General features: G+C 32.4%; 4 protein-coding genes and 1 long non-coding RNA gene across 6 annotated transcripts in view; 2 read left to right on the top strand and 3 right to left on the bottom strand.

The window, feature by feature from the left end:
- LOC145957581 (uncharacterized) overlaps nucleotides 1–11,397 on the top strand; it is an 11,838-nt gene extending 441 nt beyond the window's left edge. Inside the window, exons 1-4 of the long non-coding RNA XR_014433620.1 lie at nucleotides 1–934; nucleotides 1,646–5,380; nucleotides 6,090–9,821; nucleotides 10,538–11,397. The exon at nucleotides 1–934 is cut by the window's left edge and continues 441 nt beyond it. This is a non-coding gene — a long non-coding RNA (uncharacterized LOC145957581). The remainder of the gene's footprint in view (nucleotides 935–1,645; nucleotides 5,381–6,089; nucleotides 9,822–10,537) is intronic.
- A 1,116-nt stretch (nucleotides 11,398–12,513) lies between these two features.
- On the bottom strand, nucleotides 12,514–15,186 carry LOC109793489 (putative UPF0481 protein At3g02645). The gene has a single exon (XM_020352957.3). The coding sequence runs from the start codon at nucleotides 15,082–15,084 to the stop codon at nucleotides 13,459–13,461; it is 1,626 nt and encodes a 541-aa protein (XP_020208546.1). The 5' UTR covers nucleotides 15,085–15,186; the 3' UTR covers nucleotides 12,514–13,458.
- Nucleotides 15,187–29,408: 14,222 nt separating this feature from the next.
- On the top strand, nucleotides 29,409–36,206 carry LOC109793487 (disease resistance protein RML1B). 2 transcript variants are annotated; one of them, XM_020352954.3, is made up of 6 exons: nucleotides 29,409–30,083; nucleotides 31,568–32,690; nucleotides 32,854–33,126; nucleotides 33,228–33,884; nucleotides 34,138–34,819; nucleotides 35,551–36,206. In XM_020352954.3, exons 1-6 carry the CDS (start codon nucleotides 29,590–29,592, stop codon nucleotides 36,078–36,080), a joined length of 3,759 nt encoding a protein of 1,252 aa, XP_020208543.3. In that variant the 5' UTR covers nucleotides 29,409–29,589; the 3' UTR covers nucleotides 36,081–36,206. The 2 variants fall into 2 exon arrangements, with proteins under 2 accessions (XP_020208543.3, XP_020208542.3); XM_020352953.3 differs by having other exon boundaries at nucleotides 35,539–36,206.
- Nucleotides 36,207–40,490: 4,284 nt separating this feature from the next.
- Nucleotides 40,491–47,198, bottom strand: LOC109794924 (uncharacterized). Its single transcript, XM_083073212.1, has 10 exons — nucleotides 47,090–47,198; nucleotides 46,796–46,997; nucleotides 46,584–46,713; nucleotides 46,178–46,501; nucleotides 43,824–43,896; nucleotides 42,962–43,080; nucleotides 42,774–42,880; nucleotides 42,594–42,681; nucleotides 41,280–41,381; nucleotides 40,491–41,195 (listed from the first exon to the last, which is right to left on the bottom strand). The coding sequence occupies exons 1-10, from the start codon at nucleotides 47,196–47,198 to the stop codon at nucleotides 40,740–40,742; spliced, it is 1,710 nt and encodes a 569-aa protein (XP_082929338.1). The 3' UTR covers nucleotides 40,491–40,739.
- On the bottom strand, nucleotides 44,601–49,734 carry LOC109792605 (uncharacterized). Its single transcript, XM_083073979.1, has 3 exons — nucleotides 48,439–49,734; nucleotides 46,584–48,358; nucleotides 44,601–46,479 (listed from the first exon to the last, which is right to left on the bottom strand). The coding sequence occupies exons 1-2, from the start codon at nucleotides 49,728–49,730 to the stop codon at nucleotides 48,217–48,219; spliced, it is 1,434 nt and encodes a 477-aa protein (XP_082930105.1). The 5' UTR covers nucleotides 49,731–49,734; the 3' UTR covers nucleotides 44,601–46,479; nucleotides 46,584–48,216.
- Between the last annotated feature and the right edge of the window lie 22,355 nt (nucleotides 49,735–72,089).

Here is a 72,089-nt window from a genome sequence, read left to right as displayed (position 1 = left end):
GAAAACGGCCCCCACCTTAGTGCCATCTTTATTGGGGATTTAATTTATTGCAGATTTGTCTAAGCTCCTACAAAAAAACATGATATCACATTCAAGTATTTTTAATTAGTTTTGCTTTGTACTAAATGAATGTGATTTAAAGTCGGATTGGTACTCAAGCTTTGTTGTTTTCTAACGTCACATTCGTATATTAGCAATTCTTTAATTTCATAATAATAGTACTCATTTTCATCTTTATTTGTTTTATACTTCTTTATGAGATAAAAACTCCCACTTAAAAAACTCATGACTGTCTTCATTTAAAATGCAAGTCCCATTTCTTATGTCTGATCTTCAACTCCACCTGTAACATCCCAATTTTTTTAAAAAGGTACTTTTGTAATTAATGGCATTTTGTAATTTTAATAAAGGAATAAGGGTATTTTTGTAATTTTATTATTAATGGCATTTTTGCAATTTTATTAAAGTTTGAGGGGTAAAAGGGTAACTTGGAACGGGCTGTTCCAAAATTGGAACGGGCCGTTCCAAGTAATAAAAATATACTGAAATTTCAAGTTGAGAACGGGCCCAGAACGGGTCGTTCTAACAAGGAGAACGGGTCGTTCCGGAGGGAGAACGGGCCGTTCTGCTGGGTTTGAGAACGGGCCGTTCTGGTTTCAGAACGGGCCGTTCTGCTTTTTGAGAACGGGCCGTTCCAGTTGAGAATTTTACGCATATTTGAACATTCCGGAACGGGCCGTTCCGAAATCAGTACGGGCCGTTCCGGGTGCGTCAGATTGCCTATAAATAGGAGGCAGGGGGCTATGAAAAAAATCATACAGCCAGAAGTGGAAATTTAGAGAGAGAGAAAGAGAGAGAGAGAGAGAGAGAGGGAAAGAAAGAGGGAATCCAGAGGGGGGAGGTTCTGCTCAAGTTTTAGCTCCTACTTATCCAGGTAAGGGGGAGGAGAACTTTATCTCTTTAAAATTTTATTTACTACTATGTTATTTATTTATGTTATTTTCTTGTTACATTTATTTAGTGAGGTGTCCCTAACCTCATTTATTTGCTTAACCTATGTTTCTTTTTGTCTATAATAATTATTAAGGTGTTCATATTTTATATTGTTTCATTATTTTATAATGATGGTCATTTTTATTTATATCATTGGTATTCTTAATATATTCCTTTTACATAGATATATTTATTATAAATATATTTATAATCAACTATGTTATAGTTGTGATATCTTGGACTCGTGTTGTTGTTATTTCTTCACGTATTTATGAAGATAAATATTGTTCTATGGCCATAGAAGATAAAGTTTGAATTATTTGTAGCTGGAGGTTTGACCTTGGGGATTTAAATGAGTAAGAAATGAAGGTGAAATATCCTATTGTTGATTAAGGTGAAATATCCTTTTATTGGTTGATGTTATGATGATGCTCATTTATCCTGACTAGTCACTACAAGTATAATTCAAATTTTATTGTATCATGAAAATTTAATATATGATCTGTATATATATTTATATATATATATATATGTGTGTTTAATATTGATTATAAATAATTCTGTATATTCTTTTGAGTTATTATATTTATTGGATATTGTTCTTACTCCTTTCTTTTCTTTGTTTTTATAAATTAAATATATTACAAAATAGATGGATCTACTTTGGATTCCAGATCATTTTGCAGTTGATATAGCTGTGGTATTCCTTGGAAGGAATTGGAATGTGGAGGCTATTTGATGAATCTATTACAATTTTTATAAATTTATTTTCACTATCAATGTAAATATTGTAATAAAAGTGAAAGAAAAATATATTGTGTAAAATAATACATTATTGTAAATATTTTAGAACGATATATCATGTATTAAATTCACAAAATATTATTGTTCTTTATCTTTATCTTTATTAAAAAAAAAAAAGTATTGTTAACGATATAATTGTGAAAATATTATATAAGAAAATATATAATTATTATTATATAAATTGGGCGTTAGAATCGGGCTTTACATTAAGTGGTATCAGAGCAGGTCGATCCAATCGGCCGTGAGTTATGAGTTTACCGTGCTCATTTGGTAGAGTTTATAGTTTTAGCGAATGAATCCAAGAAAGTTTTGAATGTTTTGATAAAAGGCTCAAGTGTACATCTCTGTTATTTTATTTTACATGATTTGGAAGTTATAAATTATTCCTAACTAGGAGGCACTGCCACCTTTACTGGAATCAATTTATATTTCCTTTATTACTTTTAAAATCTTATTATATGATTTATTATATTTGATGCTTATATATTGATTTTTATGGGTTAGGTTGAATAAGGGTTTTATTTTAGTTTCTAAGTTCTTTGTGCTAAATATGCAAGTTATTTTGGTTTAGGATTGTAGGAAGAAGCTTAAATAATGGTTTGAAAGTGTTTTAAGGTATTTTTGTGGCTTTAGACTTTGGTGCGCTCTTTTGGCTGATCAATACAGGGAATGTCTTAACTGCAGTTTTGTTGTGCCAGTACAAGTATTATATTGATAGAGTTGGATTTTATGATCTTCATAAAGTTGTAGTCTTGGATGTTAACTTGTAAAGGGTACCAAAATCAGGTACAATGGAGATTAGAACTTTCGTTATGACTATTTTAGTAAACAAAGGTCTAGCTGTTAGCGCTGTTTATATCTATTACAATTTTTGAAAATTTTAGCTAAGTATATGATCATTTTAGAATTTCAAGTCTTCATAAGAGTGATAGCTTATCCTGTTAGCTTTCTTTTGGTGATAGGTTTGAGATCATTTGGATGATTATAATTTTCTATGTCATTTTCGTTGATAGTTGTTAAAGGGATATATATGTTATCATATGATGTTTGTGAGTTATTAGGAAATCAATTTTATTCTGATATTCTGAGGTGTTGTATTGTGGATCAAAAGTTTCTTGATGGGGAAAAAGGTTGTTCATGTACAGGTCATACGTAGTAAACGGTAATTGATTCATACATGCTTAAGGATGGTATATATGAAGGATTAAAGTAAGTATTTTGATATGATTTGATATGCATGTATGTTGATATATGGATAGATAACTTTAGGGATCAAGTAATGAATATTTGTGTGTTTAGTGAGATTGACCTTAGGATGTGATATCATCATATTGGAGTTAAGGGTGAAGATATATCCAAGACAACATTACGCTAAGTTATCTAAGTATGAATTTTTATTATATAAAGTGAATTTTCTAGGTCTTGTAATTTCTAGTGGAGATATGATATAGATCTATCTAGAAATTATATTTAAGTGGGAGATACCTAAGTCAATTAGTGAGGTTAAGAGCTTTCTTGCATTAACTTATTAATATAGGAGATTTATTGAGGAAATTTCTAAGATATCATTACTTTTGTTTGGATTCACCTAAAAGAGAGAGTTGCCTTTATGGAATAGTAAGTGAAGGTAGTTTTCAAACTCTTAAGGAAATATTGCTTAGTGTTAAGATTATCGGATTTTAGTAAGTGTTATGTGTTATATAGTGATGCTTCGAAAACGGGTTTGAGTGGATCGTTGATGTAAGAAGGAAAGGTAGTAGCTTATATTTCTAGGTATCTAGGTATGAAGAAAAAATTCATGAAAAAAAAATTACCTTACCCATAACCTTGAATTAGAGATTGTAATATTTACACTTAAGATTTTGGAAACATTACTGGTATGATTCTAAGTTTGAGATATTTAGTGATCATAAGAATCTTACACATCTGTTTGATCCAAAGGAGTTGAATATGAGACAAAGAGATAGTTGAAAACTGTTAATGATTAAGATTTTAATTTTAGTTGTTATTTGGAAAAAGTCAATGTGGTAATCGATACTTTGAGTACGAAAGCTCTGTATATATCTCCTCTTATGGTTAAAGGGATGTATATTTGCTCACATTAGAAATTTAAGTTTGACTTGGGTGTAGATGGAATGGTGAAATTAGAGATCTGATATGTGTACCTAGTGAACTTATGCTTAAGTGTTTGATCTTTGGAAAGGTTGTGGAAAGACTCACAAAAGTTAAACCAATATTGTGACAGATGTCTTGATTATGATGATCACTGATATAGTATTTTTGATTATTTAAGGATTGGATTTGATTGAAGAATTTAGAAACTTAAGCGTGATGTGTAAGCTCACCCTTAGGAACATTGAATTGAGTATGTTGAAAGGATTAATAGATTAATAGATGTGATTAGAGGACTCAGGAGTTAAATCCTTTTTTAGTGGGCTAAGTGGAAAAGATTAGTAGAGGTATAAATAGCCCTTTACGCTTGAAAGTTGATGATTCAAAGATAGAATCTATGTGCTTAGTAATCTTGAATTAAGGAAGATGATCTTAGAAGAAGGACATAAAAGTACTTTTAGTATTCATTTAGGAGATATTAAAATGTATCAGAGTTGTGCAGCGGAAGCATGGCCTAAGGAGAAAAGAGAAGTAGAGGAATTTGGATACTAGTATATAATATGCCAAAAGTTTGAGGTGAAACACTAGAGTCTTTAATATTTTTACAGTCTTTAGACGTCCTAATTTGGAAATAAGATTCTGTATCCATGGACTTAGTTGTAGTTATGTATGATATTCTTAAGAAATTTGATCTTATGGATAGACTTACCGAGTTTGCGCATCTTGTACTTATGAACATTAGAAAGAGAGATTGATAGATTTGTGCATCAATAAGGTAAAAAGTGCTACATGGGAATTAGAAAGCAAGATGCGAGAAGCTTATCCATTTCTATTTTCAGGTAAATTTCGGGGACGAAATTTCTAAAAGGAGGGGAGAATTGTAACACCCCAATTTTTTTAAAAAGGTACTTTTGTAATTAATGGCATTTTGTAATTTTAATAAAGGAATAAGGGTATTTTTGTAATTTTATTATTAATGGCATTTTTGCAATTTTATTAAAGTTTGAGGGGTAAAAGGGTAACTTGGAACGGGCTGTTCCAAAATTGGAACGGGCCGTTCCAAGCAATAAAAATATACTGAAATTTCAAGTTGAGAACGGGCCCAGAACGGGTCGTTCCAACAAGGAGAACGGGCCGTTCCGGAGGGAGAACGGGTCGTTCTGCTGGGTTTGAGAACGGGCCGTTCTGGTTTCAGAACGGGCCGTTCTGCTTTTTGAGAACGAGCCGTTCCAGTTGAGAATTTTACGCATATTTGAACGTTCCGGAACGGGCCGTTCCGAAATCAGTACGGGCCGTTCCGGTGCGTCAGATTGCCTATAAATAGGAGGCAGGGGGCTGTGAAAAAAATCATACAGCCAGAAGTGGAAATTTAGAGAGAGAGAGAGAGAGAGAGAGAGAGAGAGAGAGAGGAAAGAAAGAGGGAATCCAGAGGGGGGAGGTTCTGCTCAAGTTTTAGCTCCTACTTATCCAGGTAAGGGGGAGGAGAACTTTATCTCTTTAAAATTTTATTTACTACTATGTTATTTATTTATGTTATTTTCTTGTTACATTTATTTAGTGAGGTGTCCCTAACCTCATTTATTTGCTTAACCTATGTTTATTTTTGTCTATAATAATTATTAAGGTGTTCATATTTTATATTGTTTCATTATTTTATAATGATGGTCATTTTTATTTATATCATTGGTATTCTTAATATATTCCTTTTACATAGATATATTTATTATAAATATATTTATAATCAACTATGTTATAGTTGTGATATCTTAGACTCGTGTTGTTGTTATTTCTTCACGTATTTATGAAGATAAATATTGTTCTATGGCCATAGAAGATAAAGTTTGAATTATTTGTAGCTGGAGGTTTGACCTTGGGGATTTAAATGAGTAAGAAATGAAGGTGAAATATCCTATTGTTGATTAAGGTGAAATATCCTTTTATTGGTTGATGTTATGATGATGCTCATTTATCCTAACTAGTCACTACAAGTATAATTCAAATTTTATTGTATCATGAAAATTTAATATATGATCTGTATATATATTTATATATATATATATATGTGTTTAATATTGATTATAAATAATTCTGTATATTCTTTTGAGTTATTATATTTATTGGATATTGTTCTTACTCCTTTCTTTTCTTTGTTTTTATAAATTAAATATATTACAAAATAGATGGATCTACTTTGGATTCCAGATCATTTTGCAGTTGATATAGCTGTGGTATTCCTTGGAAGGAATTGGAATGTGGAGGCTATTTGATGAATCTATTACAATTTTTATAAATTTATTTTCACTATCAATGTAAATATTGTAATAAAAGTGAAAGAAAAATATATTGTGTAAAATAATACATTATTGTAAATATTTTAGAACGATATATCATGTATTAAATTCACAAAATATGATTATTCTTTATCTTTATCTTTATTAAAAAAAAAAAGTATTGTTAACGATATAATTGTGAAAATATTATATAAGAAAATATATAATTATTATTATATAAATTGGGCGTTAGAATCGGGCTTTACATTAAGTGGTATCAGAGCAGGTCGATCCAATCGGCCGTGAATTATGAGTTTACCGTGCTCATTTGGTAGAGTTTATAGTTTTAGCGAATGAATCCAAGAAAGTTTTGAATGTTTTGATAAAAGGCTCAAGTGTACATCTCTGTTATTTTATTTTACATGATTTGGAAGTTATAAATTATTCCTAACTAGGAGGCACTGCCACCTTTACTGGAATCAATTTATATTTCCTTTATTACTTTTAAAATCTTATTATATGATTTATTATATTTGATGCTTATATATTGATTTTTATGGGTTAGGTTGAATAAGGGTTTTATTTTAGTTTCTAAGTTCTTTGTGCTAAATATGCAAGTTATTTTGGTTTAGGATTGTAGGAAGAAGCTTAAATAATGGTTTGAAAGTGTTTTAAGGTATTTTTGTGGCTTTAGACTTTGGTGCGCTCTTTTGGCTGATCAATACAGGGAATGTCTTAACTGCAGTTTTGTTGTGCCAGTACAAGTATTATATTGATAGAGTTGGATTTTATGATCTTCATAAAGTTGTAGTCTTGGATGTTAACTTGTAAAGGGTACCAAAATCAGGTACAATGGAGATTAGAACTTTCGTTATGACTATTTTAGTAAACAAAGGTCTAGCTGTTAGCGCTGTTTATATCTATTACAATTTTTGAAAATTTTAGCTAAGTATATGATCATTTTAGAATTTCAAGTCTTCATAGGAGTGATAGCTTATCCTGTTAGCTTTCTTTTGGTGATAGGTTTGAGATCATTTGGATGATTATAATTTTCTATGTCATTTTCGTTGATAGTTGTTAAAGGGATATATATGTTATCATATGATGTTTGTGAGTTATTAGGAAATCAATTTTATTCTGATATTCTGAGGTGTTGTATTGTGGATCAAAAGTTTCTTGATGGGGAAAAAGGTTGTTCATGTACAGGTCATACGTAGTAAACGGTAATTGATTCATACATGCTTAAGGATGGTATATATGAAGGATTAAAGTAAGTATTTTGATATGATTTGATATGCATGTATGTTGATATATGGATAGATAACTTTAGGGATCAAGTAATGAATATTTGTGTGTTTAGTGAGATTGACCTTAGGATGTGATATCATCATATTGGAGTTAAGGGTGAAGCTATATCCAAGACAACATTACGCTAAGTTATCTAAGTATGAATTTTTATTATATAAAGTGAATTTTCTAGGTCTTGTAATTTCTAGTGGAGATATGATATAGATCTATCTAGAAATTATATTTAAGTGGGAGATACCTAAGTCAATTAGTGAGGTTAAGAGCTTTCTTGCATTAACTTATTAATATAGGAGATTTATTGAGGAAATTTCTAAGATATCATTACTTTTGTTTGGATTCACCTAAAAGAGAGAGTTGCCTTTATGGAATAGTAAGTGAAGGTAGTTTTCAAACTCTTAAGGAAATATTGCTTAGTGTTAAGATTATCGGATTTTAGTAAGTGTTATGTGTTATATAGTGATGCTTCGAAAACGGGTTTGAGTGGATCGTTGATGTAAGAAGGAAAGGTAGTAGCTTATATTTCTAGGTATCTAGGTATGAAGAAAAAATTCATGAAAAAAAAATTACCTTACCCATAACCTTGAATTAGAGATTGTAATATTTACACTTAAGATTTTGGAAACATTACTGGTATGATTCTAAGTTTGAGATATTTAGTGATCATAAGAATCTTACACATCTGTTTGATCCAAAGGAGTTGAATATGAGACAAAGAGATAGTTGAAAACTGTTAATGATTAAGATTTTAATTTTAGTTGTTATTTGGAAAAAGTCAATGTGGTAATCGATACTTTGAGTACGAAAGCTCTGTATATATCTCCTCTTATGGTTAAAGGGATGTATATTTGCTCACATTAGAAATTTAAGTTTGACTTGGGTGTAGATGGAATGGTGAAATTAGAGATCTGATATGTGTACCTAGTGAACTTATGCTTAAGTGTTTGATCTTTGGAAAGGTTGTGGAAAGACTCACAAAAGTTAAACCAATATTGTGACAGATGTCTTGATTATGATGATCACTGATATAGTATTTTTGATTATTTAAGGATTGGATTTGATTGAAGAATTTAGAAACTTAAGCGTGATGTGTAAGCTCACCCTTAGGAACATTGAATTGAGTATGTTGAAAGGATTAATAGATTAATAGATGTGATTAGAGGACTCAGGAGTTAAATCCTTTTTTAGTGGGCTAAGTGGAAAAGATTAGTAGAGGTATAAATAGCCCTTTACGCTTGAAAGTTGATGATTCAAAGATAGAATCTATGTGCTTAGTAATCTTGAATTAAGGAAGATGATCTTAGAAGAAGGACATAAAAGTACTTTTAGTATTCATTTAGGAGATATTAAAATGTATCAGAGTTGTGCAGCGGAAGCATGGCCTAAGGAGAAAAGAGAAGTAGAGGAATTTGGATACTAGTATATAATATGCCAAAAGTTTGAGGTGAAACACTAGAGTCTTTAATATTTTTACAGTCTTTAGACGTCCTAATTTGGAAATAAGATTCTGTATCCATGGACTTAGTTGTAGTTATGTATGATATTCTTAAGAAATTTGATCTTATGGATAGACTTACCGAGTTTGCGCATCTTGTACTTATGAACATTAGAAAGAGAGATTGATAGATTTGTGCATCAATAAGGTAAAAAGTGCTACATGGGAATTAGAAAGCAAGATGCGAGAAGCTTATCCATTTCTATTTTCAGGTAAATTTCGGGGACGAAATTTCTAAAAGGAGGGGAGAATTGTAACACCCCAATTTTTTTAAAAAGGTACTTTTGTAATTAATGGCATTTTGTAATTTTAATAAAGGAATAAGGGTATTTTTGTAATTTTATTATTAATGGCATTTTTGCAATTTTATTAAAGTTTGAGGGGTAAAAGGGTAACTTGGAACGGGCTGTTCCAAAATTGGAACGGGCCGTTCCAAGCAATAAAAATATACTGAAATTTCAAGTTGAGAACGGGCCCAGAACGGGTCGTTCCAACAAGGAGAACGGGCCGTTCCGGAGGGAGAACGGGTCGTTCTGCTGGGTTTGAGAACGGGCCGTTCTGGTTTCAGAACGGGCCGTTCTGCTTTTTGAGAACGAGCCGTTCCAGTTGAGAATTTTACGCATATTTGAACGTTCCGGAACGGGCCGTTCCGAAATCAGTACGGGCCGTTCCGGTGCGTCAGATTGCCTATAAATAGGAGGCAGGGGGCTGTGAAAAAAATCATACAGCCAGAAGTGGAAATTTAGAGAGAGAGAGAGAGAGAGAGAGAGAGAGAGAGGGGAAAGAAAGAGGGAATCCAGAGGGGGGAGGTTCTGCTCAAGTTTTAGCTCCTACTTATCCAGGTAAGGGGGAGGAGAACTTTATCTCTTTAAAATTTTATTTACTACTATGTTATTTATTTATGTTATTTTCTTGTTACATTTATTTAGTGAGGTGTCCCTAACCTCATTTATTTGCTTAACCTATGTTTATTTTTGTCTATAATAATTATTAAGGTGTTCATATTTTATATTGTTTCATTATTTTATAATGATGGTCATTTTTATTTATATCATTGGTATTCTTAATATATTCCTTTTACATAGATATATTTATTATAAATATATTTATAATCAACTATGTTATAGTTGTGATATCTTAGACTCGTGTTGTTGTTATTTCTTCACGTATTTATGAAGATAAATATTGTTCTATGGCCATAGAAGATAAAGTTTGAATTATTTGTAGCTGGAGGTTTGACCTTGGGGATTTAAATGAGTAAGAAATGAAGGTGAAATATCCTATTGTTGATTAAGGTGAAATATCCTTTTATTGGTTGATGTTATGATGATGCTCATTTATCCTGACTAGTCACTACAAGTATAATTCAAATTTTATTGTATCATGAAAATTTAATATATGATCTGATATATATTTATATATATATATATATATATATGTGTGTTTAATATTGATTATAAATAATTCTGTATATTCTTTTGAGTTATTATATTTATTGGATATTGTTCTTACTCCTTTCTTTTCTTTGTTTTTATAAATTAAATATATTACAAAATAGATGGATCTACTTTGGATTCCAGATCATTTTGCAGTTGATATAGCTGTGGTATTCCTTGGAAGGAATTGGAATGTGGAGGCTATTTGATGAATCTATTACAATTTTTATAAATTTATTTTCACTATCAATGTAAATATTGTAATAAAAGTGAAAGAAAAATATATTGTGTAAAATAATACATTATTGTAAATGTTTTAGAACGATATATCATGTATTAAATTCACAAAATATGATTGTTCTTTATCTTTATCTTTATTAAAAAAAAAAAAAGTATTGTTAACGATATAATTGTGAAAATATTATATAAGAAAATATATAATTATTATTATATAAATTGGGCGTTAGAATCAGGCTTTACATTAAGACCTCTTTGAACTGATCCCATCTACCGCAAAAGTTTTCTTCCTTTTATCCTTGTGATGATTTCTTCATAAGTTTCAACATTTTTCTCACCCCGCATTTTCACCACTTTAGTGTTCATTCATTTGTATTTATATCAATCACATGCACATAAAATTTGTTATAAATAGAAAATAAATATTATAAATGAGTATATATAGTAATAGGTATAATTATTTTCTATACCCACATATTACAGCATTTATACTACTATCCATTAATATTATTCAATTACATAATTATATATTAAATTTGTTTAAATTTATTAAACAAGGTGCTTTAACAATTATATTTAATTTTAAAATTTAAAAATCTTGATTAATAAAATTATGTATAATATTTAAATAATTTAAATTTAAATTTTTAAACTAGTATTTTTAAAGAAATAATTAAAATAAATAATAAAAATTATTATTAAAATGTTTTTTAAATAATATTTATTTTTAATTAAATATCTACAAATATTTATAAATATTAAAAAAAATATGTGAGTATAATATCCACATAAATATATAAATATAAAAATAAATATGAGACAAATATTTATTCAATATAATAAAAAAAAGAGACGACTGCTGGACACTGGTACCCGTACCTGGCCAGTCCCTCACATCCCTAATCATAGGAATCAACTTGTGCGTACACCTTATCATTTTGTGGTGAATCTTCATGATCGTCGAGGAACCATTATAGTCTCTAAAATAATACTCAAATTATATTGAACGTCACAAAAGCAAATGACATGTGAATCTAAATTATTATATTTTTCTTATTAGATTTAAATATAACCAAATAACGTTAAAAAAATGCTTGGCAAAGTTCAAAGTAGAATAAAAAATGTTTAAAGTTAAACACAATTAAATAGTTAACGTCTAATTACATTTTCTATCCATTAAAATTATAATGATAATATCAAATTTTGAACCTAGAACTCTGTGTATTTTATTCCAATCCCCCAAATTGTTGGATACTTTCTTTAGCCAAAGAATTAATATATTGTTGAGAAAAGTCAAAACAAAGAATATAATTCTAACATTAATTTTCTGCTCAAAACAAATAATCGTTGACATGATTGTCTAATGTGACAACCTTAATTATTGTCCTTACAAAGTTAAACAAAACGTAACATATCATCTATTTATTGTGGTCCATACTGCAAAAACAAAAAAGGCAACATTCTTTTTAATCTTGCAAATAAAATAGAGAGATAGTAGCTTACCTAGTTTCATCATTGTTCCTACCTCGACGTAACTTCAGATTATCAATATGCATTTTTTGAAGTGAAATGCACGTAATAAAAATGTTAATCGTTTTACCATTCAAAAATATGAATAAAATATCACATTAAAGTTTAAAATTTATGTTTCTAATATAATTATACAAATACTTTATATATTTTTAATTCTCATATATATAGAGAATGCTATTATCTCACAGCATAATTTCTTGTGAATTTGAACTCATTTAATTTATGAATCGAGTAAGCTACTTTACGGTTCCAGTTTCATAACTTATATGCTATAATGGTTTTGTTTGCAATGGAAAAATATGCAGACATCACGTATGACAAATAGAAATCATAAAAAAAAATGGTTTCAGTCGGATAACATCAAGCATACATATTACAAGTTTTACAACATTGCTACGAAGGCATATCATGCGCTATATATACTTTTATAGAAGCATCATACACTCGAAACCATAACCATTCATTATATAAACTATACTTGCTAACGAAGAAAGACAATTTCAAATTCTATTTAGAGGATATTAATGTCTCCTTTATTTAGAACCATTTAAATGATGTCGTAATTTTTATTAGACTTATTATTTTATAAATTTCAATTTTTACAAATTAATCTGTCATTAATTTGTCACATTTTGGATAATAGTCTCATATTACTTACATGTCTCTAACCTTTTGATTTCATTCTCTCCCACAAAAACATTTTTTCTCTTATTCTATCTCACAAAAACATTTCTCATCCTCGCCTACCTCATCTTTGGCTCCAAAGGCCACGCCCCCACCCTCCTCCGCACCCACTTCGCCCTCTACCACCCTCTCAACCGCTACCACCGCCACCCCAACCACGGCTCCTCCCTTGACGAGTGCCAACTCCTTCATCATCATGTCACCTTCTGTGTCTCTGATTACCTCCTCGTCACCCAAGACGGTATACTAACACTATCTTATCCTTCTCTCTCTCTAACATAATGGCTTGATTTTGATTCTTAGATCTGTTCTACACGTTCTCACATTTACCGTTCGATCTTAATTTCATCGATCACACTAGTAACATTGGTCGAAAAGAGTGAGACTTGTAAGTAATGTACGACTATTCTTCAAAATGTAATAAATTAATGACGGACTAATTTATAAAAATTGAAACTTATAAAATAATAAGTCTAATAAAAATTACATATAATATCATTTGAATGGTCCTAATCAAAGGGAGACATTGATACTTTCTAAATAATACTTGCACCAAAGGAATATTGCCAAGAAAAAATGATAACAAACCTCATTTGGGTCTAAAATACCCGGGACAATCATAAACGGAGCAAAACGTTTGAAGTGCTGTCATGGCTAAGAGCCCAAAAGTGGCGAGAAGTGTGAAAAGCTTCCATGAAGAGTACACATAATCGGTTAAGGTCCTGTAGATGTTGGCCTTCCTCTTAACATGGTAGTAATGGTTGACCTTCTTAATAGTCTCATCCAATTTCTCAGTTTTGGTTGGTCCAATGGATTTGCTCATTCCATTGAACAATTCCTCACTTTCTTCCACACTGAGAGTGCTACTTGACTCTATGATCCCTGCGTTCTTGAGCAGCTTCACATCCTCCACAGTGTCTATGATTCCACGCATCAATTCAGTGTACCTAGTGAAGATGAGAAAATCTGGTTTGGTCAAGGCCTCATGAGCCACAAGGTTTCTCATTATCACTTCGGAGTTCACATCCAATTTGAGCACAGGAAGATAAAATATGCCCTTTTTTTGGTCAAATTCAATGGTCATGATGCCATCTTTTGAGGGTTGAAAACACACCCCAACTGAATGAAGCTCGCACACAGAAGGGATGGTAACAATCATAGGAGCTTCTTCTTCTTCTTCAGAAAGTTGTTGCTGTGGTGAAAGACTTTCAAGTTGAGAGGACACGTGGAGTATTGGATCAAGGTGTTTCTTAATGGGTTGAAGAATAGGAATATTCACGTCCTTCAGCTTTTTCATGGAGTCTAGTGTCCATTTTAATACAATTTTAACTTTCTTAAATGAAGTTGCTGAGCCTTCAGCTTTTGAGTTTTTCTTAGAAGCGTCGGTGGCAGTGGTAGAGTCATTGTTATTATTACCTTGGAGTTTACAAACACCTTCGGTTTCATCAGGTGTTGGTGTTGTTTCCTTGTGAGAGACCACCAAATGGTACATGAGGTCCAGCACATGGTAGTGGTTGGTGACAACTTCCGAACATGTAGGGGTACTGTGAGGTAGCTTGAATGGAGAGTGTTTCTTACAGAATGACAAGAGCATTGAACCCAAGTATTCTTGAACTGAATCAACAGGTATGGAGCTTGCAAGCACCAAGATCCTCATCAACATGTAGGTTGGAATTTGATTCTCCACCATGATGATGTCCCTTATGATGGCATGCTTGGTTAGCTTCACACCACTTATCTGAACTTGTTCTTCTATTCCTCTCATGAAGGAACCAGATACTTGGTCATTCAGATAATTGTGGAAGAAATCCAACAAGAACAAACCATCAATGGCCATGGTGTATAGCAAGGTATCTTCCTTGAAGTCCAAGTATTTGTGGTAACTAGCACGGATGAAGGGTCCTGTGTTTCGGAGTTGCTCAACTAGTTGTTTTAGGTCGTGTTTTTTGAAGTGGTCGAGGACCCCTTTTGCTGCAAAAACTTTGAACCTTTCCATGGGATAGAGTTGGGGGCGAAAGTGTGTGTATGGACCAATTGCTATAAGTTGTGGGGCAAAGGCTTCTGGTTTGGCACAACTCAAAGATTTTGGGACTTGGTATATGCAAACAGGCATTTTGTTCAAGATTGAGAGGTTGGTTTCACTCACTAATTGGTTGATTTGGATCACCCAAGCGTCTTCATCGGATTCTGAATTGAAGATCGTGAGATCCGCCATGTGGGGTTTTGCTTTGCTTAACGATGAATATGTTATTCAGTATGTTTTAGTATGTATCACAACTGGTTCTTGGCTTTTGGACACCATTCACAAAGCTAATTTGGTTTATTTATAGAGGAGACTTTGAATTCATTAAACAATTTCCTTACAAAACGACAAAATTATTAATATACAAATAGAAGGATAAGGAGAAAATAAACTGTAATAAAAGAAAAGGAGAGTGAAGTGTGTGAAATGATGATTGGTGATAAAAAATAAATAAAAATTGGAAAGAGAGTGTTCGTGAAAAACGTGATGAATGAGAAAGTGGATACATGATTATTATTTTCCTTAAATATGAATACTATTTGTTGACCGATGATAATTATTTTATTAGTTCATATTTTGTTTTCAGCTTTAATGATGGTTAGTGGTTAGTTTTTGTCGTGAAATTTTTTGCCTATTATTTTTTAGTATGGTGTCATTTTTCAATTATATTTTTATATATAAGATTTAGACGTAGAGTTTTATTTAGAAACATCGTATTCAATATTACTTACATAAACAACTTGTAGATAAAGTTATAATTTATTTATTTATTTATAAAAATTACAAAAAAATAATAAGATTCAAACATAAAATTATGTGTATATTACTTTAATTCTCTCACCATTAAATTAATCCTAATAATTCAAAGATATAATTTGATTTATATATATAGAGATTATGTGAGAATGAAAAAAACTAATTATAGCCGTTAGATTAAATTTAAGAACTTATATATGGGAGAAATTACATTCATACACAACAAAAAAAGAGTGAGAAAGAGAAGTGTATGAAATTAAGAATGATTAATGTAATGAAAAGATATCTGAATAATACAAAAATTAATAATGTTTTAAAAGTATTATAAAAAAATATATAATTAACTCTTTAAAATAATGGTAATTGATGAACAAAGGCACTCTAAATGATTGTGACAGACGACCTAATTTTAAGCCATCTGTAAACCGTTGATGAATTTGAAAGATTATTAATTATTGTTACAAGTTATACAGTAAAACACATCATTTACAAATGGACAAAACGATGCAGATCCTTCAATACTTTTAGTTGTTTTTTTTATTCAAATTTCATTTTTAATCTGTTCTTTAATAATCTATGTTCAATCGACTTTTAATATAAACTTTTATTATGATGATTATATTCATCGAGATAAAATTTCATTTAAAAAGTAATACCAAAAATCCATAAATAGTTGAATCAAACTTTTCTTCGCAGTACTACTTTTTAAGTCTTCCACGTTACGCAAGTCTTCCGCAAACATTGCGATCATGTTGTGTCCCACAGTAAATGCAATTAAGGTGATTATTTTCCCATCTAATCGTGAGCTAAACGAATGAAAGCTAACAAAATTTCAGACTCTTCAATTCCACCCTTAATTGGCTTCAAAAAAAAATTTTCCATCCTAAATTACTTTGTAAAGGTGAAAAAACATCTTTAATCTTTGTCAATAGTACAATGTAATATAAATTTATTTTAAAAATCTTGTTAATTTTAATTTTTAACATTTTTTAAAATAAGTTGTATAGGTAATTATGTAACATATGATACAATCTTATCATTTTATCTCAAAATAGTTACCGATGCAATATGAATAGATATATAACATAATATCAATAACACATGATCCCAATATTAATTCTGTCAAATATATTATACCTTAGTTTTCTACCATTTTACGTGTTGAAACTTCATAAAAAAAAATATAAAAAAAGCAAAACAAAAAAAAAAAAAACCCTTGATTACTTGAAATTACAAGATAAAGGAATTTTCTTATCTAAATAAAACCACAACTTGCTTTTACACTCTTCCATTCCGCTTCACACTAGCTATTTCAATTTTTCTTCGATCGTATACTCTGATTCTAGATCACTATGTTTGATTTTTCTCACTATTTCTCCCAAACCCTATAATAGGTTATTTTTTTATAAGCGAAAAAGAAAGACTTAATAATATTAGAGGACAAGGGTACTAAACCCAACCACTTCAATTATCAAAGTTCCAAACGCAAAATTCAATTATAGTGACCCTTTAACAGTTTCCCGGACGTGGTTCAGATAAGACCATATATGGGGACTAGGATTAAAGATTTTTTGTGAGTGAGGTGAAGTGGGGAAAGGACTTGATGCAGGGCATGTGTGAATGAGATTAATTAGTGGCTACAGGAATTCCATAAGAAGATAAGAAATGGGTGAAGGGAATTTAGAAAATATATTTTCATACTTTGGGAGGAAGCATGATACACATTACAACAAAATTGATTATTACCAACAATTATTTAGTGACAATAAATTAATTAATTTTATTTTATTATTTAACAAAAATATTAATGACTAATATATAATAACTACTAAAAATGTATTTATATTACACTAAAATTTATTATTAACAACAATTATTTATTTGAAAAAACTTAAGTCCTACATCAACTAGAAATAAGATAATTAAAGAGTATATGAATGATAATTCTCACCTTACAAATTTGTTTTATAGAGTTAAGTTAAACCTATAACTTACTATTCTAAGTTGATAAAATAATTAATTAGGAGAAAAGATAATTAAAAAATATATAAATAAAAGAAAATCCTTATCTTACAAGTCTCACATCGAGTATAAAGTAAAAAATGTCACAAAAAGTTATACACTTTTTTCGACCATTATAAATTTTTTTACTAGTATTCAAAATAATTGCTGCTAAATGTTTTAAGGACACTGCATACAATAACTATTGTGAAAATACTGCTAAAAGATTTTGTAGCAATTTTTATTACTACTAAAAATTATATTAAATACTACTAAAAATTTATTTTATTGTAATAGCAAATGTACATATATATATATATATATATATATATATATATATATATATATATATATATATAGTGTAAACATCAAGGTATAAAAAAACAGAAGTAAAAGGATATATATCCCGACAAAAACGTCCGATGTTTTTATTTTTATTTTTACAAAAAAATAATAGATAAGAGATTACACCCAATAAATACCGAGAAAAAAAAAATCAACGGTAAATATGAAATCTTTAAGTTAAGTATCACAACCACTTTTTAATTGACAACTTTGATTTCGTATCTATATAAAATATTATTTCGTATTTAAAATTAAACCAACCCTCGACCATACTAAACTTATACTAATATTTTTTTATTCTATTTTAAAATAAACTTTAACCTCAAAAGTTATAACATTATTCAATTTTTTATGATTATATATTTTATTTCTAGAGAACATGACATTATTTTTAATTATATATGTTTTGTCGAAAATTAATCTCTTTCATAATCTTAACTATATTAAGATTATCTTTTGTAGAGTTATTTTTTTTTTATTGTATTGTAAACTCACACTAAAGATCTTGAAACTTGAAGAACAACTACAATACCAATGGAACGAACAAACATTAGTTGTGATATGTAATTTGGATTAAGTTGTGATTTATAACGAGATTCAATAATTAATAATTTAAATAATTTTTTATATTTACTATGAATTAGTTTTTATTTAATAAATGTCTCTTAAATAAAAAAAATTAATCACTAGAAGAACACACGTATTGCTTTGAGACTTTATTTTCACTCTAATTAATAATTTCATATCTTTGAGTGTAAAAAAAATGTTTTATCCCTCAAAAAAATATTATAAAAAAAGTAAAATATATATATATATATATATAAAATAAAAAAATAAAATAAATATTGAATCTAATTCTAAATATGTAAGACTTGGTATAATCACTATACTTTATGTGATCACTAACTAGTTATGGAACTACTATTACTTAGAGTCGTATATTTACTAATAGTTTGGACAAGTAATATATATAGGCTTAAATATGTTTTTAGTCCCTCAAATTTAGGGTAAATATGTTTTTGGTCCCTCAAATTTAAAATTATTGTTTTTAGTCCCTGTAATTTCAAAAAATCTTATTTTAGTCCTTATATTCAAATTTTGTTAAGAAATTTATCAAACATTATTACATAAAATCTACCTATTGGTATTTCTATTAGTGAAAATATCACATTAAATTTGATTGATATTTCATAACTGTCTTAATTAGTCATTTTTAAATATGTTATTGGTGACTTAAGGGACTAAAACAAGATTTTTGAAAATTACAGGGACTAAAAACAGCAGTTTTAAATTTGAGGGACCAAAAACAAATTTGTCTTCAATTTGAGAGACTAAAAACATATTTAACCCTATATATATATATATATATATATATATATATATATATATATATAGAGAGAGAGAGAGAGAGAGAGAGATTCGTTTACTATAAGAGTAAGTCTACCTAGACTTACTCCGTTTAATAACTCATGTTGTACATCAAATTTCAATGATCTAACTATTGAATTTAAAATTCTTAATGCATAAATCAAATTTAAATTTTTTTAAAAAAATCTGAAAATTATTCGATACTTCATTTCATTAATTCAAATTAACAAATAATCATAAAATCATTTTATACATTGATTTGAATTAATGAAACGAAGTATCAAATGATTTTCGAATTTTTTTAAAAATTTATAGATTTGATTTATGTATTAAGAATTTTAAATTTAATGGTTGGATCGTTAAAATTTGATGTAGAACATTAAATATTGAACAAAATAAGTTTAAGTAAACTTTCTCTTGGAGTTAACGGATCCCCCTCATATATATATATATATATATATGATGTCGGTGGGGGAATGAACATTTTACTAAATTAATATTTATTTATAATAATTTAAATATTTTTTTAGTTATCAAAAAGTGAAGTGCAAAATACTTTTAAAAACTATCTATTAAAGTGTAAAAATATAATGAGTTACTTGAAAGTGATATGACATGATAGATTCCATTTAAAGTGAAATAAAAACTAATAATTTATTTGTTGAAACTTACATTAGAAATACTCTAAGACAAGAAGGTTTGATAATTATGTGTTTGTGAAAAAATAATTGTAGTTTATGCATGTGCTGGTTGATAATTGTGTGTTTGTGTGAAAATAATTCTAATTTATGCATGTGCTGGTTGATAATTACGTGTTTGTGTTAAAATAATTTTAATTTTATGCATGTGAGGGTTGATAATTACGTGTTTGTGTGAAAATAATTTTAATTTATGCATGTGCTGGTAAGGGAATATAAAAAAAATTCCATCCGATGATGATCTGGAACTTACACCAATACATTTGATAACAAAAGTAATTTTAAATTATCCATGTGCTGGTAGGGGACTTTAAAAAATTACCCATGCGTTGGTAGCTAGGGGGACTTAATTAAAAAATCCATCTGATGATCATTTTGGATTTTACGCAATGGAATCTGCTGCTTTTGTCTAGTGCCAGCCGTAACAATCTTTAAATTCACTAAATTAACAAACATATATACAACTATAAGTCTACAAATCACAAACAAATTATTGAAATCAGAAAATATACGGGCATCAACAATATCTAATTTTATTTTAAAACCAAATTTAATTTAAATTAACCAATGAATGTATTTCAGTTCTAATATATTTATTCTTGTTTTTCAATGGTTTACATACAAATGTAAAAATAAGGTATGAAATACACAAAATAAACATCAAATCTTATATATAACTCACAATATGATTCAAAATTTAAATTTAAATTATAAATTGAAAACTTATAATCTCTCAAAGAACAAATATACAGTAGATAACAAATTCTTTGTTCATACAACTTTTAAAGACTTATAGAAAAAAAAAAAAAAACTAAAATTTATATACTTGTGCATAAACTAATTTGTAAAAACTCTTTTATTATGTTAACTTTTTTATTTTCTGTTCAAATATATATATATTTTTAATTTATGTATAATTTTAACATAAAATTGTTTTTTATTATTTGCTGAAACTCTTTTATTATATTAACTTCTGTTTTTTTCTGTTATTTTAACTAATAATTTTTTTTTTAAAAAAAAAGTGGATATGAAGAAGTTTATTTAAAATATTATAGTTAGTTATTGAATAAACTTTTACAACAAATTTGAACGTACATAATCATTCATCTGCTCTTTATCCAGGTGTTTCCCAAACTATGAAGTTTGTCATCTTCGTAATTCCTAACAAAGTCACTAACATATATATATACCATCATCTGAAATATCATTTTATAATGGAGCAAAGCGATTAAGATACTATATGAAATATCAACTTGTGGTCAGTCAATCCTGGACTATGTCTTTAATGCAGGGTGAATTTGTTATTAAGCATTCGGAATGCGTGGATTTCCTCATAAAACAGTTACGACAAGCTTATTATGAGGGTCAACAAATTACACAGTAAGAAGATACTAACGGGTTTAATTTTTTGGGCTCACACTATAAAAAAAAAAAAAAAAAAAATTACTATATAATAATCCATATTTTATAGTATCACGTTGAGCCTATGCAATTCTGGTTGGGACAATTTGTGTAATTCTAGATACCACTATACCCAGAGGGGTTGTTAAACGTTGAGTGGGTAGGCGATTTTTTCTGCTTTTATATGATAAGGACATCCTCATTAGAGAAAATTTGACTTCACACATTTAAATTAGTTTTAATTGGGGGTGTCACAGTTTAATATCTCCTTTCTTTTTGTAAATGGGGTTATGTGGTAATCCTTATCCTTTTACTAATATAAAATTTTATTTGCGGATGAAAAAAAGCTATGGGATAGTTAAAAAAAGAAGGGAATAATGTTTTAAGCATTGTGACAAAGTTTGGGTTGGTGAGCAAGAGCTACTATATATGCTTTTGTTTAGAGAAAAAATTATTTTTCCATGAGGTCTCTTTCAAGAGGTACATATTCACTGCCATATATTATACGAAATCAGCTAAAGAGATGTGACAACTAAAGTTCCCTAAGTCTCATTTATATATGGAGCCATGAATTATTTTGTTATATATATAAAGTCACGTTAAGATGATAAATTATTTTAATCAAAACACACTACTATAAAAATCCTGTTTTATAATGTTATTTTCACATTAGTTGGCATAAATCATGTAGAAATAAAATGTGGGGATATTTTTGTAATTAAATATAAAACCTTAATGTATTTATATTGATTTTAAGAAAAGATATTGTAAATATAGGATGTTCTACATTGATTTATTTAGAAACCAATGTAGTGTTGTTAGAACTTAATATTCTTAACAAACACTTCTCTTTGCTCGTGCGTCCAAATCCTTTGGATTGAAAATACATTGTAATTTTTTTATTGAAAATTATTGTAAATATATCAATTTGTTGCATTGTTGTTCATTAATTCGATATTCAATCATCTTATAAATTCATTCGTTGCTGTTGTTATATACTTATATTATTATTAGAGTATAGTTTCTATGAACCGTAGTGACTAAAAACTTTTATACTGAATGAATAAAAAAATCATGGTAGGTGCCACGTTTAACCTAGTTAATATTCAAGTCATCGAAATTAACGTACATGTCAATTTGTGATATGATATTAATTAGTGTGTAAACTCTTAAGACTATCAATGACTCGTACCGAAGACTATTTTGTCTAACTTTTTTTATATTATTATTGATTATTGATTTTGTTGTTGTTCTTATTATTATTTTATGCTTTTTTGGTTTAACTTCATGAGACGAGGTTTAATTTAGTTTTGAGCTTTGGATTATGTTATTGAATCTTCTTTTATACAATTTTCAATTCGGATATTGTTGAGCAGGTTGGAGCTCCTCTTACATATTTATGGGTTCTTGGTCTAGAACCATGGTTTAGACGTAAGTTATTAGTTTATTCATTAAAAACATCCATTTTTTTTTTCAATCAAGGACTTTACATAAATGTTTTGGAAATTAATGAATTTAACGTTTACCTCACTGAGAAAAGGATTAAAACTTAAAGTGCACATGTCCTTCCCCTTTGTATAAGTGGACTTAACCGAGTTCCATTGTTGTTACTTGTTGTATTTTCTATCAAAAGGTTGTTTGTTTCGTTAGTCTTTTATTTTTTTTTTCTCCCTTATAACGGTATTTGAGTATGAGTGGATGCTATTTGTTCTTAATATTTGTACTTATTAATTTTTGTTATATATACTCGGTAATGGTGAATGCAGAGTGTGAGAAGAGCATTGGATCTAACGTGATATTCAAATATATTATTATCAATAGTTATATTTTTATGCCTCTTAAACTCTTAGGAATTTTTTGAGAGAAGATTAAAGACATTCTTAATTAATTATTAACTAATTATATATAAAATATCAAATTTCATTTATCTTAAATATAACTATATGGTTATATATACTCTTGATGAATAATTAATCTATTCGATGTAAGACTTTAATTATGGGTAACAATTAGAGATAAGAGAAATATATTTTTTTTATTCGATGTGGAACTTTAATTTTAGAAGCAATTATAGCAACATTTTTCAAAAAAAATATTGCAAAATAACTTATGTAAATTTTTTTTACTCGATATGAGACTTTGATTTTGAAAACAATTAGAAAGAATAATATTGAAATAAAAAAATGTTATTCTATTTAATTATAATGACATTTAAAAAAAAAAGTGTTGCAAAATAACCTATTTATTTAATATATAGTAACATTTTAATAAATGTAAACAAGAAAATGTTGCTAAAGTATTAAAATCTAGTATATGATTTATTTATCCACAACCCTTCTACTTTGGGTAGTAACTGGGTCTGATATTTTTTTAATCAACTGAATTAGATTGATTAACGAAGCCTGTGTTTGATATTTTGTGGTCACCAACAGTGATCAGTTTTGACTGCAAATGGAATAATTAATGTATCAAGTTCCTTGAATATTTTACATCCCCGATATCTCTCAGCTCTATGTCATTAGTATGAACTTAATTGATTAATTTTTTAATGATAGGAGCGAGGTTATTAGATATTTAGGGTGTAAAGAATGAAATCATGAATCTTATATGCTACTATAATTATATATGTAAAAACGAAGAATATGTGTTTGCTTCTTTGCTCTCCTTTTATATGACTACTCAAACAAGTCTAGCTATTGTATGTGTCTCGTAATTTCTTGTGTGTAAAGATATGATTGGAATATTTACAATTTAGAGGTTCAACAGTTATTTTGTTTTATTTTCTTTCCATTTAATTACTTGCTGTTGGCTTTTATGTTTCAGATGCATATGATCCGCTTGACCCAAATGGGAATATCACAATCAAATGGGATATTATAAGTTGAATATGTAGTGAGTATATTCTTTTACAATATCACCCATTAGTATGAGAAGCAGACCAACTGTTGTACATTATGCATGGAGTTGAAATGTTTTTTTTTTCTCTCTTTTTCTCTCCACTGGGTTGCTCACAACTTTTCTAATATTTGCATATTCATATCAGCTGCATCTCATGTCTTCTATCAATTCTTGGATAAGATAACATCCTTAAAGTTTTGAAAAATCAAAATCATTTTATTCCAATTAGAAATTTGACATTTTGAATTTCTTATCACAGTTCTAATTAAATTACGTTACAACATATTTTAAGTGTTTATTTACTATTTTTTTTATTATTGAATAAGGTCAATAAACTCAAGTAAACAAATTAATGAGATTATTTAAATTAGTGGTTATATTATTATATATAGCCTTTAGAGTGACTTTAGCTTATTTTTGTCCCATTAGTTATTTTGACATCTAAGAAACAATTAAATATATAGGTTGTTTTAAAATGTCTTTTTAGTTTGTAGTGAATAACTTAAATAATACATTATTTTTACAAAATTTATCAATTATTTATTTTAAATTTCCAAAATACTAGTAATACTAACTAATCCCAAGATTTAATGTATTAAATGTTATAATGAATAATACTGCTTACCGGTTTTATATCATATATAAATATAAAAACTAAAAGTCCCTTAAATTAATGTTCAAATATAATGAATATAACATTACTTGACTGAACTTTATTGTCACGTTTTAGCTTAAATTTAAAAATATTAATTTTTAAATTATATTTATAAATCAAAATATAAGAAACGTACACTACTAGAATTTTTATATTGAATTTATATACTCTCTATTAACTTGTAGCACTTTGTCGCAGTGAACGTGAAAGACTTTGCAACTAAGAATTGAAGAAAAATTGCATCCCGCTCCACCCGTTAATAAAAAGACTTAATATACTGCCAATTCGGTCAACGAGGGGTGAGCTCTCTCCTTGTCTCTTTTCCCCATTTCTCGATCAATCTCCTTCTTGGCCCATTCATAAGATAAATATTAAACATTTGAAATATACAAAATATAAGATTTAAAGGTATCATTCTTAGATTTAAAGATACTAATAAAATCTTTTATTTATTATTTATTAGTATCTTTTATTGACTAATGTCTAATTAGTCACGTACTCTTAAATAATAAATAATTAAGAGTTAAGTTTTAAACTAGTTAAGTGCAGTATTCACAAAAGATACTTTTATTTGATAGGAGTAGTGATTTGAAGGAATTAATACTTTCATAACTCTATGACGAATAATGACAGACAAAAAGAAGAATTGAAAAGGTGAAACCTTGCTAATAATTAATTTTATCAAAAAAGTCCACTGAGTACAAGTTTCTCTCTCAACCATATACAATAGTTTGAACATGATACCTTTAAATCTTATACATTATCTTTTTTATTCTTATTTATTTTTGCTTCTTTCAATCAATATTATACCTTGGTCCAGATGAAGCATATTTGGACTATCAAGCAAGGGTTCCGAGTTTTGCTAAGAAGAAAAGTTTGAGGGCCCCCAAGGAGAAATGGGAACACTGATATCAGAAGTTTCAAGGAAGTTTACTCATCATTAGAGTAGGGACTATACATTGAAGAAAATACAAAAATTGAAGTAGTAACATTTGAGTTGCATAGAGTTGACGAAGTAAAAGCTGGTTTGGAAACTAAGAAGAACTGCTTAAGATAAGCTATGGCCTTGGAAAATAAGCTGCACCAAAAGTTAACCATGATAAAGAAAATGAAAGAGGATTTAGGAGAGCAACTCAGTGCTATTAAAGTTAATATCTCTTTTATTGAAGCTAGCATCTCTTCCATTTAAGTTAACTTCTCTTCCATTAAAGTTAATATCTTTGCTCCTCAACCAAAAAGGAAAATCAATTGTTAGAGAAAAAACAATAAGAAATAAACTTAAAACTCAGAGATCAGTTAAGAGGTAAAGCACCTCAATTGCAACAGCCACAGGAACATAATTTGGCAAAGGAAAAACATAAATGTACCAAAGTTGAAAGTCAAACTCGGAGAAAACCTTAAGAATGTTGCAGACTAACAGTGTGTTTGTTTTATTGTTAAAAAGTCGCAAACAGCCGTTGAACGTGAAAGATCCAAATTGAAGATCCAAATTGTTTCTTTGTATTTTGATGCTCTGGAATGTGTATTTTTACGTTTTCGTTAAAAAAACGATTTTCCAAGGTAGAGCTATTAAAATTGAACTTCTATGCACCTAACATTAGGTGTCAATTTTAATATATATTTGCCTTAATTTATACTATATATAAAAAATATATTCCCTTTTCATGTACTTAATTTTTGGAGAATTTTATTTTTATAATTTTTAAATTATTATTTATATTTCTCTATCATTTTTATTTATTTATTTATTTTCTCTTTCCTGCTTTCCTTAAATCTCACAATTTTTAACTAACCAGTGATGCCATTATCTTCTTCTTCTTCTTTTTTTTTTTTTTAAAAAAAAGTTATGAATTGCTTATTTTCTCTCCCAATTATTATAACGTGAATTAACCATGCGTAGAAATTAAAATTTTATTTGAATTCACCAATTGTGAATACACACGTAACCATGGTTTTTTTTTTTCTTCTTTCGAAACCCCCTGATGAATCCCCCTCTTTTAGGTATCCTTACCCTGCCTTTGGCCTTGTCAAGAATTGGACATGAGTAGGAAGCAATGGGTGGATGTGTGAAATTGGTGGTGAGGTTGATGAGGTTTAATCATTGATGTAAAGGAAATAGTTTTATTAAAACAATACATTTCTTGATTTGATAAGAAAGCTTTAACTCTTCAAGTATATTAGGATAAATTAATCCTTTAGTACCAATTTTATAACCAAGTAAAAGATGCATTTCCTGGTCTTGTGCTCCAATTTCTATGTATAGCAGTAGTGGAAGCAAAACACATGTATCCAAATGTTTTTAAGTTCAGAATTTTAGGTTGTTGTTTGTGTAAGATCTCATACGGCGACTTTTGTTTTAGATAGGTTGAAGGTTAATGTTTGTTAAGGTCACTCGAAACCCGGAATTTGAAAGATACTCGAAAGCTATATCTATGAAACTACTCGGAAAGAAGATAAAAGTCGAACATTTACCAGGATCATAACAGGAGCCTTATTTGTTCACGTGCGAGATGGGTCAAAAAACATTAATCAAATCAAACAAGAGAAGTGCTCGAAAATAGAAGATATGGAGGTTACTGAAGGATTTAAAGCAGTTTGGGTAGTTATCTTAAAGTAGTTAATGAAACACGGATCGAAGAAGTAAAAAACACGTGGGCTAAACGGTTATGAGAGGTTTTATTTGAACCCACGAAATGGGCTTAGTGGACAATGGTTATGTGCCCATAATACGTGTACACGGAAGTAACTGCTCTCGAGGATTTCTATAAATAGGAAAGGCATACTCCTTAACGAAGGTCGGAAAATTTCATACTTGAATTGAACTCTCAAGCACTCTCTGCCTGCACACATGACTTCCGTGCGAAGAATTATCTTTGGGTATGATCACTTCTCGACCACATTTCTTTTCTTGTTTTAGGAGTAGTTGTAGTATAGACTTCTTCCTTTCTTTCTCCTAATCACATAGTTGTAGTGCGTTAATTGTAACTCTTGGACAGTATGTAATTTGAACCATGATTTGTATTGCGAATATATCCATTGTTCATTCTGTTCATTTTAGCATTTACGTGCATGCAAATTATTACTTGTTAATCATCGAGGAACATCTAGAAACAAGTAATCACTAATCTTCTATTCCTCCTTCTCTCGTCCTGTAATATTCAAACCATAAAATACCTAAATTGAAATATTTGTCATGCTAGTCCGGATATAAAGAATCCTTAATTTCCATAGGAAACAATGGTATGTTAATATGGTAATTAATTGTATGCACTACGGCAATATATGTCGATTTTTCTCTTTACCACCCCAATTTACTGGGGTGTCTCTATGCGAGAATATTTGGTGTATATTATGGCCTTTGAGTTGAAGAAATCGGTCATGTTAAACTCTTTTCCATTATCAATCCTAATATATTTAATCAAACTGAGCTATAAAAAACATGCTGTAATGAAAGTGAAACTAAGGTTATGTTTGGAAAAGGGGAAATAGAAAAGAGTGAAAAAGACAAGAGAAATGTGTAAAAATTAAAAAAAAAAAAAAAAAGAATTGTTTGATAAAAGAGAATCGAGGGGAACTGTGTGGATGTTTTTGTGAAACGCACACAAAAAAAAACTTCCTTCTAAAATGAGAAGTGTGGAGAAATTGGTTAAACAAAAAAACATAGTAAAAAAGTTAAATAATAATAATAATAATAATAAATAATGAATATAATTTTTATTTATTATATATATATATATGTATAATAAAGTAAAAATAATAACAATAAATAAATATAATAAAAAATAATTTTCATTTATATTTTAAAAGAAACTTATTCATAAATATTATATTTATTTATTAAAATAATATAACTATAATAATAAATATAATAAAAATATTTATTTTATTTAAATATATTATAAAAATATATATTTATCTAAATAATAATAATAACCTATTTATTTATTTTAAATAAAATTATCTATAAAAATAATCAATTTCCACTCCATTTTCTCTTTTATTTCTCTCCTAACAAACAATTTTTATTTTTACTCTATTTTTTTTATACTTTCTTATACATCTTTTCTCCTCTTTTTTCTTCATCTTCTTCATTCCTTTCCTCTTTAATAATTACAGGTCTTGTCACAAACAGCGAAAAGATACCTGCTAACAATTTCGTGTATAGGTGCGGAGAAGTATCGAATTAATAATTCTACGTCTTTCGGTGTGTGAAAAAAAATAAATTGATGGATGTTAAGTTAGCGCAGGGAATCCTAATTATAAAGGTATCACTGAGATGGTGGGAACACGTAGAAGAAAGGATGAAAGATAAAAAAAGAAAAAGGTGATATAGTGGACCAACGCGCATGCAGAAGACAAGATAAAATTGAAAAAAAGCATCATAAAATGTGATGAACAAACGCGGAAACTTCTGGGTTGATAGAAGTGATATACTTTTTTCCTTTATTTAATTGAAAAAAGAAGACTTCTAAAATCAACTCTCATTTGATCGTTGCATGGTCTCATACTCTGATTAATTAGAGCGTCTACCCTCAATCTCAGTTTCATTCGAATCATACTCTTTTGGCATCTACTATGGCAGAACATGCATCAGCCTCTTCTACTTCTATGTCGAGATACACTTATGATGTGTTTCTTAGTTTTCGAGGTGAAGACACTCGTTATGGTTTCACTGGTAATCTATATAGTGCTTTGAGTCGAAGGGGAATCTTTACCTTCTTTGATGATGATGCTCTACGTAAAGGTGAAGAGATCAACCCTTCTCTTCGCAAAGCAATACAAGAATCCAGGATCTCAATCATTGTTTTCTCCAAAAACTATGCCTCCTCAACATTTTGTTTGGATGAGCTTGTTCATATCCTAGAGTGTTACACCAAACACAACATGTGGATATTGCCAGTGTTTTATGATGTTGATCCATCACACGTGCGACATCAAAAAGGGTGTTTCGGAGAAGCCTTTGCACAGCACGAACGTGGAAGATTCAAAGACGATATTCAGCAGCTGCAAAAATGGAGGATGGCTTTGCATCAAGCCGCTGATTTGTCTGGTTCGCATTTCAAAATTGGGTAACACCACTTTTTATTTCTCATTTACTGTGTCCAGCCAGTTTAATTTGCTATTGGGAAACCAGTTTTGGACACTTTTTAATTATTTATTTTTTTATTTTTATTAACACTCTACTAACATTTTTTTTTATCTCTTTTCTTATTATATCATATATATCACCCATTATGTTTATATTTTTTCTTTTTTATTTCTCTCTTAATAGGTGTTTTCTTTTAACCTTGAGATAATTAATAACCAATAACCAAAGATAAAAAGATTACAATTGCAGAAACTTCACACGCCCTTGGTCAACCAAGAGGTCTCTCAATAAGTGTCTAACAACATTTGATGTTTCTTATTATTTAAAAAAAAAAAAAACATTTGATGTGCTCAAAAGTATTTTTCTTTATTATTTAAGAAAAGTTCCGTGATTTGAATGGTTTAGGTTTGAATAAGAAATAAAAGTTAAAACATATAGGAAAATTATAATTATTGTTTAATGATAATGAAATTATGTATTTTCAAACCTAATATTAAAGTGTAATATTAAATGTTTATTAATAAAGAATATATAATATCAAATAAATTTATTTTAATAAAACTAATTTATAAACTCCTTAAATTAATGTCTAGTTAAATATTCTTATTATATGTCATAATATTACATACCTTTCATATGTAAAAAAAAAAAAGACTAAATTATATACAATTAAATACCTCCTTAAAGTTTCATGATATTGCATTTACAATTCCTACTTTTTTTATCCATACATTAATTCTTTAGGATACTGTTGGTACAAAGATTGTTTTTGTTTGTTTTTTTCCAGAATTTAAAATTAGAAAAATTAGTTTTTCATGTCTGATTAGTTAATTATAAAATAATATCTCTACAAAACATTATTTTCTGTGAATGTTTCTTATTTATGTTTTTCATGAAATTATTCCTATCTAATAGATGAGAATCTAACATTTTCAAGTTAAATAAAAAGTTTTATTCAAATAAAAATATTATTTATCTTTATTTACTTATTTAATGTAATAAAAATAATTGATTCCTAATGAGTAACATAATAAATATCCTTAAGAACTTTTATGACCAACCAAATTCATTTTAATAATTTGTAAAAATCATGATTTTGATATTTATTATAATTCCTACGAATTATGGTTCTCGAACATGAAAAAAATTTCTTCTACCAAACACCCCCTTAATTGTTTGATAAATACCTCACTAGATAAATACCTCACTAAATACTTCGCTGACACTCGCTAAGACATTACATTAACAACTCTTAATTATTTAAAAAATATTGCATTGGAATCCCATATTAGGGAGGATGATGTAAATTTTGAAAAAGGAAATTATGTGCCATTTCTCGAAACCTTGAGGAGTATCAATCTTATTTTCTCAAAAGTATATGACACTAAATTAGTTTCTAATTATGAGGTGGAAACAAACTATAAATTGGGTGCATTAATTTAATTTCACTTGTATTAATGACAGTGGAGAATATGAGTGTAAGATCATTAAAAAGATCATAGAAGAGATCTCCAGTAAACTTAATCGACATCTCTTGCATATTGCCTGTTATCCTGTTGGATTGCAAGCTCGGGTGCAACATATACAAGAACTTATGAATGCTCAGTTTGATAACAAAGTGATCATGCTTGGGATTCATGGAATGGGTGGAATAGGAAAATCAACGCTTGCCCGTGCTATATATAATTTGAGAGCAAATCAATTTGAAGGTTCTTGCTTTCTTGCTAATGTTAGAGAAAAGTCAATTAAGCATGGTCTAGTGCATATTCAAGAGACAATACTTTCTGAATTAGTTGAGGAAAGAGATATCAAGTTGGGAGATGTACATCGAGGAATTCCAACACTACAAAAAAGACTCTGTCGAAAGAAAGTCCTTCTTGTTCTTGATGATATTGACAAAAAAGAACAATTACAAGCAACTGCTGGAGGACTGAATTGGTTTGGCCCTGGTAGTATCATCATTATAACAACAAGGGATAAACGTTTGTTAGATACTCATGAAATCAAAAACTTATACGAGGTTGGAAAATTGAATTTTATTCAATCTCTTGAATTGTTTAGATGGAAAGCTTTTAAAAACAAAAAAGATGACCCAAATAAAATGGAATTCATAAAGCGTGCATTATATTGTGCCGGTGGCCTTCCTTTGGCTTTGGAAATAATAGGCTCAAACTTTGTGGATAAAACATTAGATGAAGAATGGGATTCTGTGTTAAAAACATATGAGAGATTTCCAAATAGAGATATTCAGGAAATTCTTAGAGTTAGCTATGATAGTTTGGATACTAATGAGAGAGAAATATTTCTTGACATAGCTTGCTTCTTTAGTGGATACACTCTAAGAGATGTTACAAATATGCTTGAGGCAAGAGGCTTTCAACCAAAATTCGGTATTAGAGTGCTTCAAGAAAAATCTCTGATAAATATTGATTCATTTTCTAGAAAATGTAATGATCAAATTATGATAATGCATGACTTGGTTCGATCTATGGGAAAAGAAATGGTTAGAGAACAATCAAATTTTCCAGAGAAAAGAAATAGGTTGTGGTTTTGTGAGGACATTGTTCGTGCTTTGGACAAAAACACGGTATGTAAGAATCATATATCCATGCATTTCCATTTCTTTTACCACTCATCATTATTAGTTGAATTTGTACAATATTTTATGATTTTTAACCCTTGTTAATAGGAACCAGTACAATGATTATAACAAATAAATTATAACTTTGTTGTTCCATTTGGCTTAACAGGAAAATGAAATTGAAGTCCTGATGTTAGACATGCCAAAAGATCTAAAAGTTCAATGGAATCAAACGGTGTATAGAAAAATGAAAAATCTACAAATGATGCTCGTAAAAAGTAGTGTTGCCTCTCTTAGAATGCCTAAGGATCTCCCAAACAGTTTGAGGGTGCTGGAATGGTGGGGATACCCTGGAGCTTCTTTACCATCTAATTTTCATTTGAAGAATCTTGTCATACTCAACTTGTCATACAGTTGCTTTCGATGGGACAAACCACTTGAGGCATGTCTAATTATTTATAAGTGATGAAACATTTATAGTTTTTTTGTTATACACTCTAACTTGACTCTTGAAGATATTAATGAAGACTTACTATTTTGCAGAATTCGAAGATGTTGAGACAGTTGGTTCTTAAAGGTTGTAAGAACATAAGACGAGTTCCAGACATGTCTGGTTTTCCCAATTTGACAGAATTATGTCTCGCTGATTGCACAAATTTGATTAAAATTCATGATTCATTAGGATTTTTACATAATCTTCGATGGTTATGTGCTGAAGGATGTACCAAACTCGTGATTTTCCCACGTCGCATAAAGTTGACATCTCTTGAACATCTTTGCATTAAGGATTGCAGTAGTCTTGTTATGTTGCCCGAAATATTGGCACCAATGCAGAAACTAAAATATGTTGACTTGGACGGAACTTCCATAAAAAATCTGCCACGTTCAATGCAGAATCTTAAAGGCCTTCAAATCTTATCCATGAATAGATGCAAAATGCTTGAAATTAATGGGCGTTCCAATGTCGTTCAAATGCTGCCAAAATTATTTCCCTATTTGAAAGAATTATGGTTAGATGAATCAAGTTTGACAATCATTCCTGCATGCATTGAAGAGTGTCACTCATTGGATTATCTAAGTCTGTATAACTGCAAGAAGCTTCGAGAAATAAGAGGCCTTCCGCCAAACATGACTAGACTCTCGGCAGAAAACAGTCTTGTGGAAGTAGATTCATCAACTTTAAACATGTTAGTCAGACGGGTTAGTCTCTCTTCTATAATTGTCTCCACAATTACTTGTTTGAAAAATGCAAACAACGTATCTCAAACTAACACTCTCTCCTGTTGATAAATTTGCGCGCTTGTTTCTCATTGACTAATTCTCATCACCAAATTAGTAATATGGACATGAATTTCAATTAACAAAAGAGGATGTGTAATAGTGTGTTGCTAGAGCACTAGTACTCTTCTTAGTTATGTTGTTTTCCAAACTCACAAAATGGCATGTTTGACAGGCAATTAATTCTTCTGGAATACGACTATATGCTTTGCCAGGTCATCAGGTCCCAGAATGGTTTGACCACTCTACCTACGGAAACTCTCTACGTTTCTGGTTTCGTAATAAATTGCCATCTTTCACTGTGTGCGGTGGTGTTCTAGGAGTTTGTGAGAATACCGAGCTTCGTTTTGTTTTGAAATTAATTTATTTAGTTAGAATCAATGATGTTCACGTGCGTGTTTCTTCTCCCGCTTCTGTGTATATAGACTGGCGGGATGTTGAGAATGACCATGTATTGATGTTCAATCTTGAAAGTTTTTTTAAGCATCCAATGGATAACCACAGTAGAAGAACAATTAACACAAATGAGTGGATTTATGGGAGTATTTCGTTTGTGATAACACCGTCGGAAAATGATTCACTTAGATTGGAATTAATCAAATGTATTGGAGTTCATGTAAACCGGGCATTTTGTAGAATGGAGGATGTTCGGTTCACAGATCCTTATCCTCCCAATACCAATAATACAAGACATGTGGGAAATCAACTTTTGTTGCCTGGTGAGGAACCTGATATACAAGTAAAGAACCAATCACTAGCATTACTCAAGCCCTATCAAATTGGGGAACAACCTTTGAATTATGAGTCTAGCAATTCAGATTCACAGGTGTGCACTATTCACTATCCAAATGGCCAAGGTAAAAAAATGCCTTTTGTCCTTCTCTTGTTTTCATTTGGGTAAATTTCTCATAGTCTTGAAGGACTTTCAAGTGAGAAAAATAAAAATAAAAAATAAAATAAGTTTTCTCAAAACTTAAAATTAACATCAGTTAATTTCTAAAATCTCTCTCCTTCTAAAAAAACAGTTTATTTTTCAAAAGAAAAAAAATGTTTACAAATATAAATTTTTGTCCCAAACAATCACCATATTTTACAAATAGATTTTTTTTTCAAAAAAAAAAAAAAAATAGTTGAATCTTGGAAAATAATCTTTTCCGGACACTCTTAAAAAGTGTATTCGAAAAGGTTTTGAAAATTAAATTATACATCAATAACTGATTATATGAATAATTATTTATTATTATAACTTATTATAATGGAAATAAGATTTTATTTGGATAAATTTATTTATAAAAAAAATAATATTTAATTTCATGTAGATACAACCAAAACTTAATTTCTAAACCAACTTAAAAAGAAAAAAATATATTGAAAAGTAATAAGATTCAAAATTTTAATTTTACAACAATAACTTATTTTTCTGAAAAAAAAAACAGTTGTTAATATATTTAATTTGTTCAGCTTTTTTAATTTTTTTTTTTGTATAAACAGCTTTTGGCCAAAATAACAGCTGAAATGGGAAGATTAAATCTCTCCCAAACATACTGCTTCTGATAAAATTTTTTTCTAAATAAAGGGTTGTGTTCAGGTTCTGAGAGAACTGAGATTCTGGAAGTCTCAATAGATGAAGCAGCCATCTCATGTCAGAACAAGGAAGTGGTGATGGTTGAAGCTTGTGAGGGTAACAAAAAAAATGATGCTAACATGCAAGATGGTCATCATATGGCAGCAGGAGAATTAGATCAACTAGCAGAAGCATATGCTAATCCCTCTGAGCATCAACATGGAGAAATCATGAAACAAGCTCCTCCAATTTCACAAGATGCAACACCATTTCTGCCACAGTATATTGCTGATTCTGAAACCAAAAGAAAAGCACCAACTTCTGAGATATCAATAGAGAAAGTAGTCAAGAAAATAAGGACAGATCAGGAGATGCTTTTCAATAATGTGGCCACTCTTCAAGAAAGACAGAACCAGTTCTTCCATTGGTTCAACACAGAAGTCTTGCCCATTTTTGCCCCAACAGCAAGACCCTTTCCTTCCACTGGTTCCACTATTTCTTCTGGACAATCTTCACAATCTAAGAAGATTGAGGAAAAAAAGGGAGAAAATTAGAAGATTAGAGGGGCACAAAATTTGATTTTCTCATAGGATAAAGTACTACTTTTTGTATATGATGGTGATTGTCTGTATTGTTCTTCATTTGATTAATGAAATTCTATGAACCATTGAATGCTTCTATTGATTTGAGAGTGTTTTATGATTAAATAATGATTCTAATGCTGAATTAAATTGAACATTGTTTCTGAATATATGAACCGCAACTTAACATATATAAGCATCATAGAGAAACATATAAAAAACTATTTAACAAGAAACATGTCTGGAACTAAAATGCCTTAACAAATCCCCGAATGGTTTGACCTCTCTAGAAAAGGAAACTCTCCATGCTTTTGGTTTCGAAATGAATTGCCCTCTCTGTGTGTGGAGTTTCCTTTCCGCGTAAACTTCAATTTCTTTGTTACAATCAACGCTATTTGTTTACGTGGTTCTCTTAAGCATGGTACTGCAAAATTCATGTCATACACGTACAGAGTACCAAATAAAGTCAACATCTTGTTACTGTAGGCGTAATACATTCTGCATTTGAGAATGACCATATATTTATGATCAATGTAGAATATCGCTTTTTCTATCCAATGAATTCTGATATTGAAATAGCACTTTGAAGCAAAGGCAAAATGCGAACACTGATATCAGAACTTTCAAGGGAGTTCACTCATCCAACCAGGGATTGCTTTGAAGCATGAGAAAATTGAGTCCACACTCAACAGCATGAGTCGCATAAAGTTGATGAAGTAGAAGTAGGTTTCGAAACTAAGAAGAACCAGTTCAGCAAATCCAAGGCTTTGGAAAATGAGCTGCACAAAAAGCTAAACAGGATTAAGAAAATGAAAGACGATTTAGGAGAACAACTGAGTGCTATTAAAGCTAACATCTCTTCCATCAAAGCAATTATCTATGCTCCTATATCAGAAAGGAACATTAGTTGTAAGAGCAAGAGTGATGAGATTTTTTGTGAACACTCCACTTGACAAGCGGACCAAGTTTCGTTGTAGAAATACAGTATCGTCCTCAGGGATTTGAGAGTTTAATAATTCTTACTCTAATGACTTATATAAAGACATTGATGTGATTGCAAATGAGTTAATGTGATGTAAAATAAAATGATAATATAAAATTTGTAATAACAATTATGAGAAGCAAGGATTGGGTTCAGGAACACTTGCTAACTCTTAAATCTTCTTAAAATAAATACGATTTCAATCTCATTACCTTCATGTTCATTTAGTAATCCAACAAGATTCCTCAAAGTTGAATCCTAAAGTGATCAATCTTAAAACATGATTCTTCTATGTTTTGAGTTTAACACTTTGTATTAAGAACAATGACTTGAACAAGGGTAGCTAACCAAATCAAGTATATTCCTAGAACAAGAGATGGTTAGGTGCAAGATTCACTTCGGGTTTTCAAAAACGTTTTCCAACTGGATACAAAAACCAAAATCATACAATGGGTGATCAAACCGCTACAAGCATTGAGTGAAGAATCAAGCACAAATAATGAGATTAAAATGCATATATTTAAGAAGAAGAAGAGTTAGTAGTTACATCCAGCCAATCCTCAATGGATTCAGCCACACATAGCCATTACAAGATCAAAAGAGTGAAAGAAGAAATTACAAAGTAAAAGATGAAGAAAAGGGGTTAATCTTCCTTCCCAAATGATCCAACTTCCTGATCTTCGCTCCTGCCCTGTTTTCTCCTCTTCGTGCTCCCAGTCCTGTTTTTCTCTCTTTGTTTTATGATGTCCTAAAAAGTTCCTTCGTTTCCCTTTTATATTAGCTTCAAAACAGGGGAGGAATTGTAATTTTTAAACCCACTATTGCAGTTGTAGTTTCACAGCTATAGCTGTGAAAACTCTTTCGAGGTGAAGTAAGCTTCATAGCTGCAGCTGTCACTACAAGAAAATTGCGAATTAGAGAGGGAAAGATCCCTCGCAAATCCCTCGCTAAACAGAATGGCGAGGGACTAGCGAGGGATTTGCGAGGGATCATTCCCTCACTAAATTCAAGTCGCTAATTAGCGACGGATGCATATCCCTCTCAATTCCCTCGCTATATTCCTTCGTTTTTCCCTCGCAACCAGCTTCACTAGTCCGTCGCAAACTTGTGCCGCTAATTCTTCATTGCCGCCTCGCAAATGTAGAACCTAAATTCCCTCGCTAATTGTATTTAATATTTCCTCGCTAAAACGTCGCAAAACCTTCGCAAGATATCCTTTGCTACTTTGTCGCCATTCCATCGCAAAATATTATTTAATTATTTCCTCACTAATCGTTCGCCATTCCGTCGCAATTATCCCTCGCGATATTGTCGCTAATTCCTCGCAACTCTGAAGCAATATATCAATTGAGGTCCCTCGCAAATCCCTCGCTAAACCCTCGCAAATATGTCCTTCGCAAATTCCTCGCTAAACCCTCGCAAATATGTCCTTCGCAAATCCCTTGCTAATCCCATGCAAATCCATCAAAGTATATGGATTGAATTCCCTCGTGAATACCACGCTAATCCCTCGCGAAACCTTCACAACATATCTTTTGAGTTTCCTCGCGAATCCCTCGCTAATATCTCGCTTTCCTAATTTATCTATATATACATTATTCTCTCATGAATCCCTGTAAATATGCCACTTAATTTGATATTTTAAATAAATCTAAATCAACTACATATTTTTTTTTCAATTCGACATGATTTAAAATAAAAGTTGCATGTAACAATATCTCTTACAAAACCAAATTGTTAAATGTCTTACAAAATCCAACTTGTGCATACTATCTTAAAGAAACCTAAACTAATTAATGTCTTACAAAAAGAAAAGCCAAATAATGAGTCATCCTAAATAGTAATCAACCTAAGCTAGTAAAATCATCATCTCGTCCTTGATCTTCCCTATGTTAGTTGGTTGATGGTGTTGTTGGTGGTTGAACTGCTTGAATTATTTGCCTCATCATCTCTAGTATTTGTGTTTGCAAAAAAGAGGCCAGTGCATTATTTATAACTGCAGTGACCCGTTCTTCTGTCATAGGCGTAAGATTTGTAGAGGAACCTGCAACCTCTGGAGATGAAGCTTGGGTAGAGCTACTAGTTCCAAGATCCAAGCTATGTCCCATGCCATGCACTCTTTTCTTCTTGTTTTCACCTGCAACTTTTAACCAAAGATCAGAATCAATTACAGGATGAGATGAAGTGTCTTCTCCATATTTTTGTGTCATTGATTCTTCATATGTTTCCTACAAATAAAAAACAAAAAAAAAATAAGTGAAATAGTAAGAGGTTAAAAAAGTATATAATCAATCTTAAAATATAAAATAACATACAATAAATTTCTTTGCCCTAGTTGAGACAAATTCACCATCATTTTTTTGTGAACTTTGTTACACTACAAGAAAATTACATATTAGCGAGGGACTATTCCCTCGCTATTTCCTCTCTAATCTCTCGCTAATCAGTTTTGCGACGGAATAGTGATGAAATTGCGAGAGACCATTCCCTCGCTAAATACAGGTAGCTAATTAGCGAGGGATTTAATCCGTCGCCAATCCCTTGCAAAATTTGTCGCTAATCCCTCGCTAAGGTCCTCACTAATTATATTAAGGACGCTTACTATTTGCTCGCTAATTTGCGATCAAGCTTCCCCGTTATTCCCTCGCTAAGGGGTCGCAAAATATCCCTCTCTAATTTGTAGCTAATCCCTCGCTAATGTTCCCTCACAAACCCCTCTCTATTCCCTTGCTACATTTCTTAGCTAAGGCCTTGCAATTCCCTCCCTGAATATCCCTCGCAGACCCTTCTCTATTCCCTCGCAATATTTCCCTAGCAATTGTCTCGCTATTCCCTCGCAATATTTCCCTAGCAATTTTCTCGCTATTCCCTCGCAATATTTCCCTAGCAATTCTCTTGCTATTCCCTCGCAATATTTCCCTAGCAATTATCTCGCTATTCCCTCGCAATATTTCCTTAGCAATTCTCTCGCTATTCCCTCGCAATATTTCCCTAGCAATTATCTCGCTATTCCCTCGCAATACTTCCCTAGCAATTATCTCGCTATTCCCTCGCAATATTTCCCTCGCAATATTTCCCTAGCAATTGTCTCGCTATTCTTTCGCTATATTTTCCTAGCTATTTGCTCTTTTTTCCCTCACTATTTTGTCTTTCACATGATATGCCTCGCTATTTCCTAGCAGATCCCTTACTGTTATATTTTGGTTATCATCACTAATCCCTCACTATTTTGTCGCAATTTTATTTTTAATATTCATATATTCATCTTTACCTGCATTTTTCATACTATAACTATCATAATTGTTTTGTTTTGATATCAAGATTGTAGTACCTGTATTTTGCATATCAAATATATTATTGTGTCATCAACTTGCATCAAATAAAATAAAAATACTAAAGGCTAACTAAAACAATTTTGAATTACCAACATAATAAAAATATTCAGTACCAACTAACATAATAAAAATACTCAATACCAACTAATATAATAAAACTCTTCAAGTGAGTTAACAATGCTAATGTAAATAAAAAAAAACTAGAATTCAACATTTTCATTCTTGATTCTTCCCAAGTTTTTTGATTGATGATGGTGATGGCATCTTTAAGGCAGGTAATATCTCTTTCCTCAAAAACTGCATTTGTGCCTGCATTTATTCCTGCATTTGTTGTTGCAAAAGTGCTTGCATTTCTGCTTGTGCCTTCATTTGTGCCTGCATTTGTGCCTGCATTTGTGCTTCCATATCAGCTTGTGCCTTCAATTGTGCCTGCATATATTGTGCTTGTGCCTCCATCTGTGCTTGTAGTTGTGTCTGCAATTGCATTTGGGATTGTGTTTGTAGATTCAATTGTGACTGCATCTGTTCTTGCATTTGAGACATTTGTGTAGCTAATGTAGTGATGTCTTCTCTAACAGGTGTGGTAGAGGGACCTACAACAGTTGAAGATGAACCATGCATAGTAATGCTAAGATCTAAGTTATGACCCATGCCGTGGATTCTACCTTTCTTATTTTCACCAGAAATTTGTGTCCAAACATCAGTGTCAACTATAGGATGCTTTGATGCGTCTTCCCCATACTTTTCAGCCATAGCATTTTCATATGATTCCTACAAAAAAAATGTATCAAGTTATATATAGTAATAGATAAACAATGTTTAATTTTTACATTAAAAATATATACACACTCTTACAATGAAATTTTTGGCTTTGTTAGAGACATATTCACCATCTTTTCTTTTATGAACTTTGTTGTACAATTCACCATAAGAAATAGGACGTTTATGCTCTGCTTCCTGTGAAATAATATGCAATTTAAGATAAATACATAAACACATTTAATTAATAAACCACAATCAATAAAAACATAATAGTATAAAGTTACAATATTTATGATACAAAAGAAATTTTTATCAAGTATAATTAGCCAAGCATATTACAAAGAACCAAAAGCCATTTATCATACAATTATAACATATTATGACAGAGCTTAACATAAAAATGAATTGTCAATATTAATAGAAAAAGTATTGACTATGAATACCAATTTTATATACTGCAGATTTGAGTAACAATAAACTGCAGATTTGAGTAAAAATAAATTATACTTGATAGTTACCGATAAATTATATAAAAAAAAAATAATTAAAATAAATAACAGCACCTATAAGAATCACTATCTTATTAAAATAAATTATACTTGATAGTCACGTATCTATTACATCCAATAACTAAAATATTTATCAAACAAATTAAGGACACGGAAAATTACTAAAATCAAGAAACGGAAAAAGAGTACGAACTTAATTAATTCTCAAAAAATGAAAACAAATTATTGATTTGATGATATGCAACAAACTAGATCCAATTCTAGCAAACTCCCAAGTCAATAGAAATAAAAAAAAAAAAGATAAACATATAATAATTAAATATACCTAACCAGAAACACAATTTTGTTCCTTTTTGTTTTGCCATATTTCTATTCTCTTTTGTTTTTTCTTCTGCTACTAGTAGAGCAGACAAGGGGTCGACCCGAGTCAATACCCGAACCACCACCCTTGCCTTGTGTTAAAGATAATACAAACTAACTTTTCTAAAATTAAATTCCACCTTAGAGATTTTAAAACCGCAACATCAAAATAGAAGCAGCACTGCAGAACTACATAACTTATTACACAGAATAGGGACTATATTTGACATTCATGTACCTACTCAACTGAGTTATACACCAGTAGTACCTTGAAATTATTTTTAGATAAGCTAATAATATCTCTAATAAATACTCGCTACAAAAAATAGAAGAGAAATCATAAATATATAATGATAGTTGAACAACCCCCCCACCCAACACAATTGATAACATGCATCCAAATTCTTGCCAACATAATCAAGTTGCCAATTGATACCGTGAACAAAATGCAAAGATTTTAGAACCACAAAATACAGCAATCATATCAATGAGTTCATATGACAGAACAAATTAATTTGGATTGAGGGTGAAAAAATACCTGAGGATCAACAATCCAGCCATGATACAAAGGGATGTCCAGCAGATCAAATATTGCACACTCTCGAGTGAATTCAAAATCATCTATTCTGGAATTAATGTGTAATTTTTTATCAGAACTTCAAGATTGTTGATAAATGCACACAACTGCCAAAGAAATGAGCATAACTACAAAACTGACCTCCTAAATTTTATATTTACATCAATGCCAGTAGCAAGCCTAGGAAGCAAGTCAATTGCATCAGCAATGTTCTGTTGTTGATTTTCAACATAACCTGCATCTTTGTTCTACATAACATGAAAAAATGTTAAATCAACTTGAATCACAAAAGAGTGAATGTCACTGGTGATAACAAATGTAACTCTTACATTCACGTTACTATTTGAATCAATTAATCGTTCAGCAACCAATGAAAGCAATTTCTCCTGTGAGACTTCAGCAATATCTGAACTCAGATTTAAGTTGTTTCTTAACAGAAGAACGTTACCTGCAACAATGCAATATATAAAAAAAAAGCAACAAGTGTGATGCTATAAAACAAACAACTGTTGCAACTTACAAGTAACTCCTAAAGTGCAAAAATTGAGCATTGAGCATGACATATACAAGACAACAAGGGGGACAACAACGGTACGACAGAAGAGTGAAAGCATTGACACAACACCACCAAAGACATACATGTTCTCTTTTGCCCGCCAAAAACAAAAGGAGAAACATAGATATACAAAAAGGTTGGAATAATGGCATCTTGGCCTGCAATCAATCTAAAAGACCAAACATGTGTGGATTCCAATATGTTTTCCTTTGCAAGTTGCAGCTAAACCCAAATATTAGGAGTTAAGAACATCATTTAGTTTCCATGTGTTATATTGTATCAGTTATATGCTTACCAGTAAAAAAGATAATATCAGATAAATCAAAAATTGGCATCTATCATAAAATGACTTGTTCTGATAAATCTCCCAAAGGAAAGAAAAGTGCAAGCCAAATAACAGAATGACTACTACCACTAACGAACATTAAATAATTCAGATTCAGTTTTTTACCAATGTTTATGATTTTTCAAAGTAAGAATTAAAATTAAATATCAGAATACCAAATAAATCAGCAACAAAACTCCAACTAGGAAAAGAGAAATAAATAATCATGATTAGAGAATATTGAAGGAAAAAATCAATAATAATCGGAAAACAGAGTGAAAAGCCTTGTACAATGAAAGGAAAATCGTACCTCGGGTTTCAATGAAATTCAAAGCGAGAGGTGCAGCACGACAGAGGAACGAGGCGAAAATCCAAAGATGGCACTAAGGAGAGATTCATGTTCCCATTTGGAGTTTGGAGCGAGCAGATGAAACCCTACCGCCATTGAAATGAATGAAGGATTGAAGAAAATAGAATCTCTCAGGTAACGAATAATGCATATGAAGAAAATAAATGACCAAAAATTGAGAAATAGAATAAAGGAGGGGAAATGTGTGAACTAAGAACCAACAACGAGCAACTTTCAACGAGAGGGAAGGGAATTGAAGAACGGTGCGGAGTAAGTAAGGGAGGAAACCCAACACTCCAAGAGTAAGTAAGGGTTCCTTGCGAGGGATTTGAATACAAGTGTAATTCACTAGTCTTGAATCCCTCCAGTTGTCAATTGTCATTGTCCTTGAGATATTTTAAAAAGAAATGACCTTTTAAGAGAATTTCAGTGCATTTTTTCTTAAAAAACAAACATTTCAGCATCTAGTCAGAAATCAAATGTTATAATAATTCTTTTTTTATTTTTTGTCTTTTTCTAGCTCATATGTAATCATTAAAAAATTGAATGATATAGATTTATTTAAATACAAATTTAAGAGTATTTAATTTAGAAAATTTCTACTAAAAAAGCATTTCTTACTTTTAATAAAAAAATATAAACCCAATTTCAACTTGTATTCAAATATATTTATAATAAAATTTAAATTTATGATCGAACTATTATAAAATAATCACATTAAAATATCAAAAGAAAACTATTTCTTTTAAATGTCTTTGTTTTTGTTGCCTGTCTTTTCAGTTTCAACTTTCAACAATTTTATTAAAGTCCCACGTCATAAAGTATAAATAAATTTTAAATTACACCTTTATTTTAATTTTAAATGTACGTGGCATTAATTTGCCCATTGAATTAAACTAACACTGAAATTACGTTAATAATAGAATAATATAAAATTTATAATAATTATCTTAAATGATATTTTTTTTAAAAAAAATTATAAAATATTTTTAAAAGAAAGAGTATTTTTTTAAAAAAAATATATTCTTCAATTACAATTTTTTAATAGCTATACTTCAATAAAATTATTCTTATTAGTTTTTCTCTAACAAAAATACTTTTAAGCAGTTTTCTTAATCTCCTATTTCTTTTTATCTGTTATTTTCATCTTTATTTATAAATTAAATAACAATAATTTTAATTTTTTATTATAAAACTAATTTTATATATTATAAAATATTTATTTTTATGTATTCAAAATATCTGTTTAACTAAAATTTTAATTATATAAAATAAAAAAGTTTTTTTTCTTTGCATTGCAAGCTAAAATACTAGTAATGGGTTCTATTGCTATTTTAGTCATTTTTATACTCCAAAACCATATTTCTTTTTAAGTCTGATTATTTTTAAACATACATTCCTATTTAAAATAACTAAATTTGATATTTATAAAGAGTGTTACATTTACAAACTATTTTAAAAAAATACTCTCTGACAAAAAAAAAAAAAAACTACGATTGACAGTGTAATTCTTTTACACTTACAAGCATAAAAAGATAAAGTATTCTATTAATTACTAATTTTTATACATCATTAAATTTTCGTCAAGTTTATTTATATATAAATAAATGTATTCATTGATTTATTAAACATACAAATTATATTTATCAATAAAAATGTCATCTTTTCCTTCACTAATTTGCGAAGGATTTGCGAGGGATTTGCGAAGGATATACTTATAACTCATTAGCGAGGGATTTGCGACAAGAAAAATTCCTCGCTAGATGAAAAATTCATTTTTTTTATTTTGGGTCATAATTTGGAGAGGGATTTGCTAGGAATTTGCGAGGACCTCAGTTCTTCGCTAAATAAGCACTAACTTTAGCGGATGATTTGCGAGGAAATAAAGGTTGGTTGCAAAATGTTCCTATTTAGCGAGGGATATAAATCCAAGCTATTCCCTCGCTAAGTAGCGAGGGAATAGCTTGGATTTATATCTCTCGCTAAATTTCCTCGCTAATCCGCAAAATTCTTTTAGTGTTATACACTTCACGATAAGAAACAGGACGGTTCTCTTGTGCCTCTTGTAAAAAGAGTACAGTACAAATTGTAAGTAATGAAATTTACCAAAGAAACTCATTAATTTTCAAAACCCTCAACTTTCACAACTTGTTAAAGAATTAAAAAAAATTGTACTTAAAAAAAATCCATCGGTAAAGATTTTTAAGACATCATTAATAACACAATTTTAATTGTAACAAATTCCAAATATTAGAATAGGAATAAAGCAAACATCACCCATTAATTATTGACAAAATTCAATATGATTTGATTACCGTAGCTTTTTTGTGTTGCCCGAAGCTTCTTGACCCTCCTGTGTGCACCATTGCTTCAGGCTGGGCAGCCCTGTTTTGTCTTCCAGCAACAGATTTCTTTTGCCATTCTGGTATCTTCCAAATGTCGATCAACCCATTCCATATTTCAGCTTTCATCCCTCTAGGCTTGTGAGCCCTTAAATCCTCATAATTTCTTGAGTTTGCTACTTTTATTGCTTTATCCCTGTCTTTACACAATTGATCAGAATACCTATCCATGCATGTTTTTTCCCAAACTTCCCTCGCCATCACACGATCATATTCTGATGCAAAACGATATTTTTCCTGCAATAATACAACTGAAGTAAAAAAAAATAGTTGTTGATATAATGATATAATATATAATACTATTAGATTAATTACTTACCTTAAAATCATTAAATAACATTTCTTTCATTTCAGGACAATAACTTTTCCAACAATCTGCAGCATAAGGCATCCTTGACATTACCTCAGAAATGATATAACAAGTCACAAATTGTTGAGCAAACCTCTTCCTATAATTCAATTCAAACCACAAATAGTTCAATAACATGAATTTAAACTATTAATCATATTCATAAATTCAATTTTACTTACGGTTTAGAAACTGCCACCACGGATATTATTTGCCTCCTATCAATTAGAATCTTCACTTGAAGGCACCATATAGGTTGTTGATTATCAGATGTTCGGATAGTATTTGATTCACCACCAGTAATCAAGGGGGTGGTATCAGATGATTGTCCACCACTAGCTGATGTAGCGCCACCATTAGCTAATGAACTAGTAGATCCATCACCTAGACAAACATAGTAAAGAAAAGTTAGATTTTATCCATTGCATTTAAATAAATATAGAGTTAATAATTAAAATGTTATTCTAAAAGTGTACGAGGTGAGTGATGAGAAACATGTGGTGGAGGATTCGAAGCAATTTGAGTGAGCTGATGAGGACTATTGGCTTGATTAACTTGACGCCCTCTTCCTCGAGTAGCTGGCATAATGATTACCTACATAAAATTAAAACAACAAAAAATGATCATTTATATGGGAAATTAAAGTCATAAAGAACCACAAGTAATCAAATAAGGCAATACTAGTACCAATTAGAAACTCTTTTATCTATTTCTTATTTTAACACTAAAAAATGAGTAATTATGTGTAATGTGTTGAAACTAAAACCTTTTAGAATATATTAAATCAAGTTGTTAATCATAACTAGATTCTGAATCATATAATTCCTCATCATCTATGAACTCGTTAATATCTTCAATCTCATCATCTTCAATATCATCAATGAAGTGATCATGATGCAAGTTGTCCATTGGATGATGTATATCATTGTTGTCTACTTCTTCCATTGGAGCAATTCCATCAAACAATGGTATCGTCTCATCGTGTATAACACTTTGGTGTGCTCTTATGGATCCATCATCTTGGTAATAATCAGTATAAGTTAGCTCATTTGATCCACCAAATTCATCATTTAATGTCTCAGCCATAAAAATTCGGTATAACTTTGCAAGCTGCCCACCATTCATCACTAGATCTACCCCCACTTTGTGGGTATCTTGTGTAGTAAACTTGTTGTACTTGTTCAGCTAAAACAAATGGCTCATCTGATTGAAGCTTTGATTTATGTTTGATATCAACCAACCCATATCTTTCATCAATAGTGACACCATTTGGGTCAAACTAGTGGCAGCATAGGATAATTACTCTTTGATGTCCAAGATATGATAATTCTAATATATCCTCAACAATTCCATAATAGTTTAAATCATTCTCACCATATATATTTCCCCGAACGCATACCCCACTATTCATGGTGGCTTTATTATGTCCATAGTCAGTATGAAATCTATATCCATTAACTATTAAGCCATTAAAAGAAGTTGCAAATTTAGATGGACCATAACTTATCTCTTTAATCATTTGATCATCAACTTGATTTGTACTTACCTGTAAATGATTTCAAAGAGAAAAAATGGTTGCATCACTTAGTATATATTATGAACGTTAAAAAGAACATTGTATACATTTATGAGTAAGTTGACTCATTTGATGTTTCAACCATTTACTGAAGTTTTTATCGCGAGTTTCCACTATTTCATCCTCATCAATATTGGGATTTGTTTCCTTTAGCGAATCCTCAAATTGTCTAATACATATAATAAATTTAATAAGAAAACTAATTTCACTATGAACTACCAAAATTAAGAAATTAGGGAGCAAACTTACTGGAGATAAGGTTCCACTTCTTTGCAATTTACAAGAACATATGTCTCAGCAATTTCAAGCTCTTTATCTGTTAATATTATTTTTTGACCCTTGCCAATAGGACGACATGGGTATTTAAAAATAGACAACTTATCATCACCATTGGCATCTTCACCACCATCATCATTTCGAGGAACTTGAGTGTGTCTTGTTTGTATAGTTGGATCAAAGTACATAGAAGCAAAATTAGAAATTTCTTCCACAATATAAGCTTCACAAATGGATCCTTCAACCCTTGCTTTATTTCGAACCTTCTTTTTCAAGTACAACATGCACCTCTCAAATGGATACATCCATCTGTACTGCACTGGTCCTCCAACCTTGGCTTCATAAGGGAGATGCACAATTAAATGTTCCATGGAATAAAAGAATGCTGGCGGGAAAATCTTTTCAACCTTGCAAATTATTTCAATAATGGAAACCTTAACATTGTCCATGACAGAAGTACGTATCTCATGTGCACAAATTTCTTTGAAAAACAAGCTGAGTTCTGTTAATACTCCCCATATTGGCTTTGGCAACATATCACGAAATACCAAAGGAATTAGTCTTTGCATAAAAACATGACAGTCATGACTTTTCATTCCATATATCTTTCCTTCATCTATATTAATGCAACGTGATATGTTAGATGCATATCCATCTGGAAATTTTAATTGTTTTATCCACTCACACACTTTCTTTCTTTGATTATCATTCAAGACATATGTCACCTTTGGCTTTTTATACATTTCATTCTCAAATATCAACTCTAAACTTGGGCGTTTACAAATATCTTTCAAATCAGCTCTTGCATTTGCATTGTCTTTCGTCTTTCCCTTTATGTCCATGATAGTGTTGAAGATATTGTCAAACACATTTTTTTCAACATGCATGAAATCCAAATTGTGTCGTATTAGATTAGTGGACCAATAAGGTAATTCCCAGAACATGCTTTTCTTCACCCAATTATGCCTTGTACCAAAGCCAGGTTGTTGTTGTTTGGGTGCCTTCAAGCCAAAAGTGATAGAATGAAGTTGATTCACCATATTTAAGACATCCATGCCATTAAATTCTTGTGGAGGTAAATATTTTACCACTGTTGACTTCTTAAAAGAGTGTCGATCATGATGAAATTGATGATCAATGGGCAATAATTGACGATGAGAATCAAACCAACAACATTTCCTTCCATGTTTCAGATAAAATGATTTACTATGCTCCATACAATAGGGGCAAGCAAGTCTCCCATGAGTGATCCAACCAGATAACATTCCATATGCTGGAAAGTCATATATAAATCAAAATAAACAAAAATATTTTAAATTATCATAATTAAGAAAACAAAATATATACGGACTAAATTCATATTGTAAACATATAAATTATATTTAAAATTTATGATGATATATATATATATATATATATATGTGTGTGTGTGTGTGTGTGTGTGTGTGTGTGTGTGTGTGTGTGTGTTTTAAAAAATATATATGAGTGAAAATTCAGTTATATCAAAAGTAACTCTTAAAAGAGTTATTTAATGAATATAATTACGTTATAAATTGAATTTCTTATTCAATAAATTAAGTCTAAAAATTTGTATACTTTATTTTTTAATCAATAGTTTTATTTAATAGATAATGTTAGATAATATTTAATAACTTTTAAAATTAATATTAGATAATATTTAATAATTTTAAAAATATTTTCAAATATTCAATAATTAAAAAAAATGAAGAGATAACAAATAAGATAAAATATATATATAAGTAAAATAAAAAGAAAAAAATATGAGAAATTTCAAATTCTTACTTTTTTGGGAGAATTTGAAATTATACTATTTCAAGAAATTTTACAAATACTTGAATTTCAAATTCTACTAGCAATGAAATATCTTATTTGCGAGGGATTAGTGAAAAACCTTTTCCCTCACTAATTTGCGACGGATTTGCGAGGCATTTGCGAGGGCTATACTTATAACTCATTAGCGAGGGATTTGCGACAAGAAAACTCCCTCGCTAGATGAAAAATTCATTTTTATATTTTGGCTCATAATTTGGCGAGGGATTTGCTAGGGATTTGCGAGGGCATAAGTTCCTCGCTAAATAAGCACTAGCTTTAGCGACAGATTTGCGAGGAGATGAAGGTTGGCCGCAAAATGATCCTATTTAGTGAGGGAATTTAGCGAGGGATATAAATCAAAGCTATTTCCTCACTAATTAGCGAGCGATTAGAGAGGACCTGTATTCCTCGCCAGTCCCTCGCTAATTAGCGAGGAAATAGCTTGGATTTATATCCCTCGCTAATCCGCGAAATTCTTGTAGTGTGTAGAAACTCTTTCAAGCTTAAGGAACCTCCAACGTTGTAGCTGTGAATTTCACAACTATGGCTGTGACTCTTGTTGGGATACAAACAAGTCCCACATCGATAAAATAAGACAAGAAATAACAACTTATATAGCACAAACATACTTCAATGATAGAGAGACCTTTTGGGTGATGACCAAAAGCAAAACCGTGAGGGCTAAGACCCAAAGCGGACAATATTTCATCATTGTAGAGTATGCTTGTGTAATAACCTTATAATAATAACTCTCATAAAATATCTCCTCAGACAAATACCATAAAATAACCCCAACAACTCTCTGGTGCTCTCTGGTGCTCTCTCTTGATCCTTAGTGCTCCGTCGCTTTAGCTGTGAGCTCACAACTTTAGCTTCAAGTTTCTGGACCCCTCAAATTTGCATTCCAGATTTCCACAGCTATAGCTGTAGAACCATAGCTATAGCTGTAACTTTTTGACCTTCTGATTTCTCCCCAAATTTCCACAGCTATAGTTCCAGAACCACAGCTATGGTTGTCAAACTTTGTCTTCCTAATTTTTCTGCAAAAAGGAAGGAAATCATCATAAATTTTCTACTATTCTTCTATCTTTTTAATATGAACTTGATTCTTCCTAATTAGGAGTAAATTATCATATATATATATATATATATATATATTTACAATTTATCCAAAAAGAATGCCAAAAATTGAGTGTAATTCATGAATAAAAGAAACTCAACAAAGAGCAACATCATTGCAAAAGACAATAAACTCAAAGATGAGTAGAGAGGTAAAGCATCTCACTTGCAGCAAGAACATGATTTGGCAAAGGAAACACAGACATGAATCAAAGCTGAGTCTCAAAACTTGAAGAATTTGAGAAAAATGCTGCAGAGTGAGAGGTAGAGCAATTCAAGTAGAATTTTTTTGTACCTGCTGGTACATGGTATATATGATACATGAAAGTAAAATTTTTTTCCTATTAACATTGTTGTCGCATTAGGTCTTGTTTTCGGTATTTTATTGTGTTACTATAACGTTAATTCTTTGAAAATTAAAACTTTATTAGAAGTCACTAGTGAATACACACATAAGTGTGAAGTATTTGGGGATTTAGAGACTTGAATTTAAGATACTGGATTTCAATTTCCAATTTATACAATTGTCCTTTTGGACTAGTTCAAATTGATCTAGCCACCTTTTTCTAAATTTGCAGGTTTCTCACTGGTGTAATTCATATTTCACACCAGGTTCCTACCTATCAACTTAATTTTATTTTGTAACCTTCATTTAATAAGCCTTTCATTACTCTCATTCAGTACACGTGATTACTCGGCACTCTTTGGTCACTTTTAAGTCATTGTTGTTCCCCCTTATTCTTTGTTTCTCTACACATCCATCGTTCTCTTCAATTCACCAACCCAATGCACCCTGATCCTTCTCTATTTTTCCTAAACAGATTTCCCATTAATATAATAATACTAGCTTATTGAAACGAGTCTGCTTCATATAAGAAGTAAGGGTGATCAATCACTAGTGCAAAAATAGGTTACTACGTCACCTAATTTACGTTGAGAAAAGAAAATACGACGTTATAAATACGCGATGACATTTTTGTAAATAATAAGTGACTAATTTACGTCGGACAGTGGGGGGTCCGACATAAATTAGACAATCTACGTCAGAGGAGTCATGTGGCTGACGTAGATTATATAATTTACGTCGAACCCCCCACTTTCCGACGTAAATTAGCCACTGTAATGCCCCAACGTTTCCTTTTCATTCCTGTGCTCCCCTTTGTTTTCGAAAGCATCTCTAAATTCTTCTACTCTAAGTCTCTAATAAGTTCGTTTGTTTTCACACATCTCTCGTTTGTCTAAGTCCTCTAAGAGTCTGCACATTCCACATTTGAGGTAACTTTCTTCTACGCATTATTTTGTTTATTTTCTGTTATATGTTCATCTGGAATGGGCCGTTCTGCAAGCAGAACGGGCCGTTCTATTTGAATGTTTTTGTTTGTTAATTGTTGATCTTGAACGGGCATTCTGAAACCAGAATGGGCTGTTCCAGTTGAAAATTAACACAAAATTTTTGCAGCTGGAACGAGCCGTTCTGATTTTGGAACGGGTCATTCCAGATGCATAAAATTTGTGTTAATTGTGTATCTGGAACGACCCTGTTCTGATTTCAGAACGGGCCGTTCCAGATGCATTAAAGAAGGACTTTTTAGGCATTGATCTTTAGTTTACGATCGTATTAGTAGAAATATTTATGGATTTTATCCGAAATTACTATCAATTTTTTAGGGTTGTAGTTTAGGTTAGAAAAATTATGAATAACTGAGTGAATAGGTAATTTGTGTTAATATATAGATAATGAATCGAAGTTGGATGAATGCAAGTCACATTAGTCAAGAGTATAGAAATGGAGTTGAAGAGTTCTTACAATTTGCAAGAGAAAATGGGAAACCCATCAAAAGGGCATATTATTGTCCATGTGTTCGTTGTTTGAATCAGTTATGTCACGAAGTTGGGAAAATATGTGATCACCTATTTATATTTGGTATTGTGAAGAGTTATACAATATGGACATGGCACGAAGAAATATTAGACATTCCAACGGTGTCAACAACTGAAAATTTTGAAGGGATGGACGATAATTTAGAAGAGATGATACGTGATATTGGTGAAGAAAATTTTGAAAGAGCACATGTGTATGATACCTTAAAGTCTGATTTTGAGCAACCATTGTACCCAGGATGCAGTATGTTTACAAGATTATCAGCAACTTTAAGATTGTTTAGTTTAAAAGCAAGAAATGGCTGGACTGATAAAAGTTTCACAGAATTGTTGGAGTTGTTGAAGGAGATGCTTCCAGAAGATAACACGTTACCTAATCGCAATTATGAGGCAAAAAAAGATATTATGTCCAATGGGTTTGGAGTATAAGAAGATACATGCGTGCCCTAATGATTGTGTATTGTATGCAAATGATTTTGCTACACTGAAAGTTTGTCCGACATATGGGTTGTCGCGGTTCAAAAAGAAAATTGATGGAAGTATTGGTGAGGAAGAAATAGAGGGTCCCCCAGCTAAGGTCTTATGGTATTTGCCAATAATACCTAGGTTTAAAAGATTGTTTGCCATTAAAGAGGATTCAAAAAACCTCACATGGCATGAAAATGGTAGAAAATGTGACAATTTTCTTCGACATCTAGCTGATTCTCCGCAATGGAAGAGGATTGATGAAACATTTCCAGAATTTGGTGTAGAATCAAGAAACTTGAGAATTGGTCTAGCTACAGATGACATGAATCCTTATGGAAACTTAAGTAGTAAACATAGTTCATGGTCAGTTTTGTTGGTCATTTACAATTTGCCTCCTTGGCTATGCATGAAGAGAAAATATATTATGTTGTCTATGATGATATCAGGACCCCGACAACCAGGAAATGACATAGATGTGTATCTTAGTCCATTGATTGATGACTTGAAAATGTTGTGGGAGACAGGAGTGGAGGTCTTTGATGCATATCGTGAAGAAAAATTTACTTTGCGTGCAATGTTATTTTGCACAATAAATGATTTTCCAGCATATGGTAACTTGAGTGGGTATAGTGTGAAGGGTCATTCTGCATGTCCTATATGTGAAGAAAACACAAGTTATACCTAATTGAAACATGGGCAAAAGACTGCGTACACTAGGCATCGTAAGTTTCTTGTTCGTAATCATCCATACCGTATATTGAAGAAAACATTCAATGGATGTCAAATGGATGAAATTGCCTCGACACCGCACAATGGTGAAGAAGTATATCAGCGGGTGAAGAACATTAACATTGTGTTCGGAAAGACGCAAAAGAAGTCAACTAAGAGAAATATCTGGAAGAAACGATCAATATTCTTTAATCTTCCTTATTGGTGCAAGCTAGATGTTAGACACTGCATAGATGTGATGCATGTGGAGAAAAATGTGTGATAGTGTAATTAGGACATTGCTAAACATCAAAGGAAAGACTAAAGATGGAGTGAACGCACGACAAGATTTGGTGGACATGGGTATACGTTCTGAGTTACATCCTCAGTCTATTGGAAGACGCACTTACTTGCCTCCAGCTTGTCATACCCTATCAAAAAAAAAAGAAGAAAAAAGCTTTTGTAAGTGCTTACACAGTGTGAAAGTTCCACAAGGGTACTCCTCAAATGTTAAGAGTCTGGTGTCTATGCAAGATTTGAAGTTAATTGGTTTAAAGTCTAACGATTGTCATGTCTTAATGCAACAACTTTTGCCTGTGGCTATTCGTAACATTTTACCATCTTCTGTTAGAGTTGCTATTACTCGATTGTGTTTATTCTTCAATTCCATTTGCAACAAAGTAATTGAGCTTGTAAAGTTAGATGAGTTAGAAAATGAATCAATCACAATCTTGTGTCAATTAGAAATGTATTTTCCACCTTCATTTTTTGATATCATGGTGCATTTGATAGTTTATTTGGTTAGGGAGATTCGATTGTGTGGCCCGGTTTAACTTAGATGGATGTACCCTGTTGAGAGATACATGAAGATCTTAAAATGATATGTCAAGAATCAATACCGCCCAAAAGCCTTTATTGTGGAGAGGTACATTGCAGAAGAAGCCATTGAGTTTTGTTCAGGGTATATGTCAAAATCAGAACTAATAGGAATTCCTAAGACTCGACATGATGGGAAACAATTTGGTAAGGGTACTCAAAGTTTAAAGATTAGAACTGTGAGTCGAACAGAAGTTGACCAAGCACATTTGTACATATTGAACAACACTGATGAAGTAATTCCTTACATATATGAACACATAGATGAAATCAAGATAGTACACCCCCAAATGAATGAGAAACGGGTATTGAATGAACATAACAACAGTTTCTTAGCTTGGTTTAAGAAAAAGGTTTACAGTGAGGTTAATACTTCTGATACACTTTTGAGACTCGCTCGTGGGCTTAACAACGATGTCATTACATTTGGTGGGTATGACATTAACAAATATTGTTTCTATACAAAGATAGAAGATGACAAAAGTAGAGTACAAAACAGTGGGGTTACAATTTAGGCTGAGGCTATGCACTTTGCTAGTTCTAAAGATAAAAATCTCATTACAGCATCCATGAGTTATTTCGGAGTCATACAAGACATATGGGAAATTGATTATGTTACGTTTAGAGTGCCTGTGTTCAAGTGTAAATGGGTTGATGGCAATACGGGTGTGCGGACAGATGATTTAGGATTTACTTTGGTTGATTTGAACAAGGTCGGTTATAAGGATGAACCTTTTATTATGGCATTGTCGCCACCGGCCCGAAACGGGCTTTCGGCATTCGCGAAGGATGGTTGGACTCGTTTATTTGTTTAAAAATGTGGATTGCTAGAATGACTTATTCTCAAACTGAGACCTCGTCAAACGAGCAATTTTATTAAAAGGCTCACCAATCCATGTTAATCCCAAGCGGGACCCTCCATGGATTAGTGGTTTTCGCAAAAGGAGGGTTCATGGAGTCGCCACCAATGTTTTACTCAAAACATTGGAAAAAGAAGTTTAAGGCAATCGATTTAAAAATCGACTTCGGCCATTACAACCAGAGTCGGGTAAGGGAGTCGGTTACGCGTGGGGAAGGTGTTAGCGCCCCACAGCGCCCCTTTCGGGTTCCCTATGACAGATTATTTTATAAATAACAATGTAAAATTACTAAATTACCCCTATTTATTATAAACGATTATGAACAAGATATCTACATGGCGAATAAATTAGATATGCGATGCAACAATCAGAAAGCAGTAAAAGGAAGGATTTTGAAGAAGAAACCTTTGAAGCGTGCTTTTATATATTTCGTAAAACTGGGAAGCTTTTTGGCGTTCCCTCGCTCTACAAGCCCGCTCGCTCCCTCCTATAAAATTTGGACTACGGAAATCCGGAGGATTTCCCTTCGACTAGGTTCGATCCTCAAGCAAAATGGCTCGGGGCTCAAGAACTTCGTCGGATCGACTCTCCGAGTGATTTCTAGGCAGAGCACTGCTCAAAAAAACCCAGAATACTCAAGAAGAGGGTTAAAACTCAGTCCAAAAGTGTCCAATGACGTCAAAATGACGCCATATTTATAGGGAACAGGCGCAATACGGGCTATGGAATCAATACGGCCGTATTGAAATTTTTGAACTTCAATACGGCCGTATTGAGTTCAATACGGCCGTATTGAAATTCAGAAATTTCAATACGCCCGTATTGAGTTCACTGCGGCTGTATTGAAGCTTCAATACGGCCGTATTGATTTCAGTACGGCCGTATTGAAGTTTCAGAAACTTCAATACGCCGTATTGAGTTCACTGCGGCCGTATTGAAGCTTCAATACGGCCGTATTAAGTTTAGTACGGCCGTATTGGGCTTCATTCCCTCCACTTCCTTATTTTAAGCTACTCTAAGACCTCTAAACCTACAGATAGCCATCCTATGGTCTTCTAGGAGTCCTTCTGGCTGACTTTCCTTCGATCTTTGAGGGTCTTCGAGTTTTATTTCCGACCCGGACAATTTTAGGGGTCTACAGCTGCCCCCCCTTTACTTAGTCAAACGGCCTTTTGGTGTACCGATTGACAAGTAAAGGAGTTGACCCAATTGTCCGGGTAATATGCCAACCTTCTGACTTGTAGCGTCTTCCGGTGGAAAATTGTTGAGTAGCCTCTCCAGGTTGTTGCATACCTCGGTGTTTCTGACAACCTCGGTAGCTGAGTTTTACCCTCTCCAGGGCCAACTTCACTCGACGCCCGAGCCGGAAGTTGAACATCGACGTGTCTCTGACGACGCTGATGGTTGAGTACCGCCTCTCCAGGCCTAGCCTCACTCGACGCCCGAGCCGGAAGCTAGACACCAGTGTTTTAACATCACTGATGATTGAGTACCCGCCTCTCCAGGCTCTGCTTCGGTTGTTTCTAACGACCTAGGCAGCTGAGTTTGCCCTCTCCAGGGTCTGCGTCTTAACATTCGGCAGTTGAGTTTACCCTCTCCAGGGTCTGCGTCTTAACATTCGGCAGTGTGAGTTTACCCTCTCCAGGGTCTGCGTCTTAACATTCGGCAGTTGAGTTTACCCTCTCCAGGGTCTGCGTCTTAACATTCGGCAGTTGAGTTTACCCTCTCCAGGGTCTGCGTCTTAACATTCGGCAGTTGAGTTTACCCTCTCCAGGGTCTGCGTCTTAACATTCGGCAGTTGAGTTTACCCTCTCCAGGGTCTGCGTCTTAACATTCGGCAGTTGAGTTTACCCTCTCCAGGGTCTGCGTCTTAACATTCGGCAGTTGAGTTTACCCTCTCCAGGGTCTGCGTCTTAACATTCGGCAGTTGAGTTTACCCTCTCCAGGGTCTGCGTCTTAACATTCGGCAGTTGAGTTTGCCCTCTCCAGGGTCTGCGTCCGTGTCTTCTGATCACTTCGGCAATGTAAGTTTACCCTTTCCAGGGATTTGAGATGATTTTTTGTCTCCACAGTCCACGATGCTGCTTCGACGGTTTTTCTGATTTTGTGCCACTGAGGGCTGGATAACGCAGGGATCCGTCTAGGGGATGTGCAGTCATTCATAGGTTCCTGTGCCCCAACTTGCATTGCATTGTTGGTACCCATGGGGAATTTCTGACTCCTTGGGGTGTAGACACAGATGCTCTCTCTCTGAGTTGAGCGATGCCTTATGTTTGGCTGACATCCTTTTGACGTAGGTGGAGTATCCCGGTTGTCCTTATTCGGGCGACTCTTTTTGTTTTCCTGGTTTTGTTGCCTCTGTGTAGGCTATTATCCGCTGGGGATTTTGTCATTGATTTTGATTAGCCTCTTCTGTTAGGCAGATCATCTTGACGCTTGATGTTTGGCTGAAAAGCCAGATTCCGCTTGGGGAATTGTTATTGATCTTTTGGATTTTTGCTTTTTGTAGGAATGCCTCTGAGTAGGCGAGTGGGGATTTAAAGTTTATATATCCCAGAGTATTATTTAGAAAGCCTCTTCAGGCTTAGCTTCACTCATCGCTTGAGTTGGAAAGCTACCTTCCACTGAGGAAGTCTAAGTCCTTTGACTAGATATACTGCTTGGGTGATCGTGCTTCCATTGGGAATTTTGTCGATCTTGCTTTGATAGCTTTCACTGGGGAATTTGGCCCGTGAGTGGAAGCTGAGATATCTCTGGGGAGTATTATTTCGGCGAGCCTCTCCAGGCTCAATTATTCTGATAGAGTATTATTTAGGCGAGCCTCTCCAGGCTCAGTTATTCTGAGAGAGTATTATTTCGGCGAGCCTCTCCAGGCTCAATTATTCTGTACGATGAGTTGCTTTTCTTGTTCAGCCTAAGAATGCAAGCTGAGATGTCCTTTGGTGAGTATTATTTTGGCAAGCCTCTCCAGGCTCAGTTTTGTTGGATTTTCTGTATTTTGCCTTTTTGTTGGCTTTTTCTGTGTTTTTGCCTTTTTTGCTGGTTTCGGCTTTTTCTGTATTTTTTTTTTGTGTTGATTTTGGCTTTTTCTGTATTTTTGCCTTTTTGTTGGTTTTGGCTTTTTCTGTACAGAAATGTCTCTGAGGAGTATTATTTTGGCGAGCCTCTCCAGGCTCAATTATTCTGAGAGAGTATTATTTCGGCGAGCCTCTCCAGGCTCAATTATTCTGAGAGAGTATTATTTCGGCGAGCCTCTCCAGGCTCAATTATTCTGAGGAAGTATTTTTTCGGCAAGCCTCTCCAGGCTTAATTATTCTGAGAGAGTATTATTTCGGCAAGCCTCTCCAGGCTTAATTATTCTGAGGAAGTATTTTTTCAGCAAGCCTCTCCAGGCTCAATTATTCTGTACAAACTGAGGAGTATTGTTTGTATCCTTGCCTTTTTTCCGTTTTCGGCTTTTGTTGACTGCTGTCATACACAAGCAATTTTCTATTTTTTCTATTTTATGCAATTGCCTCGTGGTAAGGTCTTTAAATGTGCAACTAATGTGTGTGATGCACGCGATGCAAGTTTTTATTTTTGTTCTTTTATTTAGATAAGTGAATGGCTCTTCCTATCCTCTTTTTCTTTGGAGGAGTTTCTGTCATAGATGCGAGGGAGGATTTTTGTGAGCCTTTTATGCAGGAGATTATGGATTTTATAGGAACCCCTCCAATTTTCTTTATTGACCGATTATTAAGGAATTTCATACAATTTTTTTAGAAATACCAATTTAGAGGCATAATCACATGGTCAAGAGAGAAAAGAAATGAATAGATATTTTATTAATATTCACAAGTGTTTTTACAGAAAGATATACAGAAGGAATTTCTGAAGAATGGCTGGCCAGGGTAGGCTATATACATTTTTGGCTTAAACAATTATATCTGTAATTGTCGCTCTTCCCGTTCCCCTAATTGCTTCGGATGAGATGCCTATGCCAGGAGTGTAGATGCTGCAAGACGCTTGCTTCTAGAAGATAATCACTTGAACCGCCTTTCGGTTTTCGATTCAAGTGACCGTTGCTTGCTTTGCTTTTACATCTTATTCTTTTGCCCCTAACTTTTGCCTAGGACGTATCCTAGCGGGGATAATTTTGCCTTTGTTTTGCCTAGTACCCTTGTACTGGCGGGCTTTTCGTTTTGCCCTAACTTTTGCCTAGGATGCCCTTTTTCGGGTTTTCATCCTAGCGGGCTTATGCAAGCAACGTCTTCAAGCATAGTACTTCTTTACCTCGCCAGTGTTGACTGGGTATCGAAGTTCTTTTCCATCCATGTCTGTGAGGATCAATGCTCCTCCTGAGAAGGCTCGTTTTTCCACGTATGGTCCTCCGTGATTTGGGGCATACTTTCCGATTTTGTCCTTTTGAGTTGGTAGCAATTTCTTCATTACCAACTCTCCTTCATGGTAGACTCGAGGGTGAACTTTCTTGTCAAAAGCCTTTTTGGTCTTCCTCTGATAGGCTTGACCACGGCATATGGTGTTCAGCCATTTTCTTCAATGAGGTTCAATTGGTCATACCGGCTTTGAACCCATTCTACCTCGGAAAGTTTTGCTTCCATAATTACCCTTAGGGAAGGTATCTTGACTTCGACGGGTAGAACTGCCTCCATCCCATAGACGAGGGAGAATGGAGTAGCTCCTGTAGATGTGCGTACTGAAGTCCTATAACCATGAAGAGCGAAGGGTAACATCTCGTGCCAGTCTTTAAATAAGGCAACCATCATTTGCCCTATTTTCTTGATGTTCTTATTGGTTGCCTCGACTGCCCCATTCATCTTTGGCCGATATGGGGAAGAGTTGCGGTGTTGGATCTTGAATTCTTGGCACAGTTCTTCCACCATTTTATTAGTCAGATTAGATCCATTTTCAGTGATGATTTATTTCTCCATGCTTCCACTAGATTATTCTAAAATCTTTCGGGACAAGAGAGAAAAGAAAGGAAAGATATTTTTGTTCTGAAGTTTGTGTTTTAGAGGGGATTTATTTTTCAAAAATGGTTTTTGTAAGAATGGATGGCCAAGGTAGGCTTATGTGTTTAGGCTTGTTTGATTAAACACTTATGAAGTTAAAAAGTCGTGTTGTGATTCGACAACTTGGATAGCTTCCCTTGAACCTTTCTTGAATTCGGCTCGTGGTACCATCATGGATTTCTTTTGTTTTTTGATTGTCCTTATTTTTGCCTAAAACACCCTTTTGTGGTGTTTTAGCGGACTTTTGTTTTTGTTTATTTTTGTAACCCTAACTTTTGCCTAGGTCATCCTTTCGTGGGATTCCTAGCGGGTCTTTTGCTCTTATTTTTGTGCAGTCCCCTTTTTGAGTTTTCTGCCGAGCTTCTTTTATTTTAAAGGATTTATTTTTATCCATGATGGCACTTGTCAAGGCCAAGGGAAGGTGCTCCAAGTTGTCACACACACCTCCACATGAAAATGATGTGGGTTTATTATTATTAAGATGATTTTAACCTCATTCATGTTTATTCAAACAGGGTTAAAAATGATGCGGTTTAGAATTTTATTATAAGCAAGAAAAAAAAACAATGAAGAATGATTTTATTATAATCATAGCGGAAACATGTGTCCTTATTTCATCACTGATATGGGTCCCAATGTTGACCTCTTATATCTTTCGGCCATGCCCCAAATTCACAGTCTCTAATTTATCTTGACGAGCTTCTTAATGTAGCAATCTTTGCAGATCCGGAGAAATGGTCTCCTCATCACTGTCCAACTCAACCCATTTATCCTCAACTTTTGGATCCCGGTCAGAGCGAACAATTACAGACATAATTATTTTATTGGTTCTGTTTAGGTTTAGAATTTATTAATGTTAATGGGGAAAGAGAGAAAAGAACAAAAGAGAGAATGATACGTGAAAAATGCCTCTTTATTGATATGTATTAAAACTGTACAAAAACCCTTATTTACATGAAAAGGTTCTCATGATCTCGAGTACTGATCATGAGTACCTAAAAGAGAAGAAAAATATGAAGGGGCCCTATCGTGGCTTGTTCTTCTCTCTAATCCTGCTTTGGCCGAGGATTCTTGCTCACGTCGGGCGCTGTCGAATCGAAGGTGACCCATCCGGCATCAATAAGGTCTTGGACCTTGTATTTAAGAGCTAGGCATTTCTCTGTTGAATGCCCTGGTGCTCCCGAATGGTATAAACATTTGTCTTGCGGTTTGTACCAATAGGGATGAGGTGGGTCAACCTTCTTTAGTGGAACGTAAGCTAGAAGACGTGCTTCCACTAGCTTCGGCAGGAGGTCGCTATATGTGGTCGGAAGTTTATCAAACTTCTTCACAGGGTTGAATTGCGACTTTCCTGACTTCGAAGTGGAAGAAGATGAGGAAATGGTTATGGCGCTGACTCTTCTCTCCTTCTTCTTCCCAAAGGTCTTCTTAGCTTTAAATGATTGGGAATGTTCAGCTAGCTTCCCACTTTTCAGCTCTTGTTCCACTCTTCCTCCAACATGATGGGACTCATGGTCATTGTGCTCAGCCCCGTGTATGTTGTAGTGACGCATGAGTTCCATCATTTGCGCCATTTGCTCCTTGAGCTGTGAGAGCTCGGCTGTAAGCTTCTTAATTTGTTCCTCCAATGCGTCCATCTTCTTGATTTTCTGCGCGCGCGTGAGGACAGAGAGATGACCAGCCACTTTCTAAAAATGAATATTTAATCTAATTAATTTATGGGATGAATACGCTCTTGACATGAGCTTGATAACCCTCCATTTTTAAGGCGCTGCCTTTTTAAAACAGAGTGTTACCACCCTCCTTGACTTATGATCTCTCCTCAACGGAGAATCTCGATAATTATGGGTCTCTTTTACTCATGTCAAGAGGTATTGGTGAACCTAAAATGCATGGTTTATGAGGATGCATGATATCTTATTGGTAATGATGCACATGCTCCTCACTTTTATTATATTTTCGCACATGGTCTTTCCTCTCATGTCATGGTTTTTTCATGCATGGGGATTATTCTTTAGACCTTATCACGAGGTTATTTATTAATGCACAAACAATTGCACATAAGCATTTACACAAACAATTCACTCATCCACGAACAGTCACGAGCGAATCACGAGGTAGGGGTATCCTGCAGAAAAGTGCATATTCAAGGTGGTTCTAACTGTTCTCACCGGTCTGAGGCCCCCAAGGTGCCCCCATTATAGGGACCCAATTCCTCTCGTCGTAAGCCGATGGAAAGCTCCAACGCACTGTCGGACTCGAGTTCATGGTTATCACCTTGAGTGATGCTTTCCGACAACGGTCTACGGGCACCTATAGACCCTTTCGACAACCGGCCGTACTAACATCCACTCCCTATGGCTTTCCACTCATGCCCCCGGGTATAGAGGGAACTGTTGTGTGCAAAGGTTTGTGTGCAATTTATATTTCAAACAATTGCGGAAAATTAAACAAACAACAGTTATTTAAGCCAAATAAATAAAGCATGTTATCATACAAGCAAAGGGTAATAAAGTAATTTTAACTATTATTTGTTAAAAATAATCTGTCACTAAATGGGAATGACTCTCGAAGCTTCCCCAGCGGAGTCGCCATCTGTCGCCACCGGCCCGAAACGGGCTTTCGGCATTCGCGAAGGATGGTTGGACTCGTTTATTTGTTTAAAAATGTGGATTGCTAGAATGACTTATTCTCAAACTGAGACCTCGTCAAACGAGCAATTTTATTAAAAGGCTCACCAATCCATGTTAATCCCAAGCGGGACCCTCCATGGATTAGTGGTTTTCGCAAAAGGAGGGTTCATGGAGTCGCCACCAATGTTTTACTCAAAACATTAAAGAAGTTTAAGGCAATCGATTTAAAAATCGACTTCGGCCATTACAACCAGAGTCGGGTAAGGGAGTCGGTTACGCGTGGGGAAGGTGTTAGCGCCCCACAGCGCCCCTTTCGGGTTCCCTATGACAGATTATTTTATAAATAACAATGTAAAATTACTAAATTACCCCTATTTATTATAAACGATTATGAACAAGATATCTACATGGCGAATAAATTAGATATGCGATGCAACAATCAGAAAGCAGTAAAAGGAAGGATTTTGAAGAAGAAACCTTTGAAGCGTGCTTTTATATATTTCGTAAAACTGGGAAGCTTTTTGGCGTTCCCTCGCTCTACAAGCCCGCTCGCTCCCTCCTATAAAATTTGGACTACGGAAATCCGGAGGATTTCCCTTCGACTAGGTTCGATCCTCAAGCAAAATGGCTCGGGGCTCAAGAACTTCGTCGGATCGACTCTCCGAGTGATTTCTAGGCAGAGCACTGCTCAAAAAAACCCAGAATACTCAAGAAGAGGGTTAAAACTCAGTCCAAAAGTGTCCAATGACGTCAAAATGACGCCATATTTATAGGGAACAGGCGCAATACGGGCTATGGAATCAATACGGCCGTATTGAAATTTTTGAACTTCAATACGGCCGTATTGAGTTCAATACGGCCGTATTGAAATTCAGAAATTTCAATACGCCCGTATTGAGTTCACTGCGGCTGTATTGAAGCTTCAATACGGCCGTATTGATTTCAGTACGGCCGTATTGAAGTTTCAGAAACTTCAATACGCCGTATTGAGTTCACTGCGGCCGTATTGAAGCTTCAATACGGCCGTATTAAGTTTAGTACGGCCGTATTGGGCTTCATTCCCTCCACTTCCTTATTTTAAGCTACTCTAAGACCTCTAAACCTACAGATAGCCATCCTATGGTCTTCTAGGAGTCCTTCTGGCTGACTTTCCTTCGATCTTTGAGGGTCTTCGAGTTTTATTTCCGACCTGGACAATTTTAGGGGTCTACAGGCATTTCAAGCAAGACAAATTTTTTATGTCAGGGATCCATGTAATGAGAAATGGTCAGTGGTCCTCGAAGGAAGAACCACGCATGGAACTCACGAAGATGAGTCTCTAGATATGCATGAGACACCGTCTTTCTCAAGCAGATCATTTGGTCCTATTATGGACAATGAAGTGGACGAAATACATGCTATTCGAAGTGATCATGATGAAGGAATATGGGAAAACATTCCAACCTAATAGGTTTCTGTTTGTGTATTATTTGTTTTTTTATTATTTTTTTGTTGCTATATTGTTATTATCTTTTTTACTTTATTTGTCTATTCAGTTAATTCGTTGTTTTAATAATGAGAGTTTAATTTTTTCAGGATTATGGAGGATTCAGGGTCTGGCAGTGGAAGGAGGGAAGGTAGATCTGTCACCCGATTGTCTGGGTTGACAGCTGGACGCATTGCCAAGGAGAGGACACCGGTTGAGGTGGATCCTCTCGTTCTAGCAAGGCGTCAGGCCCAAATGCTGCTAAGTTTAAGAGTTATTTGGGAGTCTTAGCTCGACGACATGTTTCTATTATCATTCCATCATGGGATGACGTTCAGGAGGCTGACAAGAACCTCATGTAGCAGGATATTCAGGTATATACTTTCACATCCCTTCAATATTATATAACTTAAATACATTATTTATTATTTTTTGTTATTTTCATAGTAAAATTTTGACATTCCCAACACTGAGGTCATGAGGAGGAAGATGTTATCTGCCCTTGCCACCAGGTGGAGAGACTTCAAGACTTTCTTGACACGAGAGTATGTATTTGGAGAGCGACAAAATGAGACTCCCTGACTAAAGTACCACATCACTGATGAGGAGTGGATGCAATTTTGTGCCACTCGATTGGACCTTTCTTAGCAGGTTAATTATTGATAACTCTTACATTGACACAAATACTTAAGGTATATTTTAATTAATTTCATTTTCTTTTTTGTATTATTGCAGGCCAAAAGAATAGCTGTCCAAGAACGGGATATGAATTAAAAAAAAATGACGAAGGCTAGGGCAGAGGCAGCAGGGGTTGAGTCTGCTGACTTTGTTGAGTCACCTCCCTGCCATGAGATGTGGATAGCAGCCCGAACAAAATCAGATGGGCAAATGACTTCTGAGTCTACAAGGGTCGTCGTTGATAAAATAGTAAGTAAAAATATACAAACTAAGACTCTTCATTTTAACTCATTTAATTCATAAGTGTAGTTTAGGAAATACTTATTATTAATATGTTGCAGGAGGGTTTAGTTGAGCAGACCACCTAGGGCTCATTTGTTTCCCATGGTCGGGATGATATCCTCACAACGGCCATAGGAAAGCCAGAGCACGCAGGCCATGTGCGTGGTGTTGGTGGTTCTTGGAGCCATCGAGATTTCTTTGGTTCACGATCATCGAGGAGAAGTACTATTGACTCTTGCATTCAAGAGGCTACGTAGAGAATGAAGATGCAGTTTGAAGAGAAATTAAAGAATATTCGAGAAGAGTTTGAATAGAAGTTTGAACTTTTGGCTCGTTCTCAGCAACAGACTACAGTTGCTCATGATGGTATTCGAGTCAGCACTAAAGGGAGTTGTGCTGCTCCAGATGCCTCAGGGGAACAGACTCACACTAATGTACCAAACCAGTGTGAGTTATATGTTGAGGTTGACCCCCCACGGTTAGTGGCTATTGGTCGAGTATTTGAGGGTGGCTCAACCATCCATGGTGTCCCTCTACAGCCAGACTGGACACGGGTTGTGGTTGACCAAGCTCAAGATGTTGCTGCTCCAGTGCTTTTGCCCAATACAGAGGTTCAACTAGTGGGGCAGGCAACCGACACATTCTTAGCTTGGCCAAAATGTTTGGTGATGCCGCTTTCAGCACGGGCAAAGGTAATTCTATTATTGCTCTTTTATATTCTTATAATTCTATTATTGTTTAACTAATTTTGATTATTTCTTTAGGATTTTATCAATCGTGGTAAGGAGGTCATGAGAGAACCTTATGTTGATCATGCTAATATCGCAGAAGCTGAGGATGATCCCATATCTAGGCTTCTAACCATATTACCACGATTAAAGAAGAAACCAATTCAATTACAGTGGGACATTAGAGTTTTTGGAGTTGATAGCTCTGATGTTCCACTATACATATCCCTGCCTGATGCATTAGAGATTGTTGGGGAAACTCCATGTTAAATATATCTATCATACAGTTGTGTGCCATGTAAGTCATATTTTCTTTTTTGAGTCTAAATTTACAATAATTACATTTAACTTTAATAATTATTTGTGTTAGATACATGGACAAATTGAGTGTGGAGCAAGCACAAGCACAAGTATATGGATTTATTGAGCCTCAATCCATCCAAAAATCAGGAAACACTCAGGTCCAGATCCAACAATATATGCAAACATGGATGAGTGAATCAGGAAGAGATATATACATGGCTCCATACATTGACGGGTTAGTTTTTTAATTGGTTTTTTAATCATGATAATTTTATAACTAATTTTTTTTGTCATACAATGTAGGTCCCATTGGCAGTTAATGGTAATCATTCCTAAGGAATACACCGTGGTATGGTTTTGTTCACTACATCGAAAACCAAGCCACGGAATTAAATTCCAATTACAAGGGTAACTAAAATTTTTCATTATGTTTTAAAACTGTAATTATATATATTGCCTAACATCTGTTTTTATTTCAATTAATTAGAATCGTGTCTGGAGCTAATATTTTAAGTGGAAGAAGCAGATCATCAAAGGCACTGCACTTCATATACCCTAAGGTTAGCAAATTAATTAATACAGGCAATAATATTTAAATTTATTGACTTTGGAAATAATAGTTATTTGTTTCTCATTTTAGTGTAATAAGCAACAAGACTCGTTTGAATGTGGCTATTACATCATGTATTGGATGAGAGCCATAGTTTCTGCGGGTATTACTGATTCTTGGGCGCAGGTAATTCATATCAAAATTTATTTAAGTATATTTACCTCTATGATAATTAACATTGCATATTAATGACACTTAAATTAATGTTTCAGGTCTTTCAAGATCTATCTCCATTGCCCGAAGATGAGATCATCAAGATAAAAGGAATAATGGGCAAGTTTTTTTCTTCAAAGTATACAATAGTTAGATTTCTAAGTTTAGTTAGTTAGATATTATGTTTCTAGTTTGATAGCATTGACAAACATATGTTTTATAGCTTTTTTAGGATAATAGGATTTACATTGTCATAATTTATGCTTTTTCAGATTTATATATTATTTTCTTTTTGTCATTCAATTTTGAAATATAATTTGAATTTGTATTCTGGACTGTCTGGTTTAGGTTTTATATTTTGCACTATATATATGCAGGTTTTGGGTATATTAAAAATCAACCAAAATTATTAAAAAAAAAGAAGCCAGATTTTACGTCAGACTACACCATAGCCGACATAAATTTACGTCGGACCTAGCACTGGCCGACGTAAATTTACGTCGAACATGGTTAGTCCGACATAAATTCTTGTGTCTTTTTTTTTTTCCTTTTAAAGCCCTTTTTTACGTCAGACATAAGGCATGTCCAACGTAAATTTATGTCGTTTGTCACAGACGACGTAAATTTACGTCTCCCGCATTAATGTCGAAGCCTTTTCTAACGTAAAATCCTTAAAATAGCCGACGTTAAAGACCCCTTTTGTACTAGTGAATGCTTGAAGGTATACAACACTTAAAAAATGTGAGTTTGAGTCTAATTCAAACTTATAAAATTGGCTTAAAAGATAAGTAATGCTCCCATTTATATATAATATAATTTGGCTTTATCTCTAATCTTTGTGAAACTTGAGTTTTTCACGATACAAATCCTCAGGCTCGGAACTATTTGTCTTGTACGTGGATAAATTGTGAGTGACACTTTTAATGAATAGGATAGGCTCATGGGACTTGGATATATTTATTTTTTTCTCAATACACCACTTACACCTAACACTATTGAGTTTTGTGTGGATAAAAATGTGTGATTCTTTTAATGGTTCTAAGATAATTCTGACACAATTTTAGAAGTTGAGTATAAGTTTAATTTAACCATACAAAATCGATTTGTATGGTAAGAATTATTCCCATTTATTTATTTTATTTTGGTTTTATTATTAATCAATATAGGATTTCTAACATTCTTTCTCGTGTTGAGGAATGGATATTTCGTGCGTAAAGTTATAGGATTGGACATCTTCAAACAAGTTGATTCATGATTTCCAATATACTTCCTCACGTCGAGAACATGATATTTCGAGCGTGAAGTTTGCAAGACTGAATATGTATGACTAATTTGATAACGGCTTAATAGTAGGTGACTTGAATAATTTATAATCATTAAGAAAAACTTTGATATTATTCAAAGAAAGTAGATTAAAGTCTAATTTAACTTTATCGAATTGACTTATGAGGAGAGAATTGTTTCCCATTTATAAATACTATTTTGGTATTAAACTTTCTTTGGATATAACTAGAAGTGGTTTTGAGAACTTCTATACCGAAAATAATGAATATTGAAACTTGTATCAAAACAGACTCTTGTTACTAGTCGAAATGAGATCTCTAAAAATAGTAATTCCCGGGGATTAGAGGGTGCTTGTTACTCTGTTATCTGTTTGTTTGGCTATGCTTTCTTGTTTAAAACTGCGTTTGTGACTCTGCTTTGCATGCTTTTACATGGAGCTGGGAGCTTTTGAGGGGCTAGCAGAGTAAGTATAATTTCCATTAGCGTGGAACTGATGGTACACAGGGAATTTCCTGTGATTCTTTATGATTTGTTGTTGCGTTGTAAGTAACTCTAATGTAATTGCTCTAGAAGCTAAAGGCTCAATTCCCTGCAAACACCCTAAAACCATATATTTCTCTAAGTCCATTTCAACTTTAAAGGTTTTTTATTTATTTTTTTTTTTTTTTTTTATATATGATAGGGATATTTCTAGGAAAAGAAAAGAATAAATATAAAATGTATCACAAATGTATCAGCAGCTTTCATCTAGTCAATATATATATCTATGCTATGTGTGCGTGTGCATCTTATTGCTCTTTATTTCTTCACCTAGGTTGATGTCTTGTTTACATTTGCATAGAGTCATGCTATGATAAATATTGATAGAAAAAGAAATTAACAATCAGATCAATGTTACAAAATCAATTCTCATGATTCACGAATGATTTAAACAAAACAATATTCTTAGTAATTCCATATCATAGAAAATTCTTCCACCTTTTCTTTCTCTTCCATCTTAATGCTGGACCTGCTAAGTGCTATCAATTTCGTGCGGATGCGAGAGAAGACTGAATAATTACGTCCTTTTCCGAGTGAAGTAAAATAAAGTGATGGAATGACGACACGAGTTAGGTTATAGAGGGAATTAAATAATTACGTCCATTTGGTATCTATGTAGTTTCCACGTGACATCTACGTAGCTTTCACGTGGCATCCACGTGGCTAACAGTTAATTCCGTTTAAATAATTTGGACGGAAATCCGACATTGTAACCAATTAATTTATTAGGGACTAAATTGAGACCAAAAAATAAAAGTGAGACTAAATTGAAACAAATAATTATTATAAGGGATCAAAATAAATTTTTAACCTAAAATAAAGTGATGGAATGACGACACGATCGAGTTAGGTTATTAGAGGGAATTAAATAAAAAAGGAGCCGGCAGGGAAAATAAAATATAAATAAAGTAAAAGAAATTTAAAGTGTGATGATCAAAGACGGAAACTTACTCACGTTGACGAGACAATAGAAAACAAAAGCATAGCTTGAACGATAACGTATTTCCTTTTATTTAATTGAATAAAAAATTGAATCTTAAAAACAACCCTTATGCTGAAAATTATCTCGTATATGTTCACTCATCTAAAACTTATATTTCATATTATTGGCAGAGCAATACAATTATTTTCTCCAAAAATTATGCCACCTCAACGTTTTGTTTGGATGAACTTGTCCATATTCTTGAGTGTTACACAAAACACAAAATACATATTTTGCCTGTGTTTTATGATATAGATCCGTCACACGTGCGGCATCAAACTTGGAGTTACAATGAAGCATTTCTAGGCACGAACGTGGAAGATTCAAAGATGATATTCAGAAGCTGCAAAAATGGAAGTTGACTTTGACTCAAGCTGCTGATTTGTCTGGTTTGCATTTCAAAATTGGGTAACACTAACACACCTCTCTTTATTCTTTCTAGTTTAATTTAGTTTTAACAATTTGTTAGTCATTAGTGACTTAGGAAATCATTAAAGGAAGTCTTAAATTATAAGAAATTGTAATCAAGTCTTTAATATTTTATAATTTTAATAATTAAATTCATATATATAATTAGTAACAATAAGACACCTCTCTTATTCTTTCTGGTTTAATGCGTGTTGTGCATTGATGGTGGCTCGAAATGTGTTTGCGCTTTAATAAAATTTACCCGACAGCAATCCAACCATAGATTTTTGGTAGTATTAAGCTAGCTCACTTAACCATAGAATTTTTTCTAAGTTTTATTAGAATTATTTTATTCAATAATTTATATTATATATCAATTTTAACAATTTTATCATTAAATTAAACAAATTTTATATCTGGATCAAATCTATAAATTTTTAAAAATTTGAAAACTATATGATAGTATATTTTAATATTAATTTAAATTGATAAATAATCATAAAAAATATTTTTTATATTGATTTAATTTGAATATATACAAGGAACTATCACATGATTAATTTTTTAAAATATTTATAAATTTGATCTATATATTAAGAACTTTTAATTTAACGATTGAATTATTAAAATTTGATATAGAATATGAGTTAGTAAGTAGGGTAAGTCTATCAAGACTTACTCTTTAAATAAGTCGATCTTTATATATATATATATATATATATATATATATATATGGGGGGAGGAAGAAATTCATTTACTCCAAGAATAAATCTACTTATACTTATTTCACTTAATAATTCA

This window comes from Cajanus cajan, chromosome 1 (assembly GCF_000230855.2).
Source record: "Cajanus cajan strain Asha chromosome 1, NIPB_CcT2T_4, whole genome shotgun sequence".
Lineage (NCBI taxonomy): Eukaryota > Viridiplantae > Streptophyta > Magnoliopsida > Fabales > Fabaceae > Cajanus > Cajanus cajan.
The sequence above is the reverse complement of the archived record's forward strand: the minus strand, read 5'-3'. Positions and strand labels throughout refer to the sequence as shown.

What these genes read in the sequence shown, in the direction of transcription:
- LOC109793489 (XM_020352957.3), bottom strand. Translation starts at nt 15,084, where the DNA reads ATGGCGGATCTCACGATCTTCAATTCAGAATCCGATGAAGACGCTTGG.
- LOC109793487 (XM_020352953.3), top strand. Translation starts at nt 29,590, where the DNA reads ATGGCAGAACATGCATCAGCCTCTTCTACTTCTATGTCGAGATACACT. An exon ending in GGTTCGCATTTCAAAATTGG is followed by an intron (nt 30,084 to 31,567) that starts GTAACACCACTT and finishes TATTAATGACAG; the next exon opens with TGGAGAATATGAGTGTAAGA. An exon ending in TAAACATGTTAGTCAGACGG is followed by an intron (nt 33,885 to 34,137) that starts GTTAGTCTCTCT and finishes CATGTTTGACAG; the next exon opens with GCAATTAATTCTTCTGGAAT.
- LOC109794924 (XM_083073212.1), bottom strand. Translation starts at nt 47,198, where the DNA reads ATGCCAGCTACTCGAGGAAGAGGGCGTCAAGTTAATCAAGCCAATAGT. An exon ending in TGTTTCTCATCACTCACCTC is followed by an intron (nt 46,998 to 47,089) that starts GTACACTTTTAG and finishes ATGTTTGTCTAG; the next exon opens with GTGATGGATCTACTAGTTCA. An exon ending in ACAAAGCCAAAAATTTCATT is followed by an intron (nt 41,196 to 41,279) that starts GTAAGAGTGTGT and finishes TTTTTTTTGTAG; the next exon opens with GAATCATATGAAAATGCTAT.
- LOC109792605 (XM_083073979.1), bottom strand. Translation starts at nt 49,730, where the DNA reads ATGTTATCTGGTTGGATCACTCATGGGAGACTTGCTTGCCCCTATTGT. An exon ending in GAAGTGGAACCTTATCTCCA is followed by an intron (nt 48,359 to 48,438) that starts GTAAGTTTGCTC and finishes TATATGTATTAG; the next exon opens with ACAATTTGAGGATTCGCTAA.